At 34.6% G+C, this 72089-nt stretch overlaps 4 protein-coding genes, 1 non-coding gene and 1 pseudogene across 5 annotated transcripts; 3 read left to right on the top strand and 3 right to left on the bottom strand.

Moving 5' to 3' along the window:
• Positions 1–3634: 3634 nt before the first annotated feature.
• Positions 3635–3736, top strand: LOC148562948 (U6 spliceosomal RNA). Its single transcript, XR_015886255.1, has one exon. It is a non-coding gene; the product is annotated as a U6 spliceosomal RNA (small nuclear RNA).
• A 565-nt stretch (positions 3737–4301) lies between these two features.
• Positions 4302–5728, bottom strand: LOC148562947 (pentatricopeptide repeat-containing protein At5g46580, chloroplastic-like; annotated as a pseudogene).
• Positions 5729–6245: 517 nt separating this feature from the next.
• On the bottom strand, positions 6246–6719 carry LOC110263555 (uncharacterized). The gene has a single exon (XM_021104989.2). It carries the CDS (start codon positions 6717–6719, stop codon positions 6246–6248), a length of 474 nt encoding a protein of 157 aa, XP_020960648.1.
• A 9491-nt stretch (positions 6720–16210) lies between these two features.
• On the top strand, positions 16211–17562 carry LOC107605321 (uncharacterized). Its single transcript, XM_016307166.3, has 2 exons — positions 16211–17347; positions 17428–17562. The coding sequence occupies exon 1, from the start codon at positions 16319–16321 to the stop codon at positions 17312–17314; it is 996 nt and encodes a 331-aa protein (XP_016162652.1). The 5' UTR covers positions 16211–16318; the 3' UTR covers positions 17315–17347; positions 17428–17562.
• A 2294-nt stretch (positions 17563–19856) lies between these two features.
• On the top strand, positions 19857–23063 carry CNGC18 (cyclic nucleotide-gated channel 18). The gene is made up of 6 exons (XM_016351677.3): positions 19857–20450; positions 20540–20752; positions 20843–21156; positions 21399–21510; positions 21612–21848; positions 21958–23063. Exons 1-6 carry the CDS (start codon positions 19980–19982, stop codon positions 22681–22683), a joined length of 2073 nt encoding a protein of 690 aa, XP_016207163.1. The 5' UTR covers positions 19857–19979; the 3' UTR covers positions 22684–23063.
• Positions 23064–24484: 1421 nt separating this feature from the next.
• Positions 24485–26310, bottom strand: LOC107605320 (UDP-glycosyltransferase 90A1-like). Its single transcript, XM_016307165.3, has one exon. The coding sequence runs from the start codon at positions 26080–26082 to the stop codon at positions 24676–24678; it is 1407 nt and encodes a 468-aa protein (XP_016162651.1). The 5' UTR covers positions 26083–26310; the 3' UTR covers positions 24485–24675.
• Between the last annotated feature and the right edge of the window lie 45779 nt (positions 26311–72089).

Genomic DNA, 72089 nt, shown 5'->3' with positions numbered 1-72089 from the left:
GAAAGGAATTTTGTAGAGAAAAATGTTAGAATTTTTAAAAAAGATAAAGGTAAACAAGTCATGATAGAGAAAAATCAGACATATGGACCATGGATGGTGGTCCGAAGAGTAACAAGAAGCAAAAAAGGAGGAAAATGAGAGCATATTGGGAGTAGTGGGATTGATGGGAGCAAGAATGAAGAAGGTACTATCTCTAGTACAAGATATGTTGTACTATAAGGACACAATGATGAGATTGATAATGATGGGAATAACGGTTACCAGATTTGTCCTATTACCACGTCACCCAACCACGACACTGTAGCAAAAGCTGTGCATAACACCCCCAGACCCACGATTGACAACCATAAGATTAATGATGCGGGATTTTCAAATACCCACAAACTAACCGTCAAATATACCGGGTCGTATCAAGTAATAAATCAGATGAGTGAGTGTCGATCCCACGAAGATTGATAGACTGAGCAACAATGGTTGAATGACTCACTTAGTCAGGCAAGCAAAAATTGTGTTTTGAGAGTTGTAAAATGCATTAAAAAGTAAACTTAGAGAATTGGAAAGCAAACAAAAAAGTAGTATGAAATATATGAGAGAAAACAGTTAAGGTTTCAGAGTTGTTTATTCATCCGAATTAAATTTTCTTACTAACTATTTTAATCATGCAAGATTCGTTTCACAGCAAACTGTAATTGACTAAACCCTAATGTCTTAGTGATTTAGTCTCCTCTAACCCAAATCAACCGACAATGTCTTGGTCACTTAATTTAGATTAGAGGATTAAGTTCAAACCTAGTTTATGGCCATAGAAATCCTAATTATCCAAAACTAAATGGATTATATGTCACGTATCCAGATTAGTTCAAGTAATTAGCAATTTAGGAGGAATTTGCTTTCAAGCTGTTGTTCAAGCGAGATAGCTCTGTCGAAAATCATAAGAACACATGTAGAATAAGGGTTTTATACTATCGTTCTACCAATATTTATAAGATGAAGAACGAGAGCAATTCTTGAAACTGAATCAATACATTAGTTAAAATAGAAAAACAATAGTCTTAATCCATAGAAATAAATATAGCTCCTAACCTTAACCGAGGAGGTTTAGTGACTCATGACTTACAGAGAAAACAAAAGTTCTAAAAAGTGAAACGTGCGTGATTGAGAAGATGAGAAGAGATCCCCCTAAAGAGTGTATCTTTTTCCTTTTATATCTAACCTCATTTGATTTGAAATTAAAATAAAATAATAAATTCTAAATCTAAAAGATTTTTTTTTTTGTAAATAAAAATTACAAAAATAAAAGATAAGATAATAATTAAAAATCTAAATCCACTAGAGATGCTCTTTTGAAGAGGTTGGATCCGGATTGAGTGGCGCTAAATGTCAGGATTGGCGTTTAGCGCCCAAAGAGGCAAAAACGCTCCTTATCTTTCAACGTTGTTGGCGTTAAACGCCAGTTTGGCATTTAGCGCCCAAAGGGGTAACTTCAAAACTTCTCTTTTTTGCTCAAAACTCTGCCAAATTAATTTGAATTTCACCTAAAATAATAAAAACACCAGAAAAACTCAAAGTAGCATCCAAAAAGAATTTTAACACTAAAATATAACTAAACTTACTAAATTCCAACTAAATTTAACTAGAAAATAAGCAGAAAATGGGTATAAGATATTTACGTATCAATTAACAAGACCCAAATCTGCCCACATCAACCCGTGCCCTTAACCAGCCCACATAATAATAGCCTAAATGACCAAAACTCCTAATATGTTGCAAGAATCTGATCCAAATGGACAAAAATTCTCTACACCTTTTCCTAAAATACAGCCCAAACCAACCCTCCCTTATACCCTTTCTGGCTAGCCCATTACAACCAACACACATCAAACCCACCCCGAATATTCATACACACACCACAACGATAATTGGATGAAAAATAGTCAAGTGTCTCAAGAAACAAACATCTCTAAATCTATAGTGATGAACACAAAAAAAATGGATGAGAAGATGGAGGAGTCTCCTGATCCCAAACTCCTAGAAATAAGCTTATCAATTGATGCAGATGCTATGATAGAAGCAACAGAAGCAGTAGAAAGAATGCTCAATCAGAATGATTGAGGCATTATTATGATAGAGTGCGAGACAAACGCAGATGATTTGGCTGAGAACCAGGAAGGACCAAGAGATGTAGCCCTGATGGGGGAACATATAGAGGAAGAAAATCCTCAAGAAAGGGCCTAAGTTATCTTTAAGATGTACTGCTTTACTCATATCTATTTATGATTATCAATTCTTGGAATTGTAGAAGGGCGGGGAGTAAAGGCCTTTTCATCGTACCCTATTGGATATGATGAAACAGTTTAGACCTGATATAGTATTGTTAGAAACAAGGGTGAGTGGTAATAGAGTTAGAGAGGTTATAAGGAGTTTTGGTTTTGCTTCTTATCATGTGGAGGATGCGATCGGCTTTAGTGGTAGAATTTGGATAATGTGAAATGACCCACATATAAATATCATGGTTCTATCCTCTAAAACTCAGTGGGTCTATATGTAGATTAATTATAGTAATAGAAGAAATTGGCTTCTCACGGCTTTATATGCCAGCCCAAGATTGTGGAAGGAAGTGATGGAGTTATCATAACATATCAAAAAGGAGTAGATGACTGTGGAAGACTTCAATGAGATAGAAAGTCCCAAGGAAAAAAAAGGAAGGGGTGAGAGTAGATATGAATGCGTGTAGAAAATTTGCAGATTGGATAATAAGTTGTAATCTTATTGACCTCGGTTACATTGGGTCGAGATTCACATAAAAAGGGCCCAAATGGGAGGGACTGGATAGAGTGTTTAAAAGGCTAGACAGGGTCGGAAAATTTTGGGCTGCTGAAGAGCATTATGAAGTTGGTAATGAAATGCGTCACTACAGTGTCGTATGAAGATTTCTACCCATCTCGTGTCTTAAATGTCCTATTATAAAAATGTTCCTAATAAATTTTAGATCAAATGTACAAATTATTTCATAAATACAAAAATTTTGCCATTTATAGAAAAAATAGTTTGTTTAGTTATATCTTTATGCTTTTTAAACTTTTTAGAAACATTTTAATTATTTTAAGGGGTAAAATACTAAATTGGTCCCTTACGTTTGGGCGTAATCCTATTTTGGTCCTTTAAGTTTAAAGTGTCCTATTTAAATCCAAAAAAGTTTCATTTAATTTCAATATAGTCCCATCGTGAGGTTAAAGTTAAATAATTATTTTAATTTTTATTTATTTTTAGTAATTTATTCAATTTTTATATTCCATAAAAAACAATAAATCTCTCCCTTAATTAGTATATTTAAAAGTCACTAATTTTGTAGTCACCTAAAAAATAAGGTAAATTTTTACACATGGTGGAGCCCACACAAATGTAAGAAGTTACTACTGTAGAGTTTTGGTCACCTTCTTCTTCATGTCCCAGCTCCCTCCCTGCGACTGTGTGAAAGAACTCCTTATGACCTCATGCAAACTGTGATGGAGATGTTAATCGTCCTCCATTTTCATGTTCAATTTCTCTTTCTCACTTGACTCAGTAAAGTCCCACATCGCTTAGGGTCACACGACTCTGACAGAATATATAGCAAAGGAAACACAAAAGGCTCGTCCCTTCGGGGACATCCGATAAAATTGGAACGATACAGAGAAGATTAGCATGGCCCTGCGCAAGGATGACACGCACAAATCGAGAAATGGTCCAAATTTTTTTCCCTCCACTACCCCTTTTTCTTCCTTCCTTGCAATCCCATTCCTTTCTCAAGTTTTCCAGGTAACTGTAACACTTCACTGTATAGTTTTTCATGTGGATTTAAGCCCCTGGTTTCATTATCAGGTTTAAGCCCCGGTTTAGCTCAATGACTCAAACTTACTGGTTTCATTATCAGGTTCGGCCAGATTTTGTGTGTTGGTAGCATGGTATATTGAATTATTGATTATAGGTATTTTTCACTTTGCTGACGGAGTTGTTTGTTTATATGTATTCAATGAATTTACATGCCCTCAATTGTTAGAGTAATTACTAATTAGCCATTACCAACTAGTTTTTATTTGTTCTGCTCAATATCATACAAATCACAATAATCATATGTGCAACAGATGATAAAGAAAGTTGGGTAATTTGATTTGGTGCAATTACATGAAAGGGAAACTGAGGTACTTTTCAGATCTTATCCTAATTGCAGTAAGCTCTTTTCTTCTTCCAGTTCATGAAGAATGATGACAATAAAAGAAAGGCCTTGGTTATAAATTTATAATGCATGTTCATGAATACTGTATTTGTAATTCACCCTCAACATTCAACAAGTAATAACAGCATCCATGTACTCTATATAAGATATTCAAAATTTATTACTAGAAAATAATTTATTTTTTACTATACTAATACAAATTTCTGCAAAATGAATCAGAAAATGCATAACTACTTTGATGTCCAGCTCAGGTCTCTGCCATTTGAATGCAATTCTCTTGATCTTTTCTGCAGTTCTCTGCCATTTGCATTCAGCTTCAAACAAAAATCAATGAGAGAATTGCGGCAGGGCATTTTCGCTTCAGCATCAACTGAGGCTATGATACTTCCTTTATAAAAGAATCTCCATCACCTTCCTGTTCTTCTACCGAATATCTTACCACAGACCCAAGTTTTGCATTACCCTTCTCAACACAATCTGTCAGCATACCCATCTCTTCATTTGGTGTTTGAGCCATAACATTCAGAAGACAACAGCAGAAGCAGTCATCTGGAACCATGCACAAATCCGAGAGTTGTTTACATATCTTCACAAAATCATCAGCTTTTATATAGCACTGGATCATTGATGTCAGAACAAGGATAGTAGACTCAATTCCGGATTCAATAATCTCATTCAACATCACCTCCGCCTCAATACAATTATACACGGTGATCATGGATGAATATGTCCAACTGTCAGGCTGTCAAGTCCCAGAACATTTCATGTCCCTGAAAATCCCAACACCTTCATCGACATGGTGAACATCAGTACACATCGCCAAAAGCACATTATAAAGAATCAAACTCATCTCAATTTCCTTATAAACACTTAGAGCATCATTAGTTCATCACTAAACTGTGCTCTAACATACACTTATAACAGATGCATAGCAGCATAGGTCATCAAATCCGGTGAGAACGCATTACTTATCATCTCTGAATATATATATATATATATATATATATATTGCCAAGTTAGGCCTCACACCAAGTTCCTTCATTTCTTGGTACACACTCAAGCATCCATCATAGTTTCCCTACATTCCAATCATCTTAATCAATGCTGAGAATGTCACTGCATCAAGGCGCCACGCCTCCAGCTTCGCTCGATCATAGAGCTTCAGGGCCATGTCAGCACTGCCAGTGAGTGCATAAGCATACACCATAGCCGAACAGGTAAATTCCGTCCGGCTCGCACCCATAACCCGGCATCTTCTCAAACCAATCGACAGCCTTATCGGGCAAAGCATGGCACAGTTGATCAAAGTGGAGAAAGTAATGTTATTAGGCTGCACCTCTCTCTGAAGCATTTCATCAAACAGCTTCTCCGCAGCTTGGAAATCCATGCATTTCCTACACAGCCTGAGGGGGTAACGTTATTGAGAATCAATTCTAATTTAAATGTATAGAGTTATATTAAAATCAAATATTATGTGCATTATGTTAAATTTTATTAGTCTTTATGATAAGAGCCTAGCAAATATAAAAACAGAATGTGCATTCTAGTAAGTAATTTCTAATTTGGCTTTGACAACAGACTCAAACAAGGTTCGTTTTGTCATTTCATGTGTCCCTGCAATTTCAAATTTTAAAAATAGTTTTACCTACAACCCCAAGGACCATGGTGATGATAAAGCTTTAGTGACTACACTACAATGTTCTATTCAATATTAATCATTAGATTTGTTAGAATAATTTACTACACTACACTGAAGTCCAATTTTTTTAATTGGAACATTTTAAATGTGTTCCATTATATTGTTGTCTTTGTCTATAGCATGTTTTCCTTTTATATATATCAACGGAACCAATAAATAAATAAAATGTTTATTACGTAAAAAATAATACAAAATATGTTACCACACAGGCACACATAGCCTAACAATTTCTATTCAAGAATCATATCCTTCTCCATTTTGAGTCTTGCTAAGGTCAAAAATGAAATCAAGGATACATTCAAAAAATCTTTCGACTATTTTCACATGATATCACATCAATGAGAGACTATTATCCTTGCCATTGCCAAGGTCCATGGATGATTTTGTTGATGCTGGAAGAGAAGCAAAGCGATATGAAAAATTGCGGCTGTAACGTTCATGATCATCACCTTCGTAATGTTTTCCATCATCAAAGTTGAGGGAATAACTCAAGGGATCATAATGGAATGAACCTTTCTTTAACAATGTAGTTCTGGGAACATTCTTCTTCTTCAAACGACGAATAAACTTTTTCCATTTAGACCCAAACACCTTCTTAGACAATTCCTTTACTTTCTTCAGTTTTTTGGGCCGCGAATGCTGCTTCTTCTCCGATTTCTGCTCTTCTCCACACCGACGACCATATGCTGACGATGACGCTTTTGATCGAAAGCATGGGATCCAAAATAAACAACCTCTTTTGGTGAATATAATATCCTGCATGTCATCGTCAGCATAATTGGTTATCGGTGAGGACGAGGACATTTTGTGTAAAGAAAAAGAAAGAGAAAGGCTAGATACGAAAAAATGTGTGTGCAAGACCAATGAATTTTGCTCTCTTTCACACACACTTCTTTCCTATCACACCACTTTCTTTTTCTTTAACGTATAAAAGTATAAACTACTTTGTTTCGAGCATCTGATAATATATACGTGATTTTTTTTGGCATTACGAAAACAACGCTATAACAAATGGATTATTAATCTGTCACCAACTTGTTTTACAAATATCTGTTGACTGCTAGTTGTCTTGGACCAAGAGTAACTAAAAATATGTTATAAATATAATCTTCTAATTTGATTTAGTTACAGCTCATTTTTTGACTCCTTTATTTAATTTTCTAGAAGTAATCTAATTTTTATCATGACTAAAAATACTCTATCAAGTGGTGAGCATTCAAAAACAACCATTCATGTGATAGTCAAATAAATTGAATCATGCGAAGAGAACTGAAAGTTACACACATTTTGCTAAATGGAATTTGTAACTTGGTTATATTATGAGATCTATTCTTATTCATTATTAATATGTAAGTTTTGTGATAATTATATCTAATTAGATACTTCGTGTAAAAATGCTTTTATAAACGCTGCAGGGAGAGTATGGAACCTTATATGCATAGTGGTTGGTAGTCAAGTTCTGCCTCTACATATTCCTTCAAGCTAGCATTTATTCATCATTGGTACAACCCGAATTAAAATATTATTTATACATTAAAATCATTCATTAAAATTAGTCATTATGTATTTTTATATAAATATATGTAATTTAATTTATTTTTAATATGTATTCTACATTAATAATTGATTTTAATGTATGGTTAATATAATTGATTGTTGAGATATAATTGTATTAATTTGATAAATTTTCAGTCAAGTTCTCTTATTTCTCATGCAATTGAAAGGAAAAAAAAATTTTTGCTCTATATAATTTTTGCTATTTACATTCTATAATCGATCTAAGAAAACAGAATATTTTGACTGCCCAAACTAATCTTTTTCATCTTACAATTAACATATAAAAGAGTAAAAATACGTTGAACTAATCAAGAAAAAAGCAAATGTCTAAATTTAAAAGAACATAATCAAATTGAACAATTACATCAATGAAATAGTGACATAAACTATAATGGAATATAAAATTTTAGTAAGTGAATTATTGAGGACTTGTGAAAAAGAAGTAAGAGAATTAGTCTAAGACTTTTTCACAAGTATTGTAGAACCTGACTTACCAACAAAAAAAAAGTGAAAAGAAATTCAGAGAGAAGTAAGGAACAGAATTTGTCAGAGGAAAAAAAGAATATGGTTCTCTCTTATGCCTTTTTTTTACGTCCCTGATTTTGTAGATTACGTTCCACGTGTCTTTTCTCTCTAACTAATTCTTCATCATATGCTAACGACTTACCACTTTAAGTCTGACTATCATCTTTAATTGCCTCAACCCTCTTATTATTTTTCTTCCTAACAACATACTTTAACTAGGGAAGACAAATCTATTACTCAATTTTTTTAGTGGATGCCCATGGATATGGCTTCTCCTGTGTTGTGCCATCCAAATTATTTTGAGTAAATGGTTAAATTCATTTTTAAAAGATTATTTATTTTTTAAATTAGTTTTAAATTTTTTTAATTAAATTTATTTTTTAAAAATTTTAAATTAATTACGTTAGTCTTTCTATTATTTTTTTTATTAACGGTGCTAAAATTTGTTAATGTGACATGTTAAGTAATACTACAATACAAGAGTCTTAATTGACTATTAATATGATAAATTTATGAAATTAGATCAAATCAAAATTTCATTAAGAGAAGAACTTGAGGCATTGAAATCCCTCAATTTGAGGTTTATTTGATCTAATTTCATAAACTTATTATGTTAGTTGCCAATTAAGACTACTAGGTTTGTATTGTGGTGCACGTCACTTAATGTGTCACATCAACAAACTTTGACGTTATTAGCAATGGAAGTGATGGAAAGACTAAAATGACTAACTTAAAATCTTTGAAAGACGAATTTGATCAAAAATATCTTTCCGAAACTAATTTAAAAATGAGTGATCTTTTGGAGACTAATTAGACCATTTACTCGACAAAATTCTTACAAAAATACTATAGTAAAAAAATATTCTAAATTGAGAAAGTTGAAAAAATATGAAAATAAAAATCTAATTACATTTGAATTAAGTAATGGAACTCACATAAAAGTCATGAATTTAATAGTAATTAATTATTTATTTTATTTTATAAATCTTTTTATTTTAAAAGTTTTTTTTCGGTGGAAACTCAGGTGCAGTCGACTTTACGTGAAGTCGGTACTTGAAAGTCGTTAGATGATTTGACTGATTTGACTAAATTTTCATCTAACAACTCTCAGATATCAACTTCACGTGAAGTTGACTTTACCTGAGTTTTCATTTTTTTCTAGAGTTTCGATACTCTTCTATAGATCATCTATATTAAATTTTAATGAAATTGGATATAGCAATAAATAAATAATAAAAGTACCTTTATTTTTTTCATGTTTTCAACAAATATATTATATTAATTTATATATATATATATATATATATATATATATAAATTATATTAAACAATTTTGAATTGACATAAAATTATTTGATAGTGTAATATTTACTTAAATTAGTACATTTTCATTTTGATCCCCCTCTCTCGTATATATATATAATTGTTATTATTATTATCATCATCATGAATGGCTATTATTGTGAGACTATGGATATTATGTTATTTTGTAACACTTAAATAAAAAAGTATTACTAAAATTAAGACAATATTTTTTATATTTCAAAAATATTTTTTAATTTAAAAATAAAAAATTAATTTAATTTTAATAATATTTTTTAAAGTGTTGTTAAAATTATATACTATAATAATTAGTATAATAACAATGGTGTCGTCTATGGTGAATGTAAGGGTTTGCTGGTTAAAGTGGTTAAGATAGACCAACCAATTTGAATTAGACATGTGAGTTCGTTTGATTTGAATGAGAGTAATTTGACTCACAGTAAATGAGGTAACAAGCAACGGTGAAATTTTTTGAATCTTTCTCTCTTTGCTTTTGACAATGTCTAGGCAAACAAATGACCCGACCCGACCCATTAATGTCTCAGTCCAACAGGTTGTCATCATGACCCGGATCTTACTCTAGACGTCCTCAGTGTTCTTCTTCATGCCCAATGCTGCAATGAACTGAAGACAGTGCCTCCACCTCCACCTCTGTTGTTTTCAGGATCGATGTGCTCCGCTGGCCTGGACTTCTTTGCTTAAAGCTTTCTGCCGTCACCTAACGTATTAGAATCTTGAGTAACAATATTGAAGAACTTGCAGATGAATATTAGAGAATGAGAGAAGAATGTAAACTTGATAGATTGAATATGATAGAATGAATATTAGGAAACTTTGTTTCTCCAAAGAGTAAAGTTATTATATATAGCATATACACAAGTCATCCCTGATTAGGGTAGAAAGACTAATCTACCCTCTAACTAATCATAATAGAATAGAAAATTAATTCACTACTCTAAATTAATTCACTACTCTAACACCCCCCTCAAACTGAGGTACTTGATCTGTCATGTACTCTTAGTTTGGTTCTAAATTTCTGAAATGCTGGCAAGGAGAGAGGTTTAGTTAGAGTATCTGCTATCTGATCTGTTGAAGGTATATGCACGACAAAAAGTTCTCTGCGGTTGACTAGATCCCTGATAAAGTGTAAGTCTAGCTCCAAGTGCTTGCACCTGCTATGAAGGACATGATTAGCAGCTAGAAGGCAAGTGGACTGGTTATCGCAGTAGATGGTAGGTGAGATTTTTTGAGGAATGTGCAGCTCCCCGAGCAACTGTTGAAGAGACATAATTTCAGTTTGTGCAGCAGCTATAGATCTGTATTCTGCTTCAGTACTGCTTCTGTTGAGTTTGGTTTGTTTATTACTTTTTCAGGAGACTAGATTGTTGCCAAGACACACAAAAGCCTGTACTAGATTTTCTGTCATCTAAGTCACCACCCCAATCAGAATCTGCAAAGGAAAGTAAGCAAAAATCAGTAGCTTTTGTGAAGAATAAGCCATGATTCAAAGTTCCTTTCAAATATCTCAAAATTCGTTTCACACACTTCCAATGGTGTAGTGTAGGTTGGTGCATATATTGAGATACTTTATTAACCGAATATGATAAATCTGGCCTAGTAAGAGTTAAATATTGTAAGCCACCTACGATTGACCTATAAAGTTTTGGATTATCAAAGAATTCTGAGTCATTAGCAGACATCTTAAGACTAGATATCATAGGAGTAGGCATGGGACTTGAGTCTTCCATAGCTGATCTTTTTAATAATTCTGATGCATACTTAGATTGAGTAATTAACAAATTTTCTTCTGGCAAATAATTTACTTCCAGGCCCAAGAAAAAGCTGAATTGTCCCAAATCTTTCAAAGAAAAAATTTTATTGAGATCAGATATGAGAGTATTAATTTCATTCATATTATTACCAGTTACGATAATATCATCAACATACACAATTAAGTAATAACAGAAGAGGAAGTATATTTAATAAACAAAGAAATATCAGATTTAGCATTCTTAAATTCAAATTTGGCTAAGGTTTTGGCCAAGGTATTGAACCAAGCTCGTGGAGCTTACTTCAAACCATAGAGAGCCTTGTTTAGACAGCAAAATAAGGATGAATTTGAATGAGAGTAACCTAGTGGTTGGGCCATATAGACAGTTTCGTCTAGTTTACCATTGAGAAACGCATTATTAAAGTCAAATTGTCGTAATGGCCAACCTAAAGAGATAGCAATACTAAAAATAACCCGAACTGTACTAGGCCTCACAACCGGGCTATAAACCTGCTCATAATCTATTCCCTCTGTTTGATGAAAGTCTTTACCAACTAGCCTAGCTTTGTATCTTAGAATGTTTCCAAATTGATCCTTTTTAATGGCAAAAACCCATTTGCTTCCTATGATGGTAGCATTTGGGGTGGTTCTTTGAGAGTCCATATTTGACACTTCATAAGTGCTTGAAATTCAATATCCATGGCTTGTTTCCAGTGTGGAGAGGCTAGAGCTTGAGCTACAGTCTTAGGGATGTTGTGTATCAAATCAGTGGTTGTAGGTTTGGAAGTAGTTGTGGTAGCTAAAGCTCTAAGTTTAGTAATTTCAGATTTTGATCGAGTTACCATGGCATGAGTGTTATTGGGTGGGGATGGAGTCAGAGAGATAGGGGGTAAGACAATGTCAATGTCCCCAATTGGTATAGAAGAATCTGATGTACTAGAAGCTGAATATGGAGTTGTGTTACTGGATAAAGTGTTTGATGTAGATGTACGAGTGGATGGACAAGTGTTAGGTTGTTCTAAATGAGGGGGTTGACCAAGAGATTGATGGGACGATGTACTAGTTGAAGGGGAAAGAGGAAGGGAGGCTGTATTAGTTGGTGGAGTAATATAAAAAATAGGATTCTCAGCCAATGCTACAAATTCAGACTTATTAGAAGAGGAATCAGACTTAGAAAACATAATACTATAGAAAAACACAGATTCATTAAAATTAACATGTCTTGCTAAGTATATTTTTCCATTTTTTGCCATACACCTATAGCCTTTGTGATTAGCATCATACCCTAAAAACAAACATTGTTCTGATTTATATGCAAACTTTACCTTATTATATGGTCTTAAAAAAGGGTAACATGCACAACCAAAAATTTTAAAGAAATTATAGTCTGGTTTTTGATTTAACAGTATCTCAAAAGGACTTTTATCTTGCAATACCTTCATAGGGAGTCTATTGATGATATAAGCTGCACTAATAAAGGCATCTTTTCAGAAAGTCATGGGTAAGGAAGCTGTGGCAAGTAAAGAGAGGCCCATCTCTGTGATGTGCCTATGTTTTCTTTCCACACTGCCTTGTTGATAATGCGTGTAACTACAAGATTGTCTGTGCAAAATGCCTTCTGATGCCAAGAATAAATTAAAATCTTTTGAAAGAAATTCCATACCTTTATCCGATTGTAGTGCTTTGATTTTGTGACCACTTTGCTTCTCCATAAAAGCTTTATAAGTTTGAATGCAACGAATGCTTGTGATTTGTTAGTTAGAAAATAAAGACAAGTATATTTTGTATATGCATCAACAAAACATATATAGTATCGAAATCTATTTCTAGAGTTCATGGGGCTGGTCCCCAAATGTCTACAAAAACAAGTTGTAAGGGCTGTGTATAGGAAGTTTCAGAAGCAGGAAAATGTAAGCAATGCATCTTTGCCATAGAACATATTTCACATACATGTTAAAATTTAGTAGCAGAACCAGAAAAATTAAAAGTTTGATTAAGAACAGTAAGAACAGTTTGAATAGCACTATGACCTAACCTCTTGTGCCATAATTGCACATCTTTATTTTTATTTGCCGGAGAATTAAAGGCCGGATCCAAACATGAGTCTAATACATGTGAATTACTAAAATCAGAAATAGGCACAATATTGATTACAGTGGATTTAGTTTGAGGCTGCTGAAGAGTAGCATTATTACAAACAATTTCAGAACTAGTAGTCAAAGATCTTGGGATCCTAAGGTTATCTAAGGTATAAATCACATTTCTAGCATTGCCTTGTAGGAGTAGGTTCTTGGTATCCTGGTCACGAATTAAGCAAACATCAGGCCAGAATTCAAAATAAACATGGTTATCAAAGGCAAATTTTGAAACACTTAATAGATTCTGCGTAATTTGAGGAACATGAAGAAGATCATTCAGACAATAAGCAATGTTAGTGGAAGGGTCAAAAAGAATAGAGGAACCTGAAGAAGAGATCGGTATACCTGCCCCTTTACCTACATAAAGCTGGTCTGAATTAAGATTCGTGGAAGAGGCAGTGAGTAAATTATTGGAGTCTGGGGTAATGTGGTGACTTGCTCCTGAATCTGGGAACCAAGAAGCTTCACTAACGAATGATGGTGTAGAAATATAAGCTCTTGGTTGATGAAAGGTGGAAGACGGAGGTGGTGGCTGGGAATTTCCATGTGGTATCTGAAGTTGATTAGAGGAATTAGCCACATTTGGTTGAAAAGACGTATCAAATCGATGATAACAATTCCAAACCACATGGCCAGAACGACTGCATAGTTGACATTAGGGTCTTTGATTCGTGAATCCAAACCTCCCACCTCCTCGAAAGCCTCTTCCACTTCTACCTCTTCTCGCTCCTCCTCCTCTATTGAAGTTGAAGGGTTGAGTGAAGTTGGCCATCGACATAGTTATTCCAGGATTCTTGTGTCTGTCAAGCATATTTTCAAATGCCAAAAGGAAAGATTCAGCCTCTACAACCTTGAAGGAGCCCAATCTTGACATTACCGAAGTGTTGTAGACAGTATACTCATCTGGGAGACCATCAAGAATAGCTTAAATATGGTCATCCTCATGAACTTGATAGCCAATTGCAAATAGAGAATCTACTAGTTTTCGAATTTGAGCAAGATAATCAGGTACGGTGCCCGTCTTCTTCACGGACTTGAGCTGCGATTTGAGGCTCTGAACGCGAGCTGAGGATGCGGCGGTGAAGTAATCATCAATCTTTTCCCAAACTAGATGAAATCTGGTGAGATGTATGACCTTGCTTTTGAAGTTAGTGGTCATGGATGCCACGATCCAAGTAGTGAGGTTTAGGTTTCGGAGATGCCATTTCTTGAAGTCCGCCGATTCGGTAGCGGTTTTCTTTGCCTCATCTGTAACAAATTGAGGAGGAATCTTCGCTGGGTTTAAGTGATCTTCCAAATCGAGACTTTGTCTTCATTCAATTTGTCAGCTATGACAGTGAGGGGTTTTTTGGTGGTGGAGTCGTTGAGCTCGATTTCCATGGTGAAACGAAAAAAAAAATTCAAGAACCTAAACTCTTGATACCATATTAGAATCTTGAGTAACAAGATTGAAGAACTTGCAAATGAATATTAGAGAATGAGAGAAGAAGGTAAACTTGATAGATTGAATATGATAGAGTGAATATTAGAAAACTATGTTTCTCCAAAGAGTAAAGTTATTGGATTTGGATCCTCTAAAGTTTGAATTTCACTTTAGAGAGAAAAGTGTGATCTTTCACCATTGATTTTATAGGTGGGACCAATAATAAATATGAAAGAGAAACTATTCAAGGGTAGAAAATCACACTTTACTCTCTAAAGTGAAATTCAAACTTTAGAGAATCCAAATCCAAAGTTATTATATATAGCATATACACAAGTCATCCCTGATTAGGGTAGAAAGACTAATCTACCCTCTAACTAATCATAATAGAATAGAAAATTAATTCACTACTCTAAATTAATTCACTACTCTAACAGCTTGGTTTGGGGTACTCCTTTCCTTTGTCACGCTGGCCTCATGCGATGGCCTTCGCCGATTTCCTTCCACCGTTCTTGGAAGTTGTTGGGTTGGTTTGCCTCTTGGTTTCTTCGAAGGTCAAGAAGAAGATTCAGATGCCATCGCCGCCCTCAGTTCCTTCGATCTAGATCCCGCTGAAGATAATGTCGTCGCTTCTGGGCCACTCCCTTCCTTGCTTACCGTTGCTGCACCGTCCAATCCTTCTCATCGCGTTTTCTAGGATCATATCCATGGATGTGGCGGCTACGTCGTGCTCTCTATAGCCATCGATCTCAGTGCCTCTATAGTTGCCCTGTGATACCTCCTGCGACGGTGCTGCTTCCTGCCACAGTGCTGCTTCCCACGACGGTGATGTTGCCAGCCGGCGATCATTTTGTTTTTCAGTATTCTTTTTTGGCCTTGCATTTATCCACAGTAAACTTTACACATTTACGACATTTCATATTCGCCTAATTACACATTAATGCATAACAGCCATCTATCCTCACTTAACCCATTTGCCACACGTCATTCCTTCAATGGCTGGTCAACTTCTTAGTCACCCTTAACCACCCATTATTGAGACTCCACCTAATATTCCAACCTTTCTTTTATTTTATTAACATTATCACATGAATGTTGACTAAAGGCACAGTAAGAGAAATAATCTGAACCATCAAAACTCCCCCAACGTTCCAGCGTCACATAATATAAAAAAAAAATGAGAAATGTCAGAAAATTATTAAAAAAAAAAATTTTAAGATGAATATTTTTATTAAAATTTAATTAAAATTTAATTATTAAAAAAAAGTATATAATTTTATATTATTAATTATAATCTTATATTATTAAAAATATTAATAATAATTAATTAATATACAAATCACAAAATATATTAATAATTTCTTAGCATTATTGTTATCAAAATTATTATTTTTACATCATAAAGTTATTAGTATTTAAAAATATAAAATAATAAAAAATTAAATTAATAAATAATAATAAAAAATAAAAAATTCGAATGTTTTTCTTATATTTTTATAGCGAAATTTCGTGTTGAGTGTTGACTAACTTTATAATCCGCGCAAGTCAACTTCTTCGTACTTACACAATTTCATAAAACCCAAATAAGGCTTCAAAAACCAGAGACCCTTTAACCTAAACTCCATTTAACTTGAGAGAAGAAAAGCCTCATAGCTATTGGAAGGAGATGGAGAGTATTATAAGTAACCAAATATTATTGAAAGAGAAACTTGGATTCTTTGGGATCCTCAAAGAAGCTGCGAAAATCCCTTTCAAAAATCTCAATTTCATCATCTTCACCTGCCTCACTTTGCTTCCTCTGCTTTACTCTCTATCCATCTACGAAAGCATGTTTACGCAAACAATAATCGAAGCTGCCAAAGTGTTGCGGGAAGAAGCTGAAGCTCAAGCTAAAATGGAAAGTGATTGCATACTCTGCTCTCACCTGAGTTGGGTTGAGTGGACACATGTAACCAATCTTGATTATTTAATTGGCAAAATTTCTCAGAAACTAGTGATTCTGGTTCTGTCCCACATAGGAATCCTCCATTTGTGCGACCTAATCAGCACAATCGCCACGGTGAATTCATCGTCGCTACTTTATGCAGGGCACAAGGCGGATTCATCTCTTAAAGAAATGTTCACCAAACATGTCATGGACGCAAGGCTTAAAGGACCTCTGATCACTTCAATCTACGCTATGCTTTTCGCCTCGGTGTCCTTGCTGGGGCTATTTTCATTGCTGTTATATGTTTATGTTATGGGCGCTACTTCTCCTTTGTTCATGATCATATTCTTGATTATGTTTGTTGCAATGCTGGGGAAATATCTGGAGTGGCTCGCTGTTTGGGACATGGGCGTTGTGATTTCGATCTTGGAAGAGAAAGAAGGCGACGTGGCAATTGTGATCTCATCATATCTTAGCGGAGATAATCGCCGAACTGGAATCTTCTTGATGGCTGGCTTTGTTCTTTGGAGAGTAATCTTGCGAGTAATGTATGTATTCTTAGCTTTGAATGGTGGAGGAAGTAAAATTTGGGTTTTGGTAGTTCATGTTGTGTTGTTTGGCTTCACAAATGTCTTCAAGTGGGTATGCTTTGTAGTTTACTATGTTGATTGTAAGAAAATAAGATCCAAGAAAGAGGTGTCTCTGGTACGAGGTGATGGAGTATTGTCTGTTTAATTAACATCACCCACTCTATACATTGTCAAAAATGCTAGAAGGTTATCAAAATCTAATGTTTTTGGTCATCAATTAACTATCATTTAAAAATATAGGCTAAAGTATGTTATTAGATTACTAAACTAAAAGAATTTGTGATAATCCTCTAACATTTCTCATGCATTATATGTCATGTACTCATGTTTGAATCAATTTTGTAATCTGTAAAACTGTTTAAACTTTACAATGCTATAATTTTTTTTCTGGTATTACAATGCTTTGATTTATAGTATGCAATTTGCTAATCCCTTGCTTTAATTTCCTCTGATTTTATCATTCTCTAAATACTTATGGTTAGCTTGTGGGCGTACAAGCAGGGAAAAAATGACAAAAGAAAAATAAGAAACAAAGAGTGTGCAGGTTAAAACATTTAATTTAGGAAAAAATCAATTACAAGGACAAATAAGATAGGTTAGTTAGAGTATATGATCAATATAGGGCTTGAACCAAGCCGAACACGAGCTTCGCATGGATCAGTATTAGGTTGGTAAATTATTAAATATCCAATATTATGTTAGTATTGCTACAACATACCAGTCTTTTTAGCATACAAGTCATACAAGTCACTTACATAACGCGCGCGTAAAATCACGTTTGTTCCTCTTTATATCCTGCGTTCCTCCTCCTCCTCTTCCTTCTTCTTCTTCTCTTTCTTCTTTGCGTTTTTTCTTCTTTTTCTTCGCGTGTTTCACCTTTATTGTCATTTTTTTTATTACTGTTGTTGTTGCTGCATTTTTTTCTCTCCTCCCCTTTCTATTGATTTAAAGTAGCGATGTATGTAAATTCAATAGTCAGTGTTGTTTAAAAAATTCAATAGTCAATAAGTTTAAAAAATTAGAAATGTATTATTATTGATGAGTATGATTATCTTTGTTGTTTCGTTTGTTTCTCCTTCTTTGCGTTTGAATAATCTGAGCTGTTTCCTTAGCCTTCATCTGCGGCAATAAGTAGGCATTTCAATGTTAGTTCCAAGCTCCTGGCCTGTCCGTAGCATCTTGAAAAGAATTTTAAAATGTGAAGATCTTAGATGGTTAAGGAAAATATCATTGTGGCAATTTTTCTTACAATTTAGGTATAGATACTAGTGTTATATGTGGGAAATGCTTAAGTTGGTTCTGAATTCATGCAAAAGGATTTTTGAGGAACAGCTTTACTTTTATGTTTGGACATTTTCAATTTTCTTCAAGATTTAACGTCTGTACAATTTTTAACTAAATAATGCAATGAAATTTTCTCTTTGAAATCTCCTAGAGAAAACCTCTTCTCCCCTGTTGTTCTTTATGCATCAAAGTGGGAAGTGAGAACTAATAACATTGATCGAAGCCCCGGATCTTCCTTTTTTAGATCTCAAGCATTTTGGATTGCAATGTCAACATGCTAAGTTGCATGACATTAATATTCCTTTTTAAGGTGAATTACATTGGTTATTCATTATCATTTAGCTTCTCAATCATGCTTCTTGATAAATGGTAATAAAAGCCAGAATAAAGTGGACATCCTTTGATGAAACTATCTTCGTGACCATGTATCATATTGGTCTGTGGTTTCTTAAATCCTAACAAGAATCTTAGAAGTAACGCTGGGTAGATTCCGTGTCATTGATGATCTTTCATGCTGTATTTATTTAAATTTTTATGTAAAATTTATCATTTTTCTTAGTTCTATAGAAAATATTTTATTTAAATTATAAGAAGAATGATAAATAAATGTATTAATGCATTTACGTTAATTTTGATTTTGTTCTTGTGTAGTTTGTATTTTTCAGATTATCGATCTTATTATTGTACTGCTGTCATATAAGACATTTCGTTAATTATTTAACTTTGACTTCACGCTGAGACGACTATATTAAAGTTAAATGAAACTTTTTTTGGATTCAAATAGAACATTTTAAACCTTAAGGACTAAAACATGATTACGCCCAAACATATAGGACCAATTAGTACTTTACCCTAATTTTAATTAAAAAGTGACATTAGAACACTTGTTAATAAGACAATTTAAAAGATTTTTCTTTTAGTCATTTTGCAGTTAATAAAATTATGGAATAACCTTCTAAAACACTAAAAAATATGTTGCAAGTATATAAATTTAATTTCATTTCCACTGTAACATAAAAATAAATAAATAAATAATATTATAGAAAGATGTCACAAATACTTACCCAATGATAGTGCATGGAAAGAACAACGATAATTTTTGAGAACCAAATAATTAAAAAAACAAAAATGCCAATTTTTAGTAAGCAGCAGCAAAAAAGTTGAAAGATAATGGACGTTGTGTTGTCTTGTCTAGTCTCTTCCATTCTATGAAGCAATATGCATGCAACATGTTCATGTATTCCCCTACGTTCGCGCAATTCCTCTAGTTCCCCGCATTTTATTTCTCAACGTTAAAAAATAGCCCCTACCACATCATCACCACCATTTTTCCCATTCTCTCTTCCCCCAATAATCCTCATTCCCTTCTTCTTCTTCCTCCTCCTCCTCCTCTTAGCTTGTTCTCTACCATATCAAATTAATCCCATTTCTCTCTCAATATCGCTCCATTGCTTCATCAGTAACTATACTCCCGGCGCTTAAGGTTGGCCAGCGGAATCCGTTAACCCCGGAATCCGCCATGGAAGATGTATAGAATAATTTCGACGCCGGCGTCAAAGTTCCGCCAGTTCGGGCGACTCCGATCAAGAACTAGAAACACCGCCAACTCTGACGAGGAGAACGCATTCCAGATCCTATGGCGCTACCAGATCCTAGACCCGGACAGCGACATAGTTGCGTATTGGAACAGGGTGTTCCTCGTGGCAAGTCTCCTCGCGCTCTTCGTGGACCCTCTTTACTTCTTCCTCCCCACGGTGGGTGGCACCGCTTGCCTCAAGGCGGACCCCAGACTCAGCATCATCGTCACCATTATGCGAACCTTTGCCGATCTCTTCTACATCCTCCACATGGTCTTGAAGTTCCGCACCGCCTTCGTCGCCCCCAATTCTAGAGTCTTCGGCCGTGGTGACCTTGTCATGGACCCTCACGAAATCGCCATGCGCTACTTGAAGTCCGATTTTGTTATCGACCTTGCCGCCACTATTCCTTTGCCCCAGGCATGTCAATTTTCTTTTTTCTTTATAATATAACCCATGCTAACCACTTTTCAGAGCTTCATTTATTTTCTTTTGGTCACACAATGCAGATTGTGATTTGGTTGGTGATTCCAGCAAGTAGTTCTTCAACCACGGATCATGCCAACAACACTCTTGCACTCTTTGTTCTAATTCAGTATATTCCCAGGCTCTTTCTTATCTTTCCTTTGAACCAGCGTATCACGAAAACCACTGGCGTTATTGCCAAAACCCCCTGGATTGCAGCCGCATACAATCTTCTTCTCTACATGCTAGCTAGTCATGTAAGATCACCAGTGAAATGATTAAAGCATGCACCTCTTTCTTTTTGATAATTTAATAATTTTGTTGTTGAAACATGAAATGTGAAACAGATTACAGGAGCAACGTGGTATCTGTCCTCAATTGGGAGACAATTCAACTGCTGGAAAGCAGAGTGCGAAAGAGAGAACAGATCAAAAACCATAACTTGCTTGCCTACTTTTCTTGATTGTAACAGTGTGAGTTCACCTGCAAGGCAACACTGGCTAAATGTCACTCAAGTTATTAACAGATGCGATCCCAAGGCCAAGCTCAACGTCAAGTATAAGTTTGGCATGTTTGCAGATGCTTTTCTCAATGATGTTGTTACTACTAACTTTGTGGAAAGATACTTCTATTGTCTTTGGTGGGGATTAAGAAATTTAAGGTATGCTGCTGCTATATTTTGCTACTATTGCAAACTCAAGTTTATATCAACCAAAATGCTAAAACATAACTAATTTTTGTTACTCCCACCTACCTAAGGATCCATAAAAGTGTATTTATGTGGATGAAAATGTCTAAATTCTAGTATTTGTCTTTATAGCAAAAATCTTTTGAAGTTTAACAATTTTTGCTAATGATTATCACTTTTAACTTTCAGTCTGTCCTATTTTTTTTTTTCCTTAGCTCGTATGGACAGAATTTGGACACAACCACATACCTCCCAGAGACATTTTTCTGCATCTTCTTATGTCTTGCTGGATTAATTCTCTTTTGTCTTTTGATTGGAAACATGCAGGTAAGAAAACCATCCAGTTTTTCATGCATTCTTTATTAGTCCATATATATTTTTTGCTACCTGAAAATAAGATGCAAGTTCTTTTGTGCTCCATTGTTTAGACATACTTGCAATCAATGTCAGTTAGACTTGAAGAATGGAGGATTAGGAAGAATGACACTGAGCAATGGATGAGACATCGCCAATTGCCTCCAGACTTGCAGGAACGCGTTCGTCGCTTTGTTCAGTATAAATGGCTTGCCACCAGAGGAGTGAATGAAGAGTCCATACTACTTGATCTACCTTTGGATCTCCGTCGTGAAATTCAACACCACTTGTGCCTTTCTCTTGTTCGACGTGTATGTATTTTCTCTTTTCTCAACCAATGTGTGTCATACATAGTATACAGAGTAAGATTGTTTTAATTGCATCATATTGATTCCATTTTTCTTTAATTTGTATCCATAGGTCCCTTTCTTCTCACAAATGGATGACCAGCTCCTTGATGCAATCTGTGAACGGCTGGTGTCATCATTAAGCACAGAAGGCACATATATATTCCGAGAGGGAGATCCCGTGGACGAAATGTTGTTCATAATAAGAGGACAATTGGAGAGCTCCACAACCAATGGAGGAAGGTCTGGTTTCTACAATTCCATCACACTTAGGCCCGGCGACTTTTGCGGCGAGGAGCTGTTGACATGGGCCTTAATGCCAAATTCCACCCTCAACCTGCCTTCCTCTACTCGAACTGTAAAAGCTTTATCAGAAGTCGAGGCTTTTGCATTGGAAGCAGAGGATCTAAAGTTCGTGGCCAGTCAATTCAAGCGGCTTCATAGCAAGAAACTCCAGCACGCGTTTAGGTACTACTCCCAGCAATGGAGGACATGGGCTTCTTGTTTCATACAGGCGGCATGGCGAAAGTATCAGAAGAGGAAAGCGGCGAGGGAGTTGTCTTTGAAGGAGGGACACTTTTACATGTCTCTCCCTGAGAAGGACAGAGAAATGGATCAAAGTGGAGGATCATCATCATCTCCAGGGAATGTGAGAAAGGTTCAGAACATTAGTACAACCATTTTGGCTTCAAGGTTTGCGACTAATACAAGGAAAGCTAAGCTTCGTGGCAGTGATCCTGTGCCACAGTTGTTCAAGCCTGATGAACCTGACTTCTCTGTAGATCGTGAGGAAGTTTAGGTTAGATTTGGATTTTATCTGAGTTAGAAGAAAGATATCTATTTCAATCTCCACAACCAAAAAGGTTTTTGTTTGGTCTCAAAGATGCCAAGTATCCAAACACAGCTAGCAATAGCATGTGCTGAAAAAAAAAGGAAAAAGAAAAAGAAAAGACAGTTTTAACTTGATTCTATATAGGAAGTTTTATGACTTGGATATATAGAAGGTATATACAAATAGATTAGTATCGGTGATCAAAATTCACAGTCCTAGTTCTTCTTTGTCTTGAATGATGAATCTACTTGCATCTTCTTCATAACATATTGGCGTTAGGTCACTAGACACCAGCCAGAAACATGAATGCACTTAGACTATGTATCGTATTGATTCTTTTGTTGCCATATCATCATACTTGGACATGATTTGGTTTATTTCTACATTTGTCAGAAGCTTTTTAGTGATGCTTGTAAGATTTTTTAGTAAAGTTCATTATATTAATTGTAGACAGTAATGTTGTAGAATATATAAAATTCACTTTGTAAATTATCAACCGAAGTATAAGAATGTAGAGATTTGCATAAGCCTTAAAAGGACTATGTTAAACTATACTAAACGTTACATGGTCTAGTTGGTTTAATTTGCATAATCATGACGTTTTCGAAGTTGAGAAATTATCCTTAAGGGTGTTCTCTGGAAGTAAGCGCTTGAATATGGTGTAAATGAAAAATAAACTTACATGTTATTGGATCATTTAGATGTAAGGTAGTTTAAAGGAGAATTTATCTTCATAGGACTTAATTGAATGAGGTAAAGTAAATGTGATGAAGGGTGCCAGGGGGCCAAGAAGCATATGAAGAGAAGCCACAAAAGTTGTCATGGCAAATTGCCCTTTCAATTTGTAGTAGTAACATAGACTCGTAACTTAGTTGAAGAGAAAGTATTTAGAATTTGAACATTAAATGTGTTAAACAAGTTTGAGACATAGACTGACATCACCTTCTTTCTGTTCATCACCGTCTTCCTAGTGCATTCGTTCAGTTAGGAACTTAGAATTATCTGTACCGCTGGAGTTCCTTTCCTACCCAATATATAGTAGCTATATATCACTGTTCTTTCGCCGCCCAATTGCTTATCTCAAATCAACCACATATCCACATTAGTGACCATGTACTAAATAAATAAATAGACATCGTATAGGAGAAAATAGAATCGTAATAACGTAGAAATATATGTTAAATACATACTATTTTAGTGTTTCTATTTAACCATTTAATTTTGTAAGATATAATGCATGATAAAAAAATTCAAACGTTTTTAAAATAAGACTGCACCTGCACATACTGTTTAGGCTATAAATAATAAAAATACATTTTTTAAGAGAGGACTAAGTGTTGCAATAAATCAATAATCAGAATTATGTTAGTGGAAATGTGGAATACATACATTCACCAGCAATTATAAATTGGCATCACCATCTTTTGTTCATCACCAGCTTCTACCTTATGCATTTCCTTCCTACCCAACAATGGCAGCATCATTGCTGCTGTCCTTTTAATTTGCATGCTTCCAGCAGCTAATTACTGCGCCTATCACAAATCAACCATGCATCCATATAGATAACCTCTCGAACTTAATACCACCTCTTCCTAATTCCTTCTTTTGGCCAGGTAGAACTACGTACTGTTTGATTGAATTTCACTCTTTGTTAGCAATACCTTAGCTATTTCGGATAAATTAGAACGTTTAGAGGTTGGTTTGTTCAAGTCACTAAAATTTTTTATTAAGGTCATAAAGATGTAAAAAATAATTCTTCTAGCAATTATAGGTAGACAATAAAAATATTAAATAATGTGAACAATAGTCGGATGTTCAATTCAGTAAGTGTACAGATGATTATTTTAATATTAAGATTTACTTGAGAATAATTTAAAATGTAATATATTTTACTTGAATTGAATAAATTTTAGAGTTGCTAGAGTAGGTTGTTGATTTTATCCAGTCATATATTTTGTTCTACTTCTTTGAGCACAACTCATGAATGAGATGGTCCAAAGCTGACCAAGAGGAACCACCTTCCTGAACAGCCATCCTAGCTATCCGAGCCAACACCTTAACATTCTGACGTAACTGAATCCCTCTCTCCCCTTCCATCAACTCCTTCACACACTTGCTCACCCCTTCTCTTTTCACAAACCCCCTCACCCTCCCATCACACGTCTCCATTCTAATCCCCACCTTCAACTCCTCCTCCACCATCCTCGCGTTCACGTGCTGCTCCGCCATCATCGGCCACGCCACCATCGGAACCCCGCCGCACACGCTCTCCACCACCGAGTTCCACCCGCAGTGGCTCACATACCCACCCACTCTCTCATCATTCAGTATCTCCCGTTGATCCACCCACTCCCTCACCACCATCCCGCTCCCTTCAACCCTCTCTTCGAACCCCTTTGGTAGAACCCAATCCTTCTTTCTTATCACCCACAAGAAACTCACCATGGATTCTTCCAACCCCATCGCTATCTCCTCCAACTCTTCATTCGAAACCTCCGCCTGTGACCCAAAAGCCACGTACAAAACCGAGCACTTCTTTTTCTGATGCAGCCACGTCATCCATTTCGGTTCCTTCGTACCCGAAAAACTACCCACGTCATCAGCGAGGCACAACGGACCAACGCACCAATACTTATGAGAAGTATTCGTGGTTTTCAAATAGTCAACGAACAGAGGCTCTAGTTCGTAGAAACTGTTGACCACAGTGCCGTAGCTGTTGACCGAGGCTCCAATCAATTTCACGTTGAACTCGTAAGGGATACTCCCTGGTTCGGCGTTTCTGGAACTTGGCTCCAAGTCTTCCTTGCAGATTTTGATCCATGGAAACCGAGTCAACTCGACTAACTCGTCGTCAGGTTGGGGCCCACGGAATATTCCTTGCATCCCTGCTTCCCTAAAGACGCTGACGCTATAACAGCTCATGCCGAAGAAGACGAGCCTCGGGATGTGGAATTTGTTGGCGGATTGTAGGGTCCACCAGAGAAACCCGTCGGTGACCATGAAGCTGACACGTGGCAGGGTCTCGAGGGCTTGCTCGAAGTGCGGTTGGATGGAGGCGGTGGCCATGGCGAACTCGAAGAAGAGGGACATGGATGGGAGCTTGTCCGTGCTCTCTATTCCGGGCGGGATGTCGTTGTTGGTGGTGGAGACTGTGAACGGGAGCGTGACGATAGAGGCGGCGGTGCCGGAAAGAGAGTCGGCGATGAAGGGGCGGTTAGCGGTGGTGGTGAAGAGGGTGACGGAGAAATTGCGGCGGAGGAGGAGGCGGGCAAAGTGGAGGAGGGGGATTGTGTGGCCTTTGGACATGAATGGGAATAGAAGTGCGTGGAAGGAACTGTTGAATTCTTCCGAGGGGATTGAACCCATTTCTTGTTTGCTGCGTTTTGTTTTCTTTACACTAGTTTTTTAGTGTGGGGATGGTAGTTAGGAACTTGCTTTATGGCATGTGCAGTTGAAGTTGCGGTATTTGAACATATTTATCCCTGAAATTAATATGGTGGATACTACTATGAAGATGTTATAATTGTCTTTATGTGAAGATATATCTTTTCTACTGTTAGATAATGAATCGAAGGGTTTGATTTTGATATATTATAAAAAGTATTATCTTTTTCTAAAGTGTGGCCAAATAAATAAAGCACACTTTTAACACAAGACTCTTTATAAGAAGATATTTTTAACATCTTCATTTGAGTAGGTGCCAATTAATATTACTCAAACTTTAACGGTTTATCTGATTTCAGTATTTTTCTTAGAAATGCTAAATTGTCAACTGTCAAGTTGAATTTTTTTTATAATTATTAGTTATTAATATTTAAAAAGTATAAATTAAAAGAATTAGATTGATAATTAAAATAATTATTAAAAATAAAAATATTTTATAATTAAGTGATTTATCTAACTAAATTGTATAATTTTTTTTTATATTTCGAAAATATTTGGTAACTAAAAAAATTAGTCAAAAATAGTTATAATTTATCTTATTTAACATTTATTAATTATCGGGCCTGCTACACATACAAGCAAAAAGGCCCTACAAGTTTTACAAGTTCCCAACCCACACTTCATTCACACGCGCACTCATCTCTCTTTGAATGGAACGTAAACTACACGCGACCCACTCAACGGTTGCTCTTCGCAAAATAGTGCTCCTTAATGGCGCACTCTTCCACTTCTCCAAGCCCTTCGAAAAAAACACAAACCGTCCGTTTTCGAGCAACATTCCAAACTGCAGAGATAGGACTCGTCGCGAAGATTAGAACTCTCCATCAACACAACATAGAACTCTCGATCAACAATCTCCAGAAAAAACGAAGTTATAATACTCAAGGTACGTTACGTTACTATTTTACTCATATTGTATATTTTCCACATTTCGAAAACGAAGAACTAGGTTTTACTGTTCTTCTACGTTCTTCTAGGTTTTACTGTTCTTCTTGTTCTAGGTCTCATTTTACAGTTTTTAATGTTCTACTTGTTCTAGGTTTTACTGTTATTCTTGCTTCTAGGTTATTCTGTTCTTCTTAGTTGTTCTAGGTGTTACTGTTCTTGTTGTTCTAGTTCTTCTGGTAACTGATTTTTGGGAGTATATTGCGTGATTTGGTGGGCGTATATTGAGTATTTTGTTGGGTGTATATAGCATAATTTGTTGGGTGTATATTTCTGAACTGATATACTGTAATATAGTCAACAGTTGCAACTGTTCTAATATTTGCTTGTCCATGGGTGTATATTGCTTGACCTTGTATATTAATGCATGTTTGAGTGATATCTGACTGATATCTATGGGTGTATCTGACTCATATCTATGGGTGTATCTTACTGATATCTATGGGTGTATTTTTCATTTCAGAAAAAATGGCAGGCAGAAACCAAGCTGAAAAAAATATAAGAACAAATATATGTCTTAGATGAAATCAGTTTTATATAATAGAAATATATCTGACTATAATTTTGCTTTGTTTACAGCAAATCAAAGACCTTAAGTGTGCAACACATTTGTTAAGTGAGAAATTCAGAAACATGAGCGAGGAGAAGAAAACAATTGTTAGGGATTTGGGATTTGGTGGCCTGATGCACATCCCACCACTAAGGGTGCATCACCAAATTGTCAGATAGATTCTAAGGATATTGACACTGATTAATGTAAATGTTATATAGTCCTGTAACAAATTGAACACATGCTGTAAAAATTTTCCAATTATAATCCAGTTTATTGTAAAATTTCTTTCAATAATTAAACTCTCTCTGCTGTATTCAAAATGTATGAATTACAGGTATTATAATATGAAGGAAAACATCAAACCAAATATACACCCATAACCTGCCATTTTTTACACCCAAAGAAAGTTGAATATACACCCAAAAATCTATCCCCCTGATGCTTTATCCCTAAAACCCTGAACTCTAAACACTTAAAACCTAAACCTTAACCCCTAACCCGTAAATCATAAAACCTAAACCGTAAACCCTAAAACCCTAAACCCTAATACCTAAAACCCTTAAACCGTTGTAAAAAAAAAACAAACAGTATTTTATAACATAAAAACAAGATTCTGAAGTATATATATGTATATATATGTAAAATGTGAAATACAAGAAAATTCAGAAATACACCCAAAAGAACACTGCTTTTACACCCAAAAGAATGCATGCTCTCGCTCCTTTGTGTGCTTCTCATCCCTCCCCAGAAGTGGTGATCCAGATAGATTGGAATCCATATATGACAGTCTTCATAGAGATCTGCAGAATACACCTAAACACAGACTATAAATACACCCGAAAAAAAATTAAATTTACACCTCTGCTGCAGATTTTAAACAAACATTACCTGAAAGTCACTTGTTGTCCACAAGACCAAAATTCAGCAGAAAATCATTCCAATTCCTATCAAATGAGTCTTTAAGTACACCCACGCTTCTCGCACTTCTCTCGTAATGTAATTCCTCACATCCTTTTCAATAAAATTTAACTCGCGATGACCCCCGGCAGCCGCAACAAATGATTGGTAAGTTTTGCTTGGTCTAATACCACCCTCCTCGTTATTCTCTATTGTACGACGAATGGACATGCTTAGTTCCCTGTGCTGTTTGAGATATTTTAGATTTCCATTTTCCCTCTCTGCTACATGTAATCAATTGATTCTTAATCTCGTTTCCCTTTCTATTTGTGCTCCGAACTCTTGTAGAAAACTCTGCAGCCTTGGCGTAGTTCCTGTAAACTTTTTCAGCATCTTCAATGGTGGTAAAGGTCATTCCAACCTTGGGAACAAACTGGTCATCAACAGAGAGAGGCTGCAGAATACACCATGTCAAAAATAAAAAATACACCCAATCATGTCTGATCTAATACACCCGAACGACAACAACTCAACTAAAATAACAAAAAAAGCCATAAACTGTAAATACACCCACACTTTCCCCAAAAATACAGCCAAAAAATTTTGATCTACACCCGAGCGTCTGCTATAAATTGCAGATAATTAATCAAAACTAATACATTAGATTCAATCCACAGATTTATGTTCACGCGTTAGTTTCACAGTCAATGTTCACGAATTATTCAGCTACACAATGCTATACAAATAAATGCAACAAAATTCAGAGTAATCATATGTAAATCAAACCTCAAGAACTACGTTAGATTCAAATTCATAATCCACTTCGCCCTGATTCAGCTGACAATCTGAGGTTGAATAATCCATTATCTTCAAAACGAGTTCAAACTTTGATTTCAGAAACCAGAAAATCGAAAAGAAAACGAAGCTGGAGTTACAGAGAGAGGAACTAACGTCAATGACGAAGAACAAACCAGTGAGGAAGGAGGAGAAAAGAACGATCGAAAGAGCAGGGGAAGACGCGCGAGAAGAAGAACGAGCAAATTTGGAAAGAAGGAGAACGAAGAAGGAAACAAATCTTTTAAATTTGGTAGTTATATATAGCGCGTGTAAGGGACGTAGCACTTGCAGCGTGTTTTGGAGGGTTAGGGGTTAATTGACTTGTAATGCTTACAAGCCCTAATCGCTTGTATGTAGAGCTTTTCCAATTAATTATTACGACAATTAATAAATGTTAAATAAGACAAGTTCTAACTGTATTTTTTGTCTTTTTAGCAATTAGCATTACTTTTTATATTTATAATTATATGTATTTCTTTTTTCAAACACCACTTTTTTTTTATTATTATCATTGTTATCACTCTCTATCCTTTGGTCTTACTTGGCAGGTTATAATTCTTGATGAACCTACCAGCAGAATGGATCCATACTCAATGTGTTTGACTTGGCAGTTAATAAAACAATTTAAGATAATCTTACTAACAACTCATTTAATGGATGAAGCAAATAAACTAACGTTTTGTTTGGGAGTGAAAAGAAATAGAAAGGAGAGAAATTGAGTGAAAAGAAATAAAAAAAAATAGAAGTGAAATTTAATTTTTATGGGTGTGTTTGGATGAAAGGAAAATAAAATAGAAAAATATTAAAAGATAAATAATTTATGTTGTTTGTTTGAAAAGAAAAATAAAAAAAGTAAATTAAGTTATATAATGACAATATTACCCTTCATATTATATAGTAATATTATTATGTATATAATTATTATGTAGATACTTATAAATGTCATTAAATAATAATAACAAAATGTAATTATATTTATAATATAACAAGTTAGGAATATAAATTTTATATAATAATAATAATAATAATAATAATAATAATAATAATAATAATAATAATAATAATAATAATAATAATAATAATAATCACAAAATTAGAGTGATCTATTTAGATATAAATTTTATTTTTGTTTAATACTCATCCCAATACATAAACTGGAGATAATTTTAAAAAGAAGAAATATTCAAATTAATAAGTATATGTACGTCGTTCTAAAGAGGCTAACCGATCACATTATATCATTTGATTAATATATTATGCCTTATATTACACTTACAAATACACATGAAAGAAGTCTTACATGATAACACGCTAAGGTCAATTAAAAACAAAATTTACATATGAAGCTAACAAACTTAATACTGGGACCTCTTTGATCAAGTCATTACTAATAGCATAGACTTCTTTGACTAACTCATTACTTATAGCATAGTTAACAATAGTTATAGCTATCAAAGTCACAAAATACAAAGACATGAGGTTTTTTCATTATAAGCCTTAATTAAGTCATAGATATGTTACCCACAAAATATAAAGATACCAATACCTTTCTTGATCTTAAAGTTATATTTGTGCCAGTCTCAAAATATTAGCCACAGTTACTAGGACTATTGTTTCTAGAGTGCACCTGCTTCTTTCATCAATTCATATAATGTGGCAAGACGTACGTCAGCTGGAACACCAAAAAATTCTCTCTTAGCTCTATCTTCTCTACATAAAAAGTGGTAACACCTCATGCACAACTCTGGCATCACACCTAAATTCTCTAACTCAGTCCATACGTCATTTTCAGAGTAAATTCGAGGCCTACTTTACTCAAGAATTACAAGACTCCTTTCAGCTATTCACACTTTTTGTTTAGCAATTTGAACTTGCTACTTAGCTACCTGCACTTGTTCTTCAGCTGTTAACACTTGCTTTTCAGCAATATTAATTGATCTCTCATAAAAATGATTCCCATCTTTCATCATTTTAGTCAATGCTTGAATGCCTTGACTCATTCTTTCCATTTCTGATTCTAATTTATCACTCATGGTTGTTTTGCGTTTAGTACCTCTTGATGATGTTCCTTGAGAGCTAGTTGATTGGTTAGATAAACCAATTTCAGGACTATGACCCATTGTAAAACTAGTAGCACGAGGAGTAATTGGCTCGTCATTCCACTCCTCTTCCATATTTAAGAAACTATTATCATCATTCAAGTTAATTGTTTCTTTATGCTTCTTCCACCTTTTCACTTTTTCTTTGGCACTTTCAGCATGTTTTTCGGTTGTCCTGTCTGTACCATATATCTCAAACAATTTATCATAGTGTTTGATTGGAGTACGCATCCACTTTTTCACTTTTGGTTTTGCCTAAATCAAATAGAAGAATATTTACTATGAGTATGTCTATATGTAAATATATATTATTGAAATAATTCTTCAATATTTACTAGTGAAATTTAAAACAAAAAAAATAGTAAATGCATAAAGTTTACCTTAATCAATTCTTTCCAAACTTCAGCTTCAGCCTCAAATATCTTTGTAATTGGATTCTAAGAAAATCCACTAAGCCCATGAAAATGATCATAACAAACTTCAAAATGATCTTTTAAAGTCTTGAGTCTATTCTTAAAATTCTCTTTGCAGAGGTGATTACCATAGATAGATCTCAAAAGTGAAAGTACATTGTCATATGCCATTGTAGTAAATGTGCCATCCACTCTATTTCCTTTGCGACATTCTTCAATCAAAGCATCAATGAAGGTTGTATCCATTTCGTCGGTCCATCTTAAGGTATCCCGACTAGTAGCCTCACCTTGGCATGATGCTCTCTTTGCCATTAACACTTGTCAATCTACAAAACAAGTGGATAGAAATAACATCCATAATCTTAAATCAAAGTTTTTGTAAACTATCTTATCAGTTATTCAATAAATAAAGATTCAATACACTCCATAAGTACAACATGTGACAACTTGATTCAATAATTGCACACCAAAGTCATTAAACAGAATATAATAACACATCAAGAGGTAACATGAATTCAATAATAACAAATCAAAGTTATAATATCAACTCAGCGCACACATAATACAACTAATAACTTTATTTGCAAAATTTTTTAAATGAGTGATCAGAGCCCTAGTTGATAGTCAGCCCACATTTGAGTAGCTATTTTATCCCTTAACATGGCTCCCTGCCTATAGTCTTCATCTTATTCATGTCGAACTATTTCATCCTCTTCTGGATTATTTTCTTGTAGTTCTCGATCAACTTGAGCTATGAGATGTGGATCAGGATCTACACCCATTAAAAAGTTATGTAATATGCAACAAGCTAGCACAATTTCAGTCATAGTTTCAAAGTCATAATGTGGTTCAGTGTCGCTTGTGATTATTGCAAATCTTTTCTTCAAAACTCCAAATGACCTTTCGATAACATTTCTCAATGAAGCATGATGAAGATTAAATAATTCCTTTTCATTTTCTGGGCCACGTCTTGCATACTCTTTTAAGTGATACCTTACACCTCGGTATGGGGTAATTAATCCATGCTTCAGCATAAATCCAGCATCCCCAAGACAAAATTTTCCTACAGAATCCATCATTTAAAATGATTAATTTAGTATAAACACACAAACTACTAATCTTTACCTACTAATGAGACAATATAGTCTTATGTACCTCGTGGAAGTTTAAGATTATCATCCCTCGATAATGCATTCTTAAGAACTTTTGAGTCAGATGCTGTTCCTTCCCAACCCGTTAATACATAAGTGAACTTCATATCGAAATCACATGCAGCTAATACAATTTGTGTCGGCCAATCTTTTCTCCATCGAAATTTGGGTTGATCTCCTATGGGTACTTTGACACGAAAATGTGTTTCATCTATAGCTCCAATACAATCCTAAATAATAGTCCATTATTTAATAAAGTAACTTGAAATTGTATATATCAATCAAAATTATTTATTCATGTAATTGTACATGTCCATACCTTAAAATAAGGATAAAATCTATGATTGTGAAGGATCGCCGGAGAAATAATGGATGCAGATGGTTGTCGAAGAAATTCATCTTCTAGTAAAATAATTGCCCGTAGCACAGCATGGAAGTGACGGCTAACAGTTTCTCCAGACCGGTGGTAGAAAAAAGAAACGGTTCTAGTTTTCACATTATGAGCTATTATATACAAGAACCTAGCAACTTGCTCCTCTACTGTAACATGTTTTGTATCTCTCACTTGACATGTTGCTCTTAATTTCTCGCACAATTGAAGAAATGCATTAGGGCCCATGCGTAGGATGTCACGATACCTATGAGTTTCTCTTAACTGTTGCATTAAGGTAGCTCGAATTTGTTCTCGCCCAACCAATTTATGGGAGATGGATTTGTCAACCCTCGTAGACATACATTTCAATAAATATAACATGTGCACAATGTAACATATCAGTGTTATTGTGCATAATTTTTGTCGTCTTTTCCAATCCTCCCTCAAAACTGTTAATATATGTTCTTGGTTTTCAAGGGTTAACATGTTTTCCTGATTATCGACCCCAAACTTAAAGGAAAGGTTTAGTGAGAAATCACAATTAAAGATGTCTTCCATATTGACGACCAAAAAACTTTCTTCATGATCAGCCTTATCCATTTAACAAGCACTTTGTAGTTTCAAATGTACATATCGTACATTTACAGCACCAACAAAAACAAAAAAATATAGCATCATATGTTAAGCATAAGCAATGCAATTAAATAACTAGTATTTATATATATGACCTCCTAATCAAAGAATATAAGTAATTGTAAAAGAATCTCAATCAATTGAAAGATAACAATTTCTTATACCTCTCGAAAAAATTTAAACATAAACTACATATGAAAGAAACCAAAAATAAAAAACACAGAAAACGAAAGCAACTAATAGGTGTTAATGTGATTTGGGGTTTAAATTTACATAAAAATAAAAAATATTATGGATATATAGAAAGGAGTATTTTAGAAGAAAATTATTAAACGCTGTATAAGAATTTTTTTTATATACAAAGACTATTCCCATAAAGATAGTAATTAATTTTTTATATGTTATATCATAAATTTACCTACTAATCAAATATTTAAAATTGTTTAACGTTTTTTTTAGCTGTCCTTTTTATATAAAAAAATTATTTTAATCAGCTTCATGACCTATCCATGTGAGAATTACTTATGAATTTTGTGTATAAATAAATAAAATAGTTGAATAGTTATAAAAGTGTAGATTATGGAGCAAGTTTGCGAACAAGCGCAGTGGACCAAGTTTACTTTGCCGTGAAAGGTAAGTTGTTAATTTCTATCGTTTAATAACTTAGCTCCCTAATAATAATAATTTGTGTGTCCTGTGAAATCATTTAGTTTAGCTAAACCAAGTTTGTTTTACCAGTTATATTTTTTATTGGAGCATTTTATCAAACAATTTATAGACATAAAAGTTAACAAACTATGAATCAACATTTTTTATTGGAGCATTTCAGCAAACAGTTTACATACATGAAAATTAACAAAGTAATAAATCAAACTAACATATAATCTCTATCCATATACTTCAAAATTAAATCACAAACACAGATCCATCAGTATATAGCGTCAAATATGAAATAAGAGCAACATCAAAAACTTATCTATAGTGTATACACACATCAATCTCTTCAACTCTGATTAACTTATGAATTAGTAGTTTGAATTTTTTCATTGGAGCATTTTATCAAACAGTTTACACACATGAAAATTCACAAACTAGTAAATCGAACCAAAACCTCTTATTTCTGTCCCTATACTGCAAAATTAAATCTCATACACACAAATCTATGAATATAAAGAATGAAAGGTAAAATAAGAGTAGCATAGAAAACTTACATAATTTTACCAGTAGATGCAAGACGCTGTGACCAGAATGGTTGAGTAGTGGTAGAAGAATGGACCGTTGGTAACAGTTGCAGTGGTTGATAGCGTTGGAAGTGGGTAGCATGCACGGCTGAGTCCCAGGTTGAAGAAGAGTCTTCGAGAAAAAGAGAAGGGTAGGGTTTGGAATGATGAAATGGAATGAGTTTTCCTTTCATTTTCTCGCCTTAGTTGGGGAGAAAAGTTTTTGCTGGGCCCACATCACTTTTTGCTACTGTTGTATTTTTCCTTCACATTTTCTTTCAAAACCAAACAAGTGAAAGTATATATTTCCTTTCTATTTCTTTCCGTCCATATCAAATTTCCCCTATTTTCCACCGTAACAAACATAGCGTAAGTGATCGGATAGCTATTATGGTCAATGGTTCTCTGAAATGTTGTGGAAGGTTAATTTCTTTCTCACTTTCTCCAATTATACTGTTCATTTGAAAGCTAATGATTGAAATGGAATATGAGGATCAGTAAGAAATTTATATATGAAGATTATGTTGTGTATATATGTATATATTTTGTTGTATGTCTTTATCCATTTTGGATGCAAACCGTGCTTTAAGATTGAACCTGATTTCTTCTCTTTTATTGTTTTTAATAGTTAATTTTATTAAGGAGTTAATTGTCTATATCATTTAAAATGCAAAAAAGCAAAAACAAAAAAAGGTAAGACAGTTGGTTTTATGTTGGATTTCATATAAACAATGTTTTGGTTATGAACAATTAAGTTTAAACTCAAATAAAAAACATTTTCTCTTCATACATTGTTTTTAAATTTGTTTTGCATGACGTTATGATGATTGATTCTATTTATTTAATTCTACCTTGCTGGATATACATTTGGAGGTGGAAACTGAGAATTTCTTTAGGTTTTCTCTGGCATCTTTATCGGCTATTGAAGGAGTGTTTAGAAAAATTATATTAAAGGTTGCATGAAAAAATCACTTTTAAACATGGAAATAAGTACTAATAGGGCTGCCATGGGGATAAAGTAGCTGCGGTGAAAGCTGTTCACAACAGAATGGATGGACAATTTTATATTAGAAAACAGGTTTATTTTGTATTAAAAAATCTAAAAAAAAAATTCTGCCCATTAGGGTCGTTAAAATGGGCTAAACCCATCAGGTCAGTCTGTTTACCCATTTAAATGGGTGGGTTTTGCCTTTAAAATTAAACCCGTTTAAATTTCGGGCTAAACGGGCTGACCCCAATTAACCCGAAAAAAATGACGAGTTAAACGGGTGGCCCTTTATTTTTTTTTTTTGCATTTCTTCAAAAAAAGTAGCACTTTTAGCCGATATTTCTCTCGATTCGACCCGAAAATTCGACCCATCAACTAAAAAAATATTATTTTTAAAGGTTTTTGACCTAAAAGTGATATTCTTTGTCAAAATATTATTCAAAAAATAAAATAAAAGGATAAACGGGTTGGCCCATTTAACCCATCGGGCTGACCATAAACGGTCCGAGTTAAAAAATTATGGCCCGCGAATAAAGCGGGCTTAAACGGTCCAGTTCATTTAACGGACGGGTTTAACGGGCCGGGCCTAAATGGACTGCGCTAGCCCATTTGACAGCCCTACTGCCCATACTAGGATATATTTTTTTTAATTTGATAAGGATATAGCCACATTTTAAAATCATGGACAATAGGTTTACATTTAGATACGTTTAAGAAAATGTCGTTGTATGTCCTCTATCAGAACACTTTCTTAACGTAACTAAAACCAAACTAATGGGCATGTTTCTAAAAGCGTGGCTATAGGTTCATACATACAGCCACACTTTTAAGCGTGTCAATAGATAAAAGCGTGGCAAAAAATAAAGTGTTACCAATAGATTTATAAAAGCGTGGCAATAGAACAATTGGTACGCTTGTGGATGTGACCCTTTTAAAAGCGTGCTGATAGCTCAAAAAGCGTGGTAAAAAGCTATCGTTGCGCTTTTTTGTACTTTTTGTCATTCTTTAAAAGCGTGTCAAAATGCTGATTTTCTTGTGGAGCTCTATCATAATCATTATCATCGTTATCGTTATCGTTAGAGAGTGAAACAAAAAGAATTATTAAAAAATAAAATAAGAAGAAAAAGATAAATAAGAAAAAATGTAAAAAAAAGAAGTAGCACTAGAAGATAAAGAAGAGGAAGAAGAAGAGTTTTGAATTTTGTAGAATTTATCAGAAAAATAATACTGAAATTTTTTAATAATAACATATAGATATCTTAGTTTTGACATAGAAATTTCGGTGTCACTTTAAACAAATTTCGGTGTTATTTTTGTTTCTACAAATAATTCAATCCAATAAGTGTGAATCTACATTCATTCAACTAAATAAGATTGTAATACATGTTTATTCAAGTCTAATATGAGAAGCAATATATACTCCTAAAAGAAGATGTAAAAGCAAAAGAAAAGAAAGAACGAAAGAAGAATAAGAAATAAAAAAAATGCAGCATTAAAAAAGAGATTTCTGTATTCTATAACAAAATTTCAATGTTAAAATTATGAAATTTCGATGCTATTTTTGTTTATGGCAAGAATTCAATCCAATAAGTGTAGTTCAAAAAATTTGTGTCACAGTAAAAAAAAATTCGGTGTTATTTTCTGATAAATTCTACATAACTCAAAACTCCTCCTCCCCTTCTTCTTCTTCGTTATTATCTTCATCTTTTTTTTTTGAAACTTCTCATAATTCTTTTTATTTACCCTCATAACAAGAATAAAAATAAAAAAAAAAAGAGAAAAAAATCAAACAAAGAAAAAGAAGACATATAAAATGCTGCAAAAATTACCAAAAAAAAGAGGAAGAAAAGAAAAAAATGCAGCAATAACAGAGCAATAAAAGAATGACGATGATAAGAAAATATGTAAAAAAAAAGAACACGAAGAAGAGGAAGAAAAACGTAAAAAAGAAGAAGAATGTGAAGAAGCATAGCGTGTTCACACGCGCTAATAATGAAGCTGGTTTTTGTTGGGTTTGAACCAACTTGATTGAACTTGATTGCTAAAAAAACTTGAATATATAGCATCATGTTGGAACCAAAATTGGTACTGAAAATGATTTGTTGTTGTATCTCTATTAGCTTGGGATGGAAAATATGCACATATACATATCAGGCTAACAAACTAACAAACCCCTAAACTACGAAAAAGATTCCTCTCTAAATAAGGCTAACTAACCGCAGTAAATAAATAACAATCATAACAAGCAAAGCAAGATATCTGCCAATACTCCCCCTCAAGTTGGAGAAAAAATATTAATGATTTCTAACTTGCTGATCAAGTTCTTAAACAAGGTAGGTTGCACAACTTTTGTTAAAACATTGGCAAGCTGATGTCCTGACTTCACATGCACCAGCTTCATGGTACCGTCTTGTATACATTCTCGAGCAAAGTGACAATACATTTCAATATGCTTGGTATGCTCATGGAAGGTGGGATTCTCTGCAATGTGGATTGCAGCTTTGCTGTCACAGAAAATAAAAGGTGGATCAACTTGTATCTCAAAATCCTGAAGCAGCCTCATAATCCACACAACTTCAGCAGTGACATTGGCAAGTGCTCGATACTCTGCTTCAGCCATGGACCTCAAAACGGTGTCTTATTTCTTCAACTTCCATGAGATTAGAGAATCGCTAAGGAAGACACAATAGCCGGTAGTAGATCGTCTGGTTTCGGCACAGCTTCCCCAATTAGCATCCCCATATGCCTTGACCAATAAAGGGGAAGAAACCGAAAAAAGCAAGCCCTACCCAGGTGCAGCCTTCAAATATCTCAAAACATGATAGACAACATCCAAATGGGTCGTGCGATGAGAAGACATGTATTGGCTCAGCTTATTCACGGCAAATCAAATATCGGGTCTTGAAATAGTGAGGTAAAGTAACTTGCCAATCAACCTCCTATGTTGTCCCGCATCCTCGAGCAAATCCCCATCAGTGGCAGTAAGTTTTATGTTTGGATCCAAGGGTACAGAGGCAGGTTTACAATTCAAAAATCCAGTGTCTTCATGCAAAGAAAGGGTGTAATTTCGTTGAGACAAACAAATGCCTTCCTTAGATTTTGCTATCTCCAATCCAAGGAAATACTTTAAGGGGCAAGCACCTTGAGTTTGAAAAGACCTTGCAAAGTTTGCTGAGTTTGGGCAACCATATCACCAAGTTTACTAGCAACAATGATGTTGTCGACATATACAAGCACCATAACAAGTGAATCACCTGTTCCTCTATGAAATAGAGAATAATCTGATTTGGACTGAGTGAAACCAGCACCAAGCAAAGCAGTGGAGAACTTGGTAAACCATTGCCTCGAAGCCTGTCTCAAGCCATGGATTGACTTGTTTAGTTTGCATACAAGCTTCTCCCCCTGTCCCCCCTTGCTGGCATATCCCTGAGGTAGTTGCATATACACCTCCTCATCAAGATCACCATTCAAGAAGGCATTATTAATTCCTAGCTACAACAATTTCCAATTCTTCACAGCAGCAACAGCAAGTAGTAAACGAATAGTGGTGAGTTTGGCAACGGGTGAAAAAGTATCCTTATAGTCTACACCAGCTTGTTGAGTGTTTCCTCTAACAACCAAACGAGCTTTACATCTATCAACTGACCCATCTTGCTTGCGCTTCACCTTATACACCCATCGACAACTAATACAATATTTTTCGATTGGAAGTGAAACCACCTCCCATGTACGGTTATTCTTCATAGCTTGTAATTGCTCAGCCATAGCCTGTTGCCATTGAGGATACTTGGCAGCTTGGTGATAAAATTGGGGTTCATAAAAATCAGAAACTTGCATACAATAATCCTTGTATGCTGGACTCAAGCTCTCATAAGAAAAAAAATGCACCATCGCCAAAGGATTCACCACATTGTTGCAATGGTAGTCTGTAAGATAAGTAGGCACCCTATGGAGTCGCTGACTTCTTCTCAACGGTTGTGGGTTCTCAGCTCGTGGCTGTGTCACAATAGGAACAGGTGTAGCCGGAGCAACGAGTTGAGGTGTATTAAGGGAAACTTAAATTGGCTTAGGAAGGACATGATCATCAAAAGGATCAGGTAAGGAAGAATAAGTGCTGCCAAGCTTGAAGGGAAAATTCAATTCATGAAAAATCACATCCCTTGAAATAAAGAACTTTCTATTATTGAGATCATAGAGTTTGTACCGTTTGTAACCTCGTGGGTTGCCAAGAAAAACTGTTGGAATGCCTCTTGGTGAGAACTTGTTCCTAGAAGAAGGTAAAGTCGAAGCATAGGCAAGGCATCCGAACACCTTCAAGTCTTCATATGTGGGTTCCTTATTGTAAAGTAATTGATAAGGGAACTTCCAGCCAAGAGTAAAGGAGGGAGATCTATTGATAAAAAAAGCTGCAGTAGCAACACATTCAACCCAAAAATAAATTGGGACACTGATGAGCGGATAATTTATACACTTTTTGACATTGTTTTTAGTATGTTTTTAGTAGGATCTAGTTACTTTTAGGGATATTTTCATTAGTTTTTATGTTAAATTCACATTTCTGGACTTTACTATGAGTTTGTGTGTTTTTCTGTGATTTTAGGTATTTTCTGGCTGAAATTGAGGGACTTGAGCAGAAATCAGATTCAGAGGTTGAAGAAGGACTGCTGATGCTGTTGGATTCTGACCTCCCTGCACTCAAAGTGGATTTTCTGGAGCTACAGAACTCGAAATGGCGCGCTTCCAATTGCGTTGGAAAGTAGACATCCAGGGCTTTCCAGAAATATATAATAGTCCATACTTTGGCCAAGAATAGATGACGTAAACTGGCGTTCAACGCCAGCTTTCTACCCAAATCTGGCGTCCAGCGCCAGAAAAGGAGCCAAAACCAGAGTTGAACGCCCAAACTGGCACAAAAGCTGGCGTTCAACTCCAAGAAGGACCTCTACACGTGCAACACTCAAAGCTCAGCCCAAGCACACACCAAGTGGGCCCCGGAAGTGGATTTATGCATCAAATACTTACTTTTGTAAACTCTAGTAGCTAGTTTATTATAAATAGGACCTTTTACTATTGTATTAGGTATCTTTGATCAGTTATATGCTATCTTAGATCACGTTTGAGGGCTGGCCTCTCGGCCATGCCTGGACTTTCACTTATGTATTTTTAACGGTAGAGTTTCTACACTCCATAGATTAAGGTGTGGAGCTCTGCTGTTCCTCAAAGATTAATGCAAAGTACTACTGTTTTCTATTCAATTCATCTTGTTTCGCTTCTAAGATATTCATTCGTACTTCAATCTGAATGTGATGAACGTGACAATCATCATCATTCCCTATGAACGCGTGCCTGACAACCACTTCCGTTCTACCTTCGACTGAATGAAGTATCTCTTAGATCTCTTAATCAGAATCTTCGTGGTGTAAGCTAGAATGATGGCGGCATTCAAGAGAATCCGGAAAGTCTAAACCTTGTCTGTGGTATTCCGAGTAGGATTCAATGAATGAATGACTGTGACGAGCTCCAAACTCGCGATTGCAGGGCGTTAGTGACAGACGCAAAAGGATAGTAAATCCTATTCCAGCATGATCGAGAACCGACAGATGAATAGCCGTGCCATGACAGGGTGCGTTGACCATTTTCACTGAGAGGATAAGATGAAGCCATTGACAAGGGTGATGCCTCCAGACGATTAGCCGTGCCGTGACAGGGCATTGGATCATTTTCCCGAGAGATGACCGAAAGTAGCCATTGACAATGGTGATGTATCACATAAAGCCAGCCATAGAAAGGAGTAAGACTAATTGGAGGAAGATAGCAGGAAAGCAGAGGTTCAGAGGAACAAAAGCATCTCCATTCGCTTATCTGAAATTCTCACCAATGAATTACATAAGTATTTCTATCCCTATTTTATTATATTATTTTTCGAAAACTCCATAACCATTTGATATCCGCCTGACTGAGATTTACAAGGTGACCATAGCTTGCTTCATACCGACAATCTCCGTGGGATTCGACCCTTACTCACGTAAGGTATTACTTGGACGACCCAGTGCACTTGCTGGTCAGTTACACGGAGTTGTGAACCGTGGTTTTGGCATCATGTTTTTGGCGCCATTTCCCGGGAAAGAAAGAGCAATGAACTTTACATAATTAAAGTATAATCACGATTCCGCGTACCAGACATCGGATTGATAATACAAGCTCCTTGCCACATTCAAAAGGTGTTGATGCTTCCGTTCCACCACCGAGTTTTGTTGTGGTCGCTCAACACAACTGAATTAGTGGAGAGAACCTTTTGATTTTAAAAAATCAGTAAGAGATAACTCAGGTGCATTGTCAGACCAAATCTTCTTAATCACACAGCCAAACTGAGTGTGAACCATGGCAAAAAATTCTTTAATGATGGTCGTAGCATCAGATTTGGCTTTCAACAAATAAATCCAGGTATATCGACTATGATCATCTACCAAAATGAGAAAACACCGCTCCCCCAAATGCGTAGCAACATGACAAGGACCCCAAGTGTCGCAGTGTATCAATGAGAAGCATTTGGACTCCTGATTATTGTTGGAAACAAAAGGCAATCGTTTTTGCTTGGACAAAAGGCATATGTCACACAATGAATTTTTATTAGAAGATGAAGAATTACAATTCAAAGGCAAATGTTGCAAAACAGGAAAAGAAAGGTGGCCTAATCAATGATGCCACAATTTTGCACTTATTTCATTACAAGAATCAGAAATGGCTAATGTATTGTCACAATCGGCATTATTACATGTAGATTCATTAACATTGACACCCTTAGTCATAGAAACTTGTGTGTGTGTGTGTGTGTGTGTGTGTGTGTGAGTAAACATACAATATGTGTTTCAATTCACCTTTCCCAATCATCTTGGAGTTCAGGTGGTCCTGAATCACAAAACCAACATCATAAAAGAAGAATATAAAAATGCTGCTTTAGCAACAAGAAACTCACTGAAATCAGGTTAATTTTGAATGAAGGCACATACAAAACTTCAGTGAGTGTGAGGGTTTGAGATAAGGAAACAGAACCAGAAGCAAGCACAGGTATGCGAGTATGATCAGGGAGAATCACAAACTTATTTGCAAACCAAATTGAAGGTTTGAAATTTTCGAAAGTACAAGTCACATGGCAAGTAGCGCTAGAATCTAAGATCCATGATTTAACTCCAAGTGCAGAAATTAAAGCAGCAGAGAAAAGTTTACCTTCCCCTGCGCTTGAAGCTTCAGTAGTGATAATAGGGGGAATTGTGGATGGAACTTATGTAGATAAGAGTGATATTAATTGTTGATACTATTGAGAAGTGAGCTGAAGAGGAATGTCCTGACTTGTGTCCACATGGTTGACTCAAATTGTGGCTGGACTTTGCTTCTTGTGTAACACCCTACCACACAGAGCCTTATGCTCAAGTCATAAGATAGAGGTGGCGAGGTATTACGACCTCTAAAAATAAAATTTAGTACATATAGTATTGTGAAGAATGATTATAACTAGGAGCGTTTGAATAAAATGGATAAAACAAAACCGTTAAATAGAAAATCGCAACACTTCGATCGATAACGTAACAAAACCGACAAGAGATAGACTAACGCGAAACCATAAACAAAAGAGTGCCAAAGATAAGAATATCAAGACTCAAGACCCGATTTGCGAAGATAACCGGTCCGAGCATAAAAGTATACTTATATAAATATAAACATAGAGTAAAAAACCCAAGAGAAACCCCAAGGACAATATAACAAAACCTGTTATCCAAAACCACCTCTAAGAAGAGTCAAAACAGTATATATATACATTATTTAGTGGAGATAAAAGTATCTAAGTAAAAATGTAAGACCAAAAATAAAGCTTCGAGAACAAGGATCTTCGCTAAGTCCAAAAGTCTCCAGCATGCCTCAGCGAGAAGCACCACGTCCTGCATTTGAAAACCACAAAATCCGCATGGGTGAGAACTGGAGGTTCTCAGTATGGTAACAGTACCCACATATCTAACATGTAATGTCCTTGGAAAGCCGAAGGCAATCCTAGAACTTCCACCATATAATTCAAAGCTTATAAACAGACTAAACCATAAATGGCAACTGACTAAAGATCTTCATTCTAACTAACATTTCCCCTTTCCAATTCCTGCAGACCTCCCAACCGCCAGCAGTAGTATATAATATGGCAAGCACAGTTATATCAAACAAGGATATATACAATTATGAGCAGATATGACATTTAGACAATTAGCAGGAAATATGCAGTCAATTAGGCAATTCCAAACAATTCACATAATATGCATATGATGAATGCCTGTCCTAATGGCTGATGATATCATCTGTCGGTTATATAGCCAACCCGACAAGTCCTGGTAGCTAACCATTGGACTGTCCCTCTGTCATGCATCCCCAACTCGAGTTATACTCAATCATAAATCATAATTCATATCCAACACCCTCACTGGTGTATATTCAAGGGGGCGAGCTCATCCGGAACTTTCACAGTGTCCGGCCACACTTACGACATAGGGTCAGCAGAGTATTGAGTCTCCACCTGGAGCACATGGTGGCTAGCCATTACTTTCTCCCAGGGAAACTCGTATTTCAGATAGTGGAAGTGCAACATTCACATTTCATTCAATAAGCATATATGCAATCATACTCAGCCATAATTCAATAATGGCTCCGCCATAATACGGCAATAACTCAGCCATCCGGCTCATAATTCAATCCATAACCAGCCAATTCATTAACAATTACAGCCCTTAGGCTCATGGAATATCAAGCACTTCCACATTCATCCTCCGTATCTCATACAATGATCTTTGATCATCATTCATTATTGATTTTTCCCTTTCTTCATCCACAAGTTATCACATTTGCTAGCCCTTCTCATTGCTAGGCATATCATCAAGTTTTAAGACATAAGGGATGAGATCGGAGGCTTAGAAGTCTGAAATTTGGCTTTAAAAACTCAAAAATCAACTTTGGGATGAAAACATGGTCACGCGTGCGCGTCGCTCACGCGCACGTGTGGAATGCATCAAAATACAGCAATGCATACGCGTCTCTCCACGCGCATGCGTGGATAGGAGAAAAACCAAGCGACGCCTACGCGTCAGCCACGCGTACGCGTGGGTGCGTTTTGTGCCCCAAGCTCAAAACTGGCACAACTCAGGCACAACTCTCGGGAATTTTGGCTAGGCAACTATTTTAGCCCATCGACCCGTACGCGTGGGCCACGCGCACGCGTGGGTAGGGAAACTTTGAAAACGAAGCGTGCGCGTCGGCCATGCCTACGCGTGGGAGTGCTTTCTACCAAAAATTTTTTCTAAGTTAAAAAGCTACAGAATTCACAGTTTCAAACCCCAATCTTCCGACGTGCATAACTTCTTCGTTTCAAATCATTTTTCACCCGTTCTTTGAACGGCATAAACATTCCAGATCCAATTTCATTTCTAAATAAGTTTGGCATAAAACGGGGATCCGGAGTCCAAGTTATGCTCCGTGAAAGTATACCTAAAAACCACATTTTCATACAAAACCACAAAGTGCCATTTTCAAAACAACCAATTCCAACCCTTTGTAAAATCAACCAAGACATACCAAAAATCAACCTCAAGCCTCCTCAACTCATACATTAACATTTTGATCAAAACCATAACCATCAACCCACTATCTTGACCAATCTCATCAAATAATCCAATTTAAAACACAATACTATGTTACATATATTTTCCTCATTCCAATTTCCAACAACACCATTTCCAATCAATCATCAATACATACAATCATCACCACCCTCATTCTCAACATGATTTCACCCACATTTCAACCTTAACCAAGTATCAATCATATATCAAAACATGCATATCTCCCATGCATCACACCACCAATTTAGCAATATTCATAATCACATATATGACCATACAATTGAGTTCAACCATTCAATAACATCAACCATTCAAAACCTATCTTAGGGCCTCTAGTCTAAGTTTTTACACCACATTACATTTTAGATACAGAAAACCGAGACCATACCTTAGGCAATTTCCCCGCTCAACCCGGAGCACTTCCAAACCACTTTTTTTACAAGCTCACCAAGCTCCAACACCTCCAAGAACAGATTTTTAGCACACCAAAGCCCTTTTCCAAACTTTCCAAAATCTCAATCAAGCTTCAGTATTCACATACACACTACCTAAGCCACAATTATCACATCCAAGCACAACAACTCAATACCCAACATCATAAATCAACAAATTCCACTAGGGTTGAGAATCTTATCACACCCAAGGTTCAAGAAGAAACGATTGATCTTCTCCTTCAAGAAAGTTGGGTCCTATAACATCAAGGAGCCCAAAATCTCAACACTTTTCTCCATGAAATTCGAAATTAAAGGATGAAGAACTGAACCAAAATCGTGGCTTACCTCAAGAACAAAATAATGGGTTTTGTAGAGCTCTTCGCGGTGAATGCGTGGCCACAAATGGTGTGGCAATCGGAGTTCCAGATCAAAAGTTATGGTGGTTTAAAGATCAAACAAGAGTGAGAACTTGAAAGAGTGTTCTTCCCCTTCCCATACTCATTTTCAGCGTGTTTAGTGTGTAGAGAGGAGAGAGAGTGCTGAAAACTAGGGCTTTAGGTTTAGTTTAGGTTGGGCTAAGGGCCCAATATGGGTTCGGTTAGCCTGGTATGGCCCGTTCGGTCCAATCTTGGGCCAATTTCTACAAAATTGGTATCGAAATTCTTGTCTCAATCTCCTCTATCATATTAAACCATAAAAATCACATTTTTGGCTTTCTAAAATAAATTCTCATTTATGTGCTAATTAGTCATTTATTAATCGGGTTTTACATCTTGTAATTAGGTGGATAACCATGTAACTTGTAGCATTTATCCTTGGTGTGGCCGAGTAAACCGCAGTGAGCACAGAGCAGCTTATCTTTCTTCCCTAGACGGATCTTGGAGTTATACTGTGTGTTCTTCACGGCAAAAGCCAGCTGTGTCTCATTGCTTGTTGGAGGAGTAAGAGTCAGTCCTCGTTGTTGCTCTTCTTGAATGATTAGCGAGAAAACTTCAGAGATGCTAGGCAAAGGCTTTATCAACAGAATTTGGCTCCGAACTTGATGGTACACATCATTCAATCCCATCAAGAAGACGAGAACATATTCCTCATCAGCATGAGCTAAAAACTCACGAGCACCACCATAATTACAGTGTACTGAAGGTCGAAAATAGCATAATTCCTCCCACACACACTTCAACTTAGTAAAAAATTGAGAGACAGAGAGAGAATCTTGTTTCAGATTGATTAACTCTTTTCACAGTTCATAGACTCGAGGACATTCTTTTGCTGAAATCGGTGACCTAGATCTATCCAAATCTCATGAGAAAAACCAGAAAAGATCAAGCTCGATGCGATCTCCTTGGAGACAGAGTTGAGAATCTAGGTGCTGACGATGTCGTTCAGACGACACCAGCGGAGCTTGGAAGAGTGAGACGCACCTTTCCTCAGGTGGCGGAATTAGGGGTGTTCATGGATCGAATCCGATCCGCATATCCGCGGTGTTTATCCGAATCCGATCCGAAAATTGCGAATATGGATCCGATCCGCAAGGCTTTTGGATCGGATCGGATCTGCACACTAGTCGGATCGGATTGCGAATTTTGTGCTGGTATCCGCATATCTGCGTATCTGCAAAAATAAAGAAATAAATAAGTAAATATGCTTTTTATGTTTTATTTCAACTAATAATTATCATATATGTTGTATTGTTTTAATTTATTATTCAAGAAAAGTATGTTTAATATTATTTTAAGAGTAAACATATTTAAAAGAATAGAAAAAATGAATTTTATTGATATTTTTTAATAAAAATAAGCACTTTAAAAATATTTTGTGTTTTGCGGATATATCCGATATCCGATCCGATCCGCGTTCACCCCTAGGCGAAATCGTGCCGTTAACGAATCCAAGTTTATTTTTGCCATTAAGTGCCATTTCCATCGACCTCTTCTATGAATGATAATTGTCACCGGTGAGCACTTGCGTGACCAAGGCAAGGTCCAGTTGATCGGAGGAATGAAGCAGAAAATGATCGGCTTCATCGATTGCCACCATTGTAGAAAAAAAAATTGAAGGTTGGAGAGAAGGGAGAAGAGAAGAAATAGAAGAAGGTTCGAGAAGAGAGAGAAAGTGAAAGGGGAAAAGAAGGTTCGAGAAAGAGGGAAGAGGATCAGAGAAGAACGCAGAGAAGTATGAAAAATTCTTCTGATATCATGTTGGAACCAAAATTGATACTAAAAATGATTTTCTGCTGTATCTCTATTAGCTTGGGGTGGAATATATACACATACACATATCAAGCTAACAAACTAACAAACTCCTAACCTAACGGAAAAGATTCCTCTCTAAATAAGGCTAACTAACTACAGTAAATAAATAACAATCATAACAAGCAAAGCAATCATAACAAGCATATGCCAATACATCACTCTATTAAAAATAATAAATTTTGCCGATTGTTTAGTATTTTTTTGTTTTATGATTTCTAAAACAATTCAAAAAATTTTAAAAATAAAAATAAAGAAAAACTCGAATAAGAATTTTTAGAGTTGGTTTATATTTTTATTTTGATATTTTTATTTTAAAATTTTGTTAATAAAAATTAAAAGATATTAAAAAAAAAACACAAAATATACCCGTATTCTGTGAGAATGTTCTTACATCTTCGGTGTAGCAACTAGCTACACTGTTTCATGATGACAATAACATGAGAAATTACAATTTCATAAACAAATAAATAGTAAAATTGAGTACAAATTACATTTTTTTTCAAAAAAAAATTGTAAATTATATATGTTAAATTATATTTATACTGGTATTAGATATACAATTAAATATACATTTTTAGTGTAAAAAATATTTTTAGTGCAAATTTAATATCAAAAGTGTAAAATATTATGAGAACAAAAATATTAGATGATTAATATTTTTTCTTTCATTTGTTTTACATTTGAGTAACATTAACCACTAACCAACTTCTCATTTCTTTTCCTCATGGGAATATGCACATTTTTTTTTTCAATTTGGTTATTTATAAGATGAATTTAATTTTGATGCACTAATAATGTATTCGTTTTTTTTGGATAATTATTTACATGATCAAAGTAAAAGATAGTTATTTTTATTAACATGTTACATATTTGAGTCCCGCTAGAGAGACAATGAAATATGTATACAATGCCTACAATGGGCTCTTTATTAGGCCCAATTGAAATTAAAAGATAAAAAATTAACTCTAATCCTCTATTATGGCTGTTTACTTTAACACACCACCAAATTTCTGCTATTTGTACTTTTTTCCCAAATCCCCAATCTCTTTTGTTTTGCCGTTTCTCCTTCCCCACCAAAATCCTCCCAATTTGTTGCAGAGACCCGTGACGGCGATAGAACCCTGAACCCCTGCAAACCTGCAACCGAGGAAGGTCACAGCTGAAAGCAAAAAACTTCTTCGTTGCCCTCAAGCACGGCGCCATCTCTGAACATCCGGCCGTCGCTGCAACCGAGCCGTTGGGCGAGATGCCGCCGACCAGAACTGCCACCAGGGAGATCTCAACGCCGAACCAAGCATCTGCAGAGTACTCGGCGCGCGGGCCCCGTTGTCTCCGAGTAGCGGAGCAGCCGACCTTGAATAAATAGCCGCCTGCTAGTCAACGGTTCACTGGAAACACAACGAACATCATCACCGGAAGAATCCTAACCATCCAAGGTAAGTGGGTGAAGTTGTTCATTTTTCGATTGGTAATCGCTGTTGCATGTTTGATTGTAGATAGATTTTGTTGATGAAATGCGTCATTAACCATGGTGAAATAGCAGCAGGAGCCATTTTTGTAGTTAGTTTAGGTTGTTGTTATTGGTTTGTAATAAATTTAAAATAATTTTCATCTCAGGCCTGGACCGTTAGGATTTTTAAATCCGGACCGCAGAGTTGCATTTAGGAAAAAATATTTGTGATGAATGATATAAATTATTTCTACTGATTAGATGGTATTACTTATGTCATTGGCTACATAAATGAATGTTAATGTGTGAAATTTTTATTAATTTCATATTAGAGTACAAGTAAATTCTTAACTTATTACTTTTAGAATTAGTGTGATAGTGTTAAAATTCAGTTTTTCAGAAAGTTGTTCATGTTTACCAGCAATTCACTTGGGAAAATTGATCAAGCATTGATGAGAAGTAGAAAAAGTACAACTGTGAATGATATAGAGAATTATGTATTGGATCTTTTTGCAGGTTCACCAAAGTCTTTGTATTATTTTTCATCTTCAGCATAGAAACTGAAAAGGGATAAGAGTGTTTGATGCAGATTTTTTTATTCATTTTTTATGTTGGCTTGGTTTTAGCAATTAGGAATGCCATTTACAAAATTTTAGTTTTCTTACACCATTGACATTAAATTAAAATTAATGTGGCTCACTTTCTAACTCACTTTGGATGAACATTCATGTGTGATCTTATTACATGACGAGTTTGTTATAATTTTTTCTAATGAATTTTTATCAATTGTTGACCTTTTTTTTATAAAACAGGTTGAATGTTTAAGATCCATTAGTCCATAAAATGATTAAGTGATCGTCTTTGAATTTTTTATGTCACTATATATATTATGAGATCATTTTTTATTGTTAAATGCTCCTGAAATTGATTTTGAGAGCATCTTGGATTGTTGCTGGAATTGAGGGTAGAATGAGAGTTGAGTGTTAAAAACAAGGGGATTTTATTTTATTTCTTTTTCCTTAATTAATTAGTACTTGCATATATCGTTGTTGCATTGGTATTAGATGTATGGTTTTTTTTGTATTTGCTACTAACTCGATGTACACATGATGAGATCAATTACATGTCAGATGATTAGTTTTCCATGCAATTGGATGGTCATTTTTCATAATGGGGATTGCTATTTTGATTTTATTGTAGTGACAACACCTTTTTAAAAGGTAATGCTAAAAGTGTCTCTATTTTCTACGTAAACTAGTGTATATATGGTGCTGAAAAGCAGGTTCTAGTCTTAGATATTCAGTCCTGACGTTTACTGAAACGGATGGTTACTTTAATTCATTTTGTGGTGGTTATTTTTTGCTGTAGCCATTGTTGTTTGGTGATAAGATGTTGTTGTGCTGTGTGATTCTTATTTACCTTGCTCATTGTTGTGTTTATAATTGGTTGATTTGATCTCTAAATCCAGTTAAATTCTTGCTGAAGATTTCCTTTCTCTACATGGGGTTGCTATTTTTTTTATTAGCAGCTGGAATGAATACAATTTTTATGTCTCATGTTGTTTTAATTTTTCTTACTTGATTATAAACTGAAAAGAATATTCACTTGGATTGCAGAGAACCTATTGAGTGAGTATTTATTCACGGCAATTCAATCATACATTCTCCTACAGTCCAAGCTATAAATCAGATGGGTAAAAAGGAAGTGAGATCACCATTCACAGTTCCGAGCACGAGGACGTTGAAATAACGTACAGAAGGATTACCAAAAGGGAGAAAGTTCAAATGAAGAAAAAATTAGCATACTTAAGATAACGTACTTGATAAGATTTGAATATTTACCTTATTTACTAGTTAGAGTCTTGGGAATTTATTTATGACACATTGGGATGACATTTTTGTGGTGGATCCCTTTTTTTTAGAACTTATGTGAATTTGTTGGTGTAAAAGAATTCAAGCATGACACTGACGAGTGAGTCGAAAATGACCATCTATTTTTCTTATGAAAGTAACCATCTAGATACATGGTGAACCGAACATCCAGTATACTATTTCTTAGTACAGGGATATCTCTTTTGTATTTCAAGTTGACATTACTTGAATCTGATAAGTGTTGACTTCATTATCACTGTTCTTGAACCAATATACTATAATTTGTTTTGAGTACCTGCTACAGTTTACAAGGGTTGAATACCCGAAAACAACCATCCACGTATACAGTTACAATAAACATCCGATTTCATACATAAATGAACATCTAACACATCTAAGTAAAGATAAATATGTAACTACTATCTAAAGCGACTAGCTGCACACCGAATGAAATTAATCAAGCTCCTTATACAACAAAGCATCGGAACTTATCTAGATTAAATTGGTTCATTGAAATTAATTAAGTCTAGTTTCTTGCAACAATTACGAACACACCGGATACCTATATCTTTAGAGGATAAAGCCACCCGTTGCTAACAACAAAAGCATCACACTTGGCATTTGAGTCTTTGAAAAATATCATCTTCATCTACAATTGCTGACAAATGAATAACTATTAAGATCCTATATCCATGAAGAAAAATATTAAAGGTACTCGAAACCATTTCCAACAGATTCTAACTGCTGCCAAATGAGCTTAACAAAGACATGCAGCTACCAGTTTGTTGGCGCTCATGCCGGCAAACCGGAGCACCAAATTCCATATTCTGAGAGGCCTCCAGAGGAACCACCTGCTAAACAACACAAAAAGATGACAACAATTAACTACTTGCATAGTAATGTACTAAATAATCGAGCAAGGTTGGATTAATTTAATCATGTACCGGAGCGACATTTAATTTATTCTCTATCTAGTTTATTCATCATATAAATATAGTTAATCTAAATATGCAAGATAAATATTTAGTCAACCATGAATTCATATCTCCTGAATATTTAACAATTATTTTTACAAAGAGTCTAAATAACTATATCTCCATTAGCTAGATTTTATATTATATACTTCACTAATACGGTTCAGTGGAGCTTTGGAATCATTATCACATGTAAATTCCGCACATATCAAATATACATGATATTGAATTATCACATGCGAATTCTTCGTCCATATAATCATAAAAAGAATTTAATAAAACCATAGAAGTGGTTTTATGTGGAGTGCTTCTGTTGCATCTACTGAAGCATTTAATATAAAAAGAGCCCCTACTTTCACTAAGTGGAATGAATAAAAATCATAAACAAATAACCATCCGCTATGCATGCCTCCACATAAATTGCTTACCTTGTTGGATTCCTCACCCTCTTCTACGCAATGGTTGGGATCATTGTTACGTGAATTTGATGAATTTCCGTTACTGACGGAAAATGGAACACCACATAGCGGTTGAATGAAATTCAACTCCATTTATGCTCTTCCGAGGCGTGATGGACATCTCAAGCCTGACTCCACTTGTAATCCTTCTAACTTGCGAATGCCGACGTCGCAAGGAAGACGCAAGCCGGCTGCAACGGAATGCCTAAAGATAACAAAATTTAAGACAAATGCTGGCCAAACATAGGAATTAAATAAAAAGTTTCACTCAAGCATTTCATCGAGCATATGGTGTGCACAATATGTAAACAGGGATTTTACACTCAATTTAAGCAGCAATCAATCTAGAAAAATCAGCCATCAAATATTTTGGAATCCAAAAAGCATCAATCCATTAATCTAAACCTAATCTAAACACTAAAAGTAGAATTAAAAATTAGTTAACATAAATAAATAAAAGAACACAGGAAGGAGGAAGCATGGAACCTGTGTTGGTGAAAGGGGAAGAATGAAAAGAGAGGAGTAGCAGAGGCAGTGTTGCAGCGGCACAGAGCTCAGCCGCTGCTGGGCTGCACTGGGGTTTTTCGCAGGTGGACTTGATGCGGTGCCGTCAGAATGCGCCGGACGACTAGAATGCGCTACTGGAAGTTCACCGGTGCGGACTTCCGGTAACAATACACGAGCCAGGGAGAAGATGCGTTATCACCGTCGGCAGGAGGGGTTGCGTTTTTAGTCTGTCCTTGCCCTTCAGAGAGAGATGTTCGTAGTTTTGGGTTTCATATAACTGAATCCTAATTTTTTTAAAAATTCAAATTATCAAATCTTTATAATTAATGCTTGTACCCATAATTTAATTTTAATTTTAATTAAACTCCCATTATATGCATTGTACAATAAAACTATTGTCTCCTCATACTTTTCCTACATATTTAGATGCACATTTAAAATTATATTAAACTAACAATACATCAAAATTAAATTCTTATAATATTTGAACCTAAGACGACTTTTTCAATATGAGGATATTTATTATATTAACTACATCATATTTATTATTGTGGTTGTTATTATATCTATTAAACCAATAAAAAGTTAATTATTAATAGACACATTAGTATCCACATTTCAATATCTATTAAAACATTAATATATATCTTGTACAAGAAAGTAGTATATACAATTTCTTATAAAATATACATCCAAAGAAAAGACCAACTTTTAAGTGTACAGAAAGGTACTTTTAATAAACTAAAAATTTATCCTCAATAGAATATCAGTTTGATCATTTAGATTTCAAAAATTCAAAATCCACATAATGCTTTAAATATAAATAACGTTTGATAAAATATTTTAAAATGTCTTTTTTAGTGTTTAGATTTTAGATTATTTTGTTAAATAATTTATCTTCAAATGAACACCAATATTTTTTTAAACTAATTAAATTGTCAAGTTTAGAATATTTTAATCACTAAATTTATAGATTAACCTGCTCAAAGAAGAATTTATGTAATTAGAAAAGGCCACAGGTAGCATGGGAATTAGCCACAGATTCTCAAATCATTCGCTAATCGTTATCAAACAAAGACCAAAAGAAAGTTTTAGATTTGGTGTGGTAACGTTTTTATTTTTTGAAAATAGTTTATGAAAGTTATATGCGCTTAGTAAAATCAAACTAAAATTGATTTTCAATAAGTATAAATATTATAATTATGTTTGATAAAATAATTTTTAAAAGTAAAAAGATTATAATAGACATATATAATAAAAAATAATTACTTTTTTACGCTAATAATTAATAAGAATAATTTTAAATATTTATTATTATATAAAATTATATTAGATTTTTTAATTTTAATAAGTACAATCTAATTTTAAAAAAATAATTTATGTAACTAATTTTTAAAAATTGTAAATATAAACACATAAATTTTTAATTTTTCAAACACAAAACGAAAAATACAAATATTTTTCTAAAAAATATTACCAAATTAATCCTTAATTATTTATTTAAATTCGCTCTTACTTCTTTTTTCTTTTACCTTAATTTCTTCTGATGGTAAGGCAACACGTATCATTAATAAATAATATTTATATTATTTTTATGCTATTTTAAGTGTATAATTTTTTACGTTAAAAGATAAATTGTTTTACATTATTCTTTTTTAATTTTTACTTTAAATACTAACAAAAAGTTATACATCAAAATAATGCACAATAAATACATAACATTCTCCTTTACGATAATTGGTCCGTAGAGATTGAGCAACATGCAGGAACTCTATATGATATTGTTGGATAAAATAAATCAACTTATATTTATTTTTATATTAAAATTATCATGAATGATTATAAGATAAATAAGTTGTTAAATTAAATAAAAATACAAAAAATTAGAAGATTTTACAAATTGTCAAGTTATTAAAAAATTTAAAAATTTACAATTCATATAATATTTTTTACAAAATTTTAAAAGATTAAAAAATAATACAAATTATTTATAATATGCTTAGAATGCAAAATTGAATATGAATTATAAAGTTTGATTACATGTTAAAAATAGTTAACAATAGTAGCTTAAACTTTCTACAAGTTTCATCATCTCTATTATAACTCATGTTTAATTGTTCATAGTCAACAAGAACCTTTTTAACAATTATGTATGTTATCATACTTTGCCTACATAAAGTATTAAATTCATGTACTTTAATAATCTCTTCATATGAATAAAAAAAAATGTATTGAGTTTTTAAAAATTCTCTTCTTCTTTGTGAGTGTATTGATGAGTTTGAGAGATGAAAAATATGATAGCATTATTTATTTGAGTGTGATCTTAGGACTAATAAAGTATGGGTATTATACTTACATTTAGTATCAGAACTGATTAATCCAACATCTGGTGTCTAAGAGTTTATGAGGTGTGAGAGTATTCTCACATAGTTGTTTGTTCATAGAGTCAGTATGGCAAGCACTTTTAATATTGTGTGGTCCAGTCCCAAAATAGATGAAAAACTCGACAACAGTTACTGGGAGACTTTGATATCAATCCATTTGAAGACTCAGAACCTATAGAATTTTAATGAACCAGGTTTGTAAGAAGGAGCTGATGCTGCCCAACAGATGATAGATTAATTGGTACCGTCTCAAATTCACCAAGGTGTAAATTATACGATGTTTGGCAAAATAGTAAATGCCAAAAGTACAAAAGAAGCATGGAATATGTTGAAGCTGTCATACAAAAGCATAGATAAAACCCAAAAAGCAAAGGTACAACCTTTGCGAAAAGAATATGAAAGGTACGAGATATCTAGCTTAGAAACTATTGAGCAATATTTTACTTGTGTTACAGATCTTGTCAATAAAATAAGAGTTTATGGAGAAGACATGTCCGACAGTAAAGTGGTGGAAAAAATTCTTAGCACCATGCTGATAAAGTATGACCATGTGGTGATTAATTATAATACTAGAGTTCCACGATATGAATACCATGACGATTGCAGAATTACAAGGAACAATGGAAAGCTACATTAGAAGAATATTAGAGAAGTCAAAAAAATCAAATGAAGAAGTCCTGAAAAGGCAAGTGAATTTAAACAATATTGCATAATTAAAGGCAAGAAGGATGAGGTCGTTGTTTCAATTTTCAAAATAGAGGTAGAAAAAGTTCTAGAGGTAGAAGTTATGAAAATTATCACCAAGAAAATTATAATAAATTAATAATCTTACACCATCTAATCAAGAAGAGGTGGAACAAATTTTAGACTTATCAACTGAGGAATAGGTCAAGGTAATTTTTTATCAAGAAAGAACCAATTTTAACTACTTTCATTGTGAAAAGTATGGACACAAAGTAGTAGACTGCATATTTAAAATGATGAATAATAATCAAGCACACGTTGCAGGAAATTAGCATCAAAATACTAATGATTATCCAAGTATTCAGACTTTATTTTTTACAAGTGATTCATGTGCTGAAGATGAAAATATATGGTATTTGGATAATACTTACAGTAATCATATGTCTCGTAGAAAAGAGTTATTTTCTTCACTAGATGATTCAGTTAAACTAGTATTAAAGTTTAGAAATATTACAAAGATCCTTATTAAAGAAAAATGACGAATACCAATTAGAATGAAGGATGGCTCTCTGAGTTATATTTCTAATGTTTTCTATGCTCCTGAACTTGATTAGAATTTACTGCATATGGGGCAATTATCTGACAAGGGATATAAGATGATAACTTATCGTGGATATTACACTGTGTTTGATAACAACAAAAGGTTCATAGATAAAGCAAATATGACTTCAAACAGAATGTTTTCATTGAAAATTCAACATGTTAATCCTTCTTGCATGAGTTCTATATGTAATACTTGATGATAGCTAGATATGACATATGCGGTTTGGATATTCTCATTTTTTGGCCTAAACTACTTGTCAAGAAAAAGACTTGTTTCTAGTCTACCACAGGTACATATTTCCAATTGTGTTTGTGAAATTTGTCAACTGAAAAAGAAGCACAGAGATCCATTTCCTGCAGGAAAGTCATGGAGATCCAGAAGATTACTTGAAATTGTGCATTAAGATCTTTGTTCTGTTGAGGTTCCAAGCAACGGTGGTAGCATGTACTTTATTACTTTTATTGATAATTTTAGTAGATATACATGGGCATACTTTCTGAAGCAAAAATCAGAAGCATGTGATGTCTTTAAGACATTCAAGGGGTTTGTCGAAAAATAAAATAGTTGTAAAATCAAAATTCTCAGAACAACAGAAGAACAAAATATCTTAAATGTTCAGATTACTTTAAGCAACATGGAATTCAACACCAACTAACAACTAGATATACTCCTCAACAAAATAGAGTTGCTGAAAAAAAGATTAGAACCATCATGGATATGATCAGATGCATGCTTAAGTCAAAACAAATGCCTAAAGAGTTTTGGACAGAAGCAGTCACAATAGCAGTTCATATTTTAAATAAGTGTCCAACAAAAAATGTTCCTGATAAAACTCCAAAAAAAGCTTGGAGTGAAAAGCGGCCTTCTATTCATCATTTCAGAGTCTTTGAGTGTATTGCTTATGCCCACGTACCAAATCAATTAAGAAAGAAGTTAGATGACAAAGGCGAGAAGTGTATCTTTATCGGCTATAGCACAGACTCAAAAGCATACAAGTTGTACAACCCAGAGAATCAAAGAAAGCGATCATCAGCACAGACGTTACGCTTGACAAGAAAGTCATGTGGGATGGTCACAACGACAGAAAAGTAGCCGATTGTAATTTCAAATACATGTAATGATGAATAAGAAAGATAACCAGACACAACTGAACAACCAAAATCATCTAAAAGATCGCAAAGAGAGCGAAGACTGCCTGCTAGATTGGCAGATTATAAAGTTGGTAATGACAACGATCCTTCCGATGAAAAAATCATAAATTTTGCTCTATTTTAAAATTGTGAGCCGTTAAATTTTGAAGAAGAATCTAGACACAAAAATTGGAAGAAAGCAATGGATGAGGAGATTCATGCCATTGAGAAGAACGACACATGGGAGTTGACAGATTTACCAGCAGATAAGAAGCCGATTGGAATAAAGTGGGTTTACAAAACTAAGTACAAACCCAACGGTGAAGTTCATCGTTTCAAAGCAAGATTAGTTGCTAAGGGATACAAACAAAAACCAGGTATTGATTATTTTGAAGTATTTTCTCCTGATGCTAGATTAGACAATATTAGTTTGATTATTTCACTCTTAGTCCAAAATAAGTGGAAGATACATCAGATGAATGTTAAGTCAGTATTTCTAAATGGTATTTTAGAAGAAGTGTACGTTGAGCAACCTGCAAGATATGAAGTTTCTAGAGAAGAAAATAAAGTTTATAGGTTGAAGAAAACCTTGTACGGATTGAAACAAGTACCAAGAGCGTGGTATAAGAAGATTAATTCTTATTTCACTGAGAATAGTTTTAGAAGATGTCCATTTGAGCATCTCTTTACATAAAGTTCATTGAATCCGGAGATATCTTGATTGTGTGTCTTTATATTGATGATTTAATCTTTATCAGCAACAATTTGAAGATAATTGTAGAATTTAGGGATGTTGATAAAGCACTTTGAAATGACGGATATGAGGTTGATATCTTATTTTCTCGGCATCGAAGTTGTTCAAAAAGATGATGGAATCTTCATTTCATAGAAGAAATATGCAAATGATATTTTGAAGAAATTTTAGATGGAGCATTCAAAAATTGGTTCCTACTTTAGTCGAAGAGAAGTTCAAGTTGCGGAGAGAAGATAAAGGAAGATCAATAAATTCCACATGTTACAAAAGCTTGATTGGAAGTCTAAGGTACTTAACTGCAATTAGACCAGATATTGTGTTTGGAGTTAATTTGCTTAGCAGATTTATGGAGGAGCCTTGTACCAACTATTTGCAAGCGGCAAAACGGATTCTTTGATATATCAAAAGTACTTTAAATGATGGTATTTATTATGAAAATACTAATGAAGTGAATCTTGTCGGTTACACCTGATGGTGATTGGGCTAGAAATATTGAGACAAGAAAAAGTACTTCGGAAATTGCCTTTCACCTTAGTTCTGGTGCAATTTCATTGTTATCGAAGAAACAATCAGTAGTAGCACTCTCTACAACAGAAGCAAAATATATAGCAGCAACAAGTTGTGCAATGCAAGCAGTTTGGCTAAGAAGAATTCTTGAGAAATTGAACGAGAAACAAAGTATTCCAACAACGATATTTTGTGATAACAAGTCAGCTATTGTACTTTGCAAAAATCCAGGATTCTATAGAAGATCAAAGCATATTGATATACGGTTTCACAAAATTAGAGAGTTGGTGAATGAGAAAGAAGTTGTGATCAAATTCTGTCCAACTGAAGAACAAGTTGCAGATATATTTTAAAAGTCATTGGAGATTAAGTTATTTTACAAGTTGAAGAAGATGTTTGGAATGATAAATTCTACAAGTTTGATTTAAGAGAGGTAATATTGGATAACATAAATCAACTTGTATCCACTTTCATATTAGAATAATCATGAATGATCATGAGATAAGCAAGTTGCCAAATTGGATAAAAGTACAAGAAATTAGAAGATTCTGTATATTACCAAGTTGTTAGAAGATTTGAGAATTTACAACTCATATGATATTTTTTACAAAATCCTAAAAGATTCAAGAATGCTATAAATTGCTTACAATATGTTAGAAGGGTTTAGAATGTAAAGTCAAATATGAATTATAAAATTTGACTACATGCTAAAAATAGTCAACAATGGTAGCTTAAATTTTTTACAAGTTTCATTACCTCCATTATAATTTATACTTAGTTGTTCATAGCCAATAATAATTTTTTTTAGCAATTAAGTATGTTATCATATTTTACCTATATAAAGGTTTGAAACCCATGTACTTTAATAATCTCTCCGTATGAATGAAAAGATGTATTAAGTTATAAAAAATTCTCTTAGTTAGTAAATTTGAAGATGAAAAATATGATAACGCCGCCAGGAGCGGAACTACATATATAGTGAGGAAGGGGCAATGGCTTCCTAAATTTATTTTAATCTTATTTTATTGGATAAATATTTTTAGTCTTTTTCTAATATTTTATCTAGTTTCACTTTTTATAGTGCTATTTATGTAAATGAGTGATTATAGGACCAATAAAATGTAAGTATTACTTACAGATATTGATATCATTAATAAAAGACAACTAATGTTGATCAATATCCTATTTATTTTAGGATTGAATACTCTAGAAGAAAATTGAATATTTTAGGAGAAGATAATATGTAAAATAATTTAAATTTTTTTCCATCTTCAAAAAATTTTGATCAATATCTTTTTTTTTTCCGGCTTTTGCAATATGCAAGAAACTTTTTTTCACGTACTGAAATAACGGATTTAATTTTTTGAAATATAAAAAAACATGCTTTTGTAGATTGAGTTGACGAATTCAAACACTTTGCACTTTGTGAGAAATACATGTCAGTTTCTCACGATATCATTTTTGTGTTTTATTATTTTATGTTAGCGATAAAATTATTTATGTTTTTTTTTGTCGATTTAAATTTTGAGATGAATGATTTTATGACATAGTATTAAAATTCTATTTTCAAAAGGTTTACAATTTTCAATGAGTTATATCTCAAATGGTATAGTCTCCCCATATTCAATTAAGAGGTTGCGGGTTCGAGTCTCCTATCTTTGGTAAAAAAAAAGTTTACAATTTGATTATTGATGAACTTCAAAATTTAAAAAAAAAATACAAGACAAATAAAAAGAGAAAAAAAAAAGTATATGCAAAAATCAAATAAATCTAAAAGAGGATCTTACTTGAGCGAAAATATTAAAGATAAAATCATTCATATACTCCTTCCATCAGTTTAAAGCTTGGTTTGGTAAAACTTTTCGAAGAGGTGCTTGTACTTTTTAAAAGCTCAAGCTTCTCATTTTGTGTTTGGTAAATTAAAAAGATCATGTGCTTGTGCTTGCAGCTTTTAAAAGATCGGGGTACTTTTGAAAGCACCTAAGGTAGGGCTTTTCAAAGTTAGCTTGTACTTTTCAAAATTTAAAAGTCTAATATAACCTCATATGTTAACTAATTTTCAAATTTAATGCTTGTATTTATGTCTATTATAGTATTTTTAATTTTTAAAAGCTATTTTACCAAACACAATTGTTGTTGCTTGTATTTATTAAAAGCTATTTTTAATTTAATTTACCAAACATAAATGCTACAACTTTTAAAAAGTCATCTTTTAAAAGTTAGCTTTTATAAGCTACTTTTAAAAAGTAAAAGCTTTACCAAACCAACCCTAAATTTTTAGGATGAGTGGTTTCATAATATTATAAAATTAATTTGCAACATATAGCTTGTTAGAATATTCTTAAATTTCTAGTGAAAGCATCACTCTTTCCCTTAAGGATAAACTACTAAAAATATACTCGAATAATTTTATTGCTAATAAAAATACACTCGAATTTTATTATCGATAAAAATGTTCTCAAATAATTTAAAAACGCAACAAAAATACCCAGAAAAAATATTATTTTTTGTAAATAACAAACAACTTTTGTATTTGATAAATCAATTATGTATTTGATCCAAAAATTTATAGAAATATTTAGATAACTATTTAAAAAATACACAAAAATCAGATAAAAATTTGATCTCTATATTTTTTATTTTCTAAAAGTCTTATTGGTTGTTGACAAAAAAAATCACAAAAAATATATATTTAGCAAAAAATTACTAAATTTTAAGGATAAAAATATTTTATTTTTTTAGTAATGTTTACAAAAAATTGCATCAAAATTTAATCTTTAAAATATTTTTAAGAATACATATTTAATGTTATATATTTCATATTTTTAAATTGAGTAATGCTAGGTAACCAAAACATTATAGACAATAAATAAAAATACATCATCAATAACATTTCCACTTATAAGACAGTGTGAATTACTCTCTGAACTTAATTGACACAATTAATTTCTTTCTATAACTATATATCCCCTCTCATTTAATTACACTCAAAGTTAATTCTAAATTTAATGTGAATTAAATCTCAAAAAATACTTTCATTATTATTACATTCATAATTTTATAATTTTTTCTCAAATAAAAAATGTTAAATTTTGATATTTTTAATCCTAAAAAATCTCAACTCATCTCAATAGATTTTATAAAAAATAAAAACATCTTAAATTTGATTAGTCTCTATTTATTAAAAATCAGAAACGTCCAAAGTTATTAGTTTTTGACTTATAAAATAAAATAATAAATAATAAATTAACACAAGTTTATTAATTATAGAGATTATGTATTTAGAATTATAGATGTTATACATATAAAATTATATTTGAATGTTAAATTTAAAAATTTTAACAAATTCTACTATACAACTCATATTTTACATATAGACTATTAGAAAATAAAAAATAAAAAATAAAATATGAACAAAAATTAAGAAATAAATTTTTTAAAATAATTATTAACTCATTATATTAAAATCAATAAACAAATATACATATGAATATTAAATAAAAATATTAAAATAATTAAAATCATGACCTATAAATACACATATGAAATAATAATTTAAAAATTATAATAAGACACATAATTTAAAATTTAGTAATATTAATTGTAAAAATTTATTAATTATGAACATCATATGTATGAAATTATGAATGTTATTAATATAAAATTATTGATGTTATGTGTATGAACTTATGGATGTTATGAGTACATTTTTCAATTGAACAAATTAATTTAAGTATTTGAAATTTTTTCAATCCAATTATGATAAAATTTAAAAATATTTGTGTTAAAAAATCAGAATAAATTATTATTCCACTTTAAAAAACATGAAATAAATATTACGTGAGTGAGACAATAAATCAATAATTACAAAAAATAATTAAAATTAATGACAATTAAAATTTAAATTACTCTAACTTCTACAATATTACTTAGGTGCAGTGAAATAATGAGAAAATAATAAATTAGTCATTACAAAAAAAATCAATTAACATTAATAATATATAAAATATATTATTATGAATGTAATAGTATATATGAAAAATTAAATTATAAAAATTTTCATCAATTAGGAATATAAGGTGATAAATTGAGTGATAAGAGGATGAGATAAAAGATTAAAAGGTTAAGAAGTTATATAATAAAGTCAAATTTAAAAATTTTTGGCTAATTATGGCTGAATTATTTTGATTTTTAAAATTTTTTTAAAATTATTTGCATATATTTTTATCGATAACAAAATTTAAATATATTTTTTATGAACGATAAAATTATTTGAATACATTTTTAATGACGAATTACTCGACCGGATCATAATAAGCGAAAGCTTTAACGAGGTATACACGCAAGTTTTTTGGACATTCTGTCATCAAACAAATAAAAATATCTATTTATACAACTAAAATTTATCAAATAACTAATCATTTTTATTGAAAAGTAGAAAATGTCCATTTATACATCAAAGGAAAAAAAATTAGTTGCGTGTGTTTTCAAATTTTCCACAACAATCATTAGTTGTTTATACATTAAAGGGAAAAAAATTAAATACTTGCATGTGTGCAAGTCTGTTTCGGCCTTTGGCCTACTTCCCTCACATGGTGAGAGTCGTATATCATATATTTGAGTGTGTAGAAATCACACTTTTGGATAGCATTTTCCTTAACCAATTATGCATCTATAAAAGTTTAAAAACTAAAAAAGGAAAAGGAAAAGTTCCATCTAGAAAGTATTTTGCGTGGGTTATTTAAACTCACTACTGCCTTTTGTCTTTTTGTCTCTGTCCGTTTACAATGGATAAAAACATGGCAACACGTAAATTATTGTTCTCCTCTTTGTGACTATGTGCACAAAGATAGCACGACTCTAATAATTATAGGTTTGCCATAGCCCAAATTAATAATTGAAAGATGACAAATTATGTCATATTACTATTCTTAAAAGATATCATGCTATTAGCTTGTTTGTTCACGATAATTGCATTTCTCAGTATTTTTTAAATAAATTAATTAAATATTTTATTTACAAATATAAATAATTTATAGTATTTTTATTGATTTGCATTTCATTACTTATCTCGTTTATAATATAAATGAAATAAAGTTGTTCATTTTACATTATAAATAATATAAGACACATTTATCGTTGCATGTATCACGTTTGCACACGTGATACATGGGAGAGAACAATCAATACGTTTGAACAATCCTGTTTCGTTACACTTAAAGAAAAATGAAAATATTGATGAATTGAAGAACAAGAGGTAGCTCTTTAGAAACAAAAAATGTAAGCTAAATTGATGCGGTAATTGAACAAAATTGTGTTTCTCTTCGAAGCTTATCAGAACTGAAAGTAAAAATCTAAAGAGAGCTTCTACCAACTAGTGGAGCTCTTTTATACACCCAACTACCTAACTAAATCTATTATTAATTCAACAGAATCCGTTTTGACCTCCTCAACCTTTTCATGACTCTCTTGTGCCTTAATCCCCCCTAAACTCGAGTATGGTCTAGCCGTCTAGGACACACTCAAAGTTTGTCTCTGAGTCGTTCAAACAAAGCTGTTGTTAGTGGCTTTGTCAAAACATCTGCAACCTGGTCTACACTTGGAATATGCACCATATGTAGAGTTTTCTGCTACAACTTGTCCCGGATGATTTGGACATCCAGCTGGAAGTGCTTTGTTCGATCATGCAGCATAGGATTGGCTGTCAACAGCACTGTTCTCATGTTATCACAGTGTATAATAAAAGCTCGGTGTAATTTGATATCCAACTCATGTAGCAGGTTCCTTATCCAAAACAAGTTCAGCTTCACAAGTAGCTAGACTTCTGAATTCTGCTTCACAAGAAGATCTGCTAATAGTCCCCTGTTTCCTACAACACCAGGAGACAAGATTAGTGCCTAAATAGACGTAGAAATCGAAACTAACCTGCGATCTTCAAGATCAGCTGCCATCCAGAATCAGAGAAACCATAGAGCTTATAATCTACGCATTTTTGCAGCAGAATGCCATGTTCTTTAGTGCCTTGTATGTATCTTAGAATTCTCTTTGCTACTTTCCAATGAAATAGGATAGGAGAATGCATGAATGGACTGATCTTGCTCATTGCGTAAGACAAGTCAGGTCTAGTTATTGTTAAATATTGTAGTGATTCTACTACTGTCCTATACAGTTTGGGGTCTTCAAACTTCTCTGAACTTGTAGAAAATAATTGAAGAGAGGATATCATGGGTGTTGGCATGGGGCTGGCACTAGCCATGTCAACTTTGGACAAAAGATCATTCACATATTTTTTTGTGACAAGTGAAGGTTGCCTATTTTTGTTTTGTGAATTTCAATGCCCAAGAAATAATTAAGTTCTCCAAAATCTTTCAAAGAAAATATCTTATTTAAGCTTTGTATCATTTCTTGTATGGCTGCAGCATCACTACCTGATCCGACCGTTACAAATCCAACATCATAACTCGGCATTATTCACGTTATTACTCGGCAAGCTGACATTATAATTCGACAGTTCAAATAATCTCAACGGACATCTTAGAATCGAAACGTCAGATTGGATTTTATCACCCAATTATTACTCTTCAAATTAGATGATGAAACGGAAACATAACCGACCTATCTTCACTCATAAAAGGTATAGTCTTCTATCCTTGGAACACATTGAATTCTCAATACTGACTTAAGCTTCGGAGTGCCTTTGCAGGTACACTCCCCCCTTGTTTCTTGCTCACGCTTTGTGCAATTGGACATCCCCTCGGAGTAAAGCTCAGACTTCCACAAGGCTCAAAGGTCGGCACCGAAGATAACAGTCGGCGTCGATTCCCAGGGGCCGAGCTCTCCCTTCAGGTATCCATACAAGAACAATTGGCGCCCACCGTGGGCCGAGAATATAATCCTTTCCATATATCATCGGCCTCGACGTTCTCACTTGGAGCCATGGCTAAACAGCTTCCACCCACACCATCTGAACTCCTTCAGATGTTGACCGAGTTACGGTAAGCCAACCAGCGCATGGCTGAAGAGAACCAAAGAATGGCAAATCAAATTGCTAATTTGAATAACACCCGACTCAAAAATAACAACGAATGACAAGAACGGACAGAAGAAGCCGAGCATCAGTCAGGGCCAACGCATGTCTCTGAAACTGCTCGGCATGAAGAAGAGCAACCCGAGCATAATGAGGAAGCTCGGCCAGAAGATGAGGATGACAACCTAGAAAGCTCCCCTGGGCCGTTCACGGCCGAAGTGATGAATTTAGTGCTGCCCAGAAGATTCACTCTGCCGACCACACTAACCCCCTATGATGGGCTCGGTGATCCGAAGAAATACATCAAAAAATTCACCTCCATAATGACAGTAAACGGTGCATCTGATAAAGTTTTATGTCGTTGTTTTCCATCTTACTTAGACGGTCCTGCACTTGATTGGTTTTGTTCTTTGCCTGCAGGTTCTATTTCTCGCTTTAGAGACCTATCAAAGCCCTTTGAGGAGCACTTTGCTGGATCGGCCATCTATCTACACGACTCCGATTACCTGAACACAATCAAGCAGGACCAGCACGAAAGCCTTAGAGACTACATGACGCACTTCACGAAGATAGCCATGAGTATACCTGATCTCCATCCCGAGGTGGAACTGCACGCAATAAAAAGCGGACTCCGACCAGGAAAATTCCAGGAGACCATTGCTGTAGCCAAACCTAAAACTATGGCCGAGTTCCGTGAAAAGGCTAAAGGTCAGATTGACATCGAGGAACTCCGACAAGCTTGGAAAACAAAAAAACCACAATACAGAGATGACGACAAAACACGAGACAACAAGAAAAACTTCAAACCAACTCCGCGATATAACTCTTACACTCAGTTCAACACCAAGCGCGACGACATCATCAAGGAGATCTTAAATTCAAAGTTGATCAAACTGCCAAGAAAAGCCGACAGTTACCCAGATTCAAAAGGCGTGGACAGATCAAAATACTGCTCTCTCCACCAAAAGCACGGACACACTACTGACGAGTGTGTCATCGCCAAAGACCTTCTAGACCGACTAGCTCGGCAAGGTCACCTAGACAAGTATATCGGTGGCCACATACAGCGACGAGCATCCCCCCTCTAGTGACCAAAGCTCGGCGACACAGCATGGCCAAGATAAAGATTGGCCGAACATCAACCATCCCGACCAACCAAGACGTATTATTAACTGTATTTCGAAGGTTTTGCAGGTGGAGGAGCCACAAGCTCGACAAGAAAGCGATCTTACCGAAGCTACGCTTTTCATAGAATCCGATCAAACTCAACAGCAGACACTTCCACACTTTCCTCAGATAACATTCCAGACAGCCGACCACAACACCAATGTAACAAATCTAGACGACCCGATCGTGATTTCCCTGCAGCTCAGAGTTCTCCTAGTCAAAAAGGTTTTATTGGACCCTGGGAGCAGTGCCGATGTTCTCTTTTACTCCATATTCTAGAAGATGAAACTGAGCAGCAACATCCTACAACCTTCCATTGGAGACCTGGTAGGTTTCTCAGGTGAGAGAGTCCCGGTTATGGGCTCTGTGTGGTTACAAACCACACTCGGTGAGTTTCCCTCATCAAAAAATTCAGACATTTAATACTTAGTGGTTGATTGTTTTAGTCCTTAAAATTTGATACTTGGCCGACCTTTCCTAAATAGGTTCGGCGCCGTAGTCTTTACAATTCATCTCTGTGTTAAGTTTTCTTTGCAGGATAACACAATTGCAACCATTCATAGTGATGCCCGAGAGGCCAGGGAATACTACAACAACAGTTTCAAAAGACCTAACCCAAACAAAAAAGCCCATGTTCACAACATCGGCAGCAAGGATGACCTACCAGCTCTGGCCGACCTTGATCCAAGGGCAGGAACCCTTGAAAGACCAACCTCGACGGAAGACCTGCATAAAATCTATTTCGGCTCCACATTAACCTCAGAGGAGAAAGCCTCATTCCGAGCATTTTTATAACAAAATGCCGACCTGTTTGCTTGGACTCCAACTGATATGCCAGGCATTGATCCATCCATCATATCCCACAAGTTGGCATTAGATCCGTCCGTCCGACCTATAGCACAGAAAAAGAGGAACCTTGGCCACGACCGAAAACAAGCCTCCCTGGAAGGAACCAAGAAGCTCATCAATGCCGGCTTCATCCAGGAAATCAAATTTACAACATGGCTGGCGAATGTCATCATGGTAAAAAAAAATAATGGTAAATGGCGCATGTGTGTTGATTTCACCGATCTCAACAAAGTATGCCCCCAAAGATTCATATCTTTTGCCATCTATCGATTGCCTAGTTGATAATGCATCTGGTTATGAAAAACTTAGCTTTATGGATGCATATTCTGGCTACAACCAGATTCAAATGCATCTATCCGATCAAAATAAGACAGTCTTTATTACTAAATATGGAAACTATTGTTATAAAGTCATGCCATTTGGCCTTAAGAATGCAGGTGCAACATATCAACGCTTAATGGACAAAGTCTTCGCCAAGCAGATCGGTAGGAACATTGAGGTCTATGTTGACGATATGGTTGCCAAGACAAAGATCAGAAACAATCACCTTGATGACTTCGTAGAAATCTTCGATCAAATCAGAAAATACAACATGCGATTAAATCCCAAGAAGTGCGCATTTGGCGTCCAGAGCGGCAAATTCCTCGACTTCATGCTCACTAGCCGAGGTATTGAGGCAAATCCAGAAAAATGCCGAGCTGTTTTAGACATGACAAGCCCACAAACCATTAAAGAAGTCCAACGGTTAAGAGGGAGACTTGATGCACTCTTTAGATTCTTACCCTGCCTAGCTTCTAAGTCTTTATGTTTTTTCCAAACTTTAAAAAAGAAAAAAGCTTTCCAATGGATTGATGATTGCGAACAAGCATTCACAATTATCAAAGAAACTCTTTCAAAACCACCAATTTTACAAACCCCCTTCAAGGGGAACCATTATTCTTATATTTATCTGTGACTAACTAGGCTGTAAGCTCCGCTCTTGTTGCAGAAAGGCAAAAATAGCAGTTCCCAATCTATTTTACCAGCAAAACATTACAGTATGCCGAGTTTCAATATCCGAGCATTGAGAAGCTGGCCCTAGCCCTTGTCTTCTCAGCGAGAAGACTCCAGCCATATTTCCAGAGTCATATAATCCATGTTCGAACAGATCATCCTTTACGACAAGTCCTTCAGAAACCAGAGCTGGCTGGCTGACTAGTAAAATGGTCGGTGAAACTTTCGGAATTTGATATCAAGTACGAGGGCCAAACATCTATCAAGTCCCAATTCTTGGCCGACTTCATCACCGAGTTTTCAGTACCAGACACAACCGAAGATTACATCGAATGGTCTTTATACGTCGATAGGTCCTCCAACCCACAAGGATGCGGAGCAGGTATCATACTTGATGATAGTCACGGCAATGTCATCGAACATTCCCTCCATTTTTCTTTCAAAGCAAGTAACAATCAAAGTGAATACGAAGCCCTAATTGCCGCTCTTAGACTCGCTGCGGAGTTAAACATCACCGAACTTAAGGTATACTGCGACTTCTTACTTATCGTCTAGCAGGTAAACAACTTATACCAAGTAAAAGACCTTTTGCTTTCTAAATACCTTGACATCGTTCAAAATTTACTTTCAAAATTTTCAAAATACGAAATACAGCACATACCCCGGGAGAGTAATGGCTGAGCTAATATTCTGTCTAAACTCGTCAGTACTCAACCAAACGGGTCATCCCTTTATCAGTCAACATTGCTTAAACCAAGCATTGAACTAACAAAAATTTTAAGTGTAACACAGGAAACAGATTGGAGAACTCTATACATAAACTATCTTCGGACATGGATCTTGCCATGCGACGTCGAAAACATTCGACACTTTCGCCGACAAGCCTCCTTCTTTACAATTTATAACAATTGTCTATATAGACGACGATTATCTCGTCCTTTACTAAAATGTCTTTGCAGAATAGAAGCTGAGCTTGCGCTTGCCGAGGCACATGAAGGAATCTGTGGTACAAACCTCGGAGCCCGAAGCCTGTCTTCAAAGATCCTCAGAGCTGGATTATACTGCCTGACACTACTACAAGATCGCAAAACAAAAGTCAAAAGTTGTAACAACTACTAGAAACACAGTCCGATCACACATCTCCCGGCCGAACTCCTACACTGTTCCGAGGTAAGCTGGCCGTTCAACCAATGGGGTATAGATATCCTAGGCCCTTTCCTGACAGCAGCAGGGCAGGTAAAATTCCTGGTTGTAGGAATTAATTTTTTTTTCAAAATGGATAGAGGCACAACCTCTAGCCAAGATTACATCACAACAAATGCTTTCTTTTGTATGGAAATATATTATTTGTCGATTCGGCATACCTTGGCACATTATCACAGATAATGGTATCCAGTTTGCCGATCAAAAGTTCACATCCTTCTTGCAGGACTTGAAAATCAAACAACATTTTTCATCAGTAGAGCACCCACAAACAAACGGGTTAGCAGAAGATGCAAATAAAGTAATACTACATGCTCTAAGAAAAAAACTGGATGATGCAAAAGGCCTCTAGGCTGAGCTTATCCCAGAGATCATATGGGGATACAACACCATCATTCATTCAACCACAAAGGAAATACCCTTCCGGCTAGTCTACGGTTCAGACGTAATGATACCCGTGGAGATCTCCCAATCCTCACTGCGCACTGAAATGGCCGCCCATACTACAAAAGACATAGCTCGGCAATCCGAACTCGACCTCGTAGAAGAAGTCAGATCGTCGACAGTAATCAAACATTTGGCCATGCAACAGCACATAGCTTGAAGATATAAACAAAGACTTCACCCAAGGTCTTTCCAAGTAAACGACCTTGTGCTCAGGAAAACAGAACAAGCTAGAAGACCATCAAATCATGGCAAACTAGCAACTAATTGGGAAGGCCCTTACCGAATCACAGAAGTCGTCGGCAATGGAGCTTACCGATTACAAACCTTAGATGGTAAAGATCTGCCTAACACTTGGAATGTATCATCTTTAAAGTTATATTACAGTTAAAAACTAGGGACATGCGAGTACTCTTTTTTCTACTACCAAGATTTTTCCCACAATGGATTTTTCTTGGAGAGGTTTTAACAA

Source organism: Arachis ipaensis, chromosome B6 (assembly GCF_059453495.1).
Source record: "Arachis ipaensis isolate K30076 ecotype BB chromosome B6, ASM5945349v1, whole genome shotgun sequence".
NCBI lineage: Eukaryota > Viridiplantae > Streptophyta > Magnoliopsida > Fabales > Fabaceae > Arachis > Arachis ipaensis.
The sequence above is the reverse complement of the archived record's forward strand: the minus strand, read 5'-3'. Positions and strand labels throughout refer to the sequence as shown.

Coding starts and splice junctions, on each gene's coding strand:
- LOC110263555 (XM_021104989.2), bottom strand. CDS start 6,719: ATGTCCTCGTCCTCACCGATAACCAATTATGCTGACGATGACATGCAG.
- LOC107605321 (XM_016307166.3), top strand. CDS start 16,319: ATGGAGAGTATTATAAGTAACCAAATATTATTGAAAGAGAAACTTGGA.
- CNGC18 (XM_016351677.3), top strand. CDS start 19,980: ATGTATAGAATAATTTCGACGCCGGCGTCAAAGTTCCGCCAGTTCGGG. Junction 21,157..21,398: donor TGGGGATTAAGAAATTTAAG/GTATGCTGCTGC, acceptor TTTTTTCCTTAG/CTCGTATGGACAGAATTTGG. Junction 21,849..21,957: donor GCCTTTCTCTTGTTCGACGT/GTATGTATTTTC, acceptor TTGTATCCATAG/GTCCCTTTCTTCTCACAAAT.
- LOC107605320 (XM_016307165.3), bottom strand. CDS start 26,082: ATGGGTTCAATCCCCTCGGAAGAATTCAACAGTTCCTTCCACGCACTT.